Source organism: Macrotis lagotis, chromosome X (genome assembly GCF_037893015.1).
Source record: "Macrotis lagotis isolate mMagLag1 chromosome X, bilby.v1.9.chrom.fasta, whole genome shotgun sequence".
Lineage (NCBI taxonomy): Eukaryota > Metazoa > Chordata > Mammalia > Peramelemorphia > Peramelidae > Macrotis > Macrotis lagotis.
In genome coordinates this window covers 17712403-17777030 of record NC_133666.1, presented here as the reverse complement: position 1 = coordinate 17777030, position 64628 = coordinate 17712403, and the positions used below count along the sequence as shown (strand labels likewise).

At 42.6% G+C, this 64628-nt stretch overlaps 1 protein-coding gene across 2 annotated transcripts; it reads right to left on the bottom strand.

Annotated features, from left to right (window-relative positions):
* Window positions 1-20269: 20269 nt before the first annotated feature.
* Window positions 20270-58408, bottom strand: ATP1B4 (ATPase Na+/K+ transporting family member beta 4). Of its 2 annotated transcripts, XM_074200519.1 has the most exons (8): window positions 58184-58408; window positions 49680-49842; window positions 42387-42515; window positions 41998-42102; window positions 36982-37178; window positions 31227-31283; window positions 28452-28547; window positions 20271-23118 (listed from the first exon to the last, which is right to left on the bottom strand). In XM_074200519.1, exons 1-8 carry the CDS (start codon window positions 58391-58393, stop codon window positions 22957-22959), a joined length of 1119 nt encoding a protein of 372 aa, XP_074056620.1. In that variant the 5' UTR covers window positions 58394-58408; the 3' UTR covers window positions 20271-22956. The 2 variants fall into 2 exon arrangements, with proteins under 2 accessions (XP_074056621.1, XP_074056620.1); XM_074200520.1 differs by lacking the exon at window positions 31227-31283 and having other exon boundaries at window positions 20270-23118; window positions 58184-58360.
* Window positions 58409-64628: the final 6220 nt, after the last annotated feature.

The following is a 64628-nucleotide window of genomic DNA, read 5'->3' as shown; positions in this document are numbered from 1 at the left end:
TCTAAAAACAGTTCTCATCTATTGAGGTTATGGAAATGGTTTCTTCCCCCACCCCCTGCTTAAAAAACCACAGTTTTTTTTGGCATCTTTCTCAGCTCCTTTGCTTGGCTTATACCCTTTAAAGGCCCTACTTCCCAATTTAGGACAGAACATTAACTTATTTAATTATATCTCCTTTAGAGCACTCTAAGCTATGGCTTACTGATTTCAGAATCGGTCTTACCAGCTCATGGATAAAAAAGCATTTTTCCCCCAGAAATATCTTTTTGAGAATGTTCTCAAATGGTTGATGCTAAGAGTTTTTGGTCAACGTGATAGCATGGTTTGAGCAAATATATGTGTCATAGGTGCCCTAGAAACAAGATTAATCAAATTATCTCTTGACCTTGATACATCTTTAATTTAAAAGCTACATTTGGATGCCGAGTATCATATTGTTTGCCATTTTAATGGACAGGGAAGGAACTGGAGAAGGGGAGAGAATTTGGAAGTCAACATTTTTTAAATGAACATTAAAACTTTTAAAAATATATTAATGCTTTAAAAACGTATTATTGATACGTTGTTTTTTATACTTTCTATTTTATACAGTGATTTCTAAATAGATCCTTTTTCCTGTCCCCTCCCAAATCCAGTGTCTCTTGTAACTAGCCATTATATTTGATATTATATGCCACATTCCAAACTCGAGTCCTCCACTTCTCCAATGAAAGGAGGGAAAGGACACTTTTTGTTTTTATATCACAGTCATTTCTGGATATATTGCTCACCCTACTCTCCACCCCAGATCCATGTAGTGAGCCTTCCCTTGTCATAAATAAAAATAGTTAAGTAAAAATCAACTGATAACAGTGACAGACTGCACCCATAAGCACTTACTTCTCCAATGAAAGTTACATTTCCTCATTAATTTTCTTGGGCCAGGATTTTACCTTGATAATTAAAACCTACTTAAAAAAAGCTAAAAAGGCATACTCTGTAAATTATCATAGATACACCCCAAAATATTGCATCTTATTTAGAGATTGTGATGTTTTAAGAGACTTCAGAACAGGAATTCTCTGTTAAATATCTCAGTTTCATTTTAGAAACTAGCAGATAGTATAGATTTCTTTTTTAATCATAACTAACCAAACAGCACCAAACCAGAGACAGAATGGAAGCTTGAGACCTTTCCTACACCTACTCCCACTTCCAGACCAAAAGGTTTGAATTGCTCAGTTCTGTTCACCTGGTTCATTCTGATGCCAGTAACATAATAAATACTGGATCAGAAGGATCTAGATGGGTCTTTGACATTTAGTTGATTTTGTAGCCAGGCTTAGTTAGGATAGATGTAGATATCTGCTAAATTTAGCCAAAGTTTACCATAGTCAGACACTTTGCCAATTTGTGGTTCTAGAACAAAGGATATATGCTCCGTGTTTTTCTTGAGCAGTTGTTGGGCTCCTTGTGTTGGGTAATTTTGTATTTATTTCATGGGCTGATCTTAGTCTAATCTAAGTCAACTGGATTTGTGGAGCCTCTTTTTATAATGCTGACCCATGTTTATCTTTAGAGAGACACTTCAGAACCATAAGCCAGACCAGGAGGCCCACATTGCCATGGAAATACCAGGCACTTAGTCTAGAAATAGAAACACAAATTGAGACCTGACTCATGTCAACTCTTCTCAACCAGTGTGGTTTCAGGAAATAACAGTCTTCACGGATTGCACTTGGATATCGTTGTTTCAATTATGTTCTGAGAAAGGACAAGAGGAGGCTTTGTTTGATCGTGACTGTAGTCTCCCTTACCACAAAATGTTTATATACAAATACATACATATCAAATTAAGTAACAAGGGTATCCAAATTGCTCATTATTTACATATGAGGAAAAGAAGAAATTTCAATTGAAAGTTCATTTATAATTTTTATATTTTGGAGTCTCATTAAAAAAGAAATGTATACATCATTACAGCAACATGGGGTTGATAATCAACCTTAATGGACTTGCTCATTCCATCAGTGCAATAATCAGAGACAATTTGGGGCTATCTGCAATGGAGAATACAATCTGTATCCAGAGAAAGAATTGTGGAGTTTGAACAAAGACCAAAGAATATCACCTTTAATTAGACTATCATCTTTAATTTAAAAAAAGTTATCTTATGTATTATGTAAGTTTGCTATCTCTCATATTTTATTTTTTCCTTAAGGATATGATTTTTTTTCTCTCAACACATTCAATTTTGATCAATGTATAGCATGGAAAAAATGTAAAAACTATCAGACTGCCTTCTGGGGGGAGTGGGGGAAGGGAAGCAAGATTGGGGGAAAATGTAAAATTAAAAAAAATTAAAAAAGAAGAAATGTAGAATGACACCATTTCATTCTAAGAAGCTACATGAAATTGTAAGAGATTCAAATAGCTTTTAGATAAGAAAAGAAAGGAAATCCCCATTGCACCTAACTAAGATTCAGTGGAGCTTTTTTTGCCTTAGCCTTTAGTCACCCACATATCACGCTGCCCAGCCCATACCCCGTCTTACCATACTCCCATCCAACTGGAAGTTCCTGCCTGGCTTTTGTAAGAGGTCAGAGGACACCTGCGGGGTGAAGGTGGGGGCTGCTGAAGAAGCCAACATCAAACAAGCACGTGAAGGTTACTGTAGCATGGGGTGATTATAAATATGGTCCTCTGCCTTGGAAAAAGGTTGTATTATTTTATAATCACTGGGTAATGTTGGCGTATGTGCTTTTTTTAAAAAATAAAGTTTACTTTGATGTTTAGTGTTTTCTTAATATCGTAGAGGTGATTTAAGTGCTAAGATTGTTTTTAAGTTTCTGGTCTTAGAAATCTGGGAGGGGAGTAGATGGAGCGGGGTGCCCAGCAGTCTAAGAATGTGAGTGCTCAAAGGAAGAATTGTAAACTATTGAAAATCTTATGAAAAATTGCCCCAAATCATTAATAATAAAAGAATTGCAAATCAAAATGACTGAGATTTCACCTCTCACCCTCAAAATTAACAAGGATGACAAAAGATGGAATAGTCAGTGATGCTAATGAAAGACATGCATTGTTGGTAGAGCTGTGAAGTGGCCAGATCATTCTAAGAAATTGGAATTATGCTAAAAAAAAGTGACTACAATGCCTATCTATACTCCCTGACCCAGAGATAACATTGCTAGGAGAAGGAAGTCAAAGACAGAAAGAAAGGTCCCACTTACTCCAAAATAGTCATAGCACCAGTTTTTGTGATAGCAAACACCTGAAAACAAAGGTGTCCTTTGATTAGAGATGGGTAAAAAAAATCATTCTGCAAACACAATAAATTCTTGTTGACTAACATGAATGCAGTAGAATGTACATGTACCCGAAGTAATGATGAATATGAAGAATTCAGAGAGGTATGGGAAAGCATATCTGAAGCAAAAGGAAATGAGCAAGGGCGGCTAGGTGGCACAGTGGATAGAGCACCGGCCCTGAAGTCAGGAGGATCTGAGTTCAAATTCGACATCAGACACTTAATTACCTAGCTGTGTGACTTCGGGCAAGCCACTTAACCCTGTTGCCTTGCAAAAACAACTGAAAAAAAAAAGGAAATGAACAGAACCTGTAAAATTGTGATGTGTTGGTTGGTGTTGCTTACCCGAACTTTTAGATGCTTTGTTACAAGGACTGGCTTGCTAGGCAGAGGAGGGGAGAAAGATATGTTCAGAAACAAAACTTTAAATATAAATTTATAGAAATAAAAATGTAAAAGAAAGTAAAAAATCTGAGGGCATGTTTAACTTTTATTTTGCTTTTGTCTGCTGCCACTGTGTGTGTGTGTGTGTGTGTGTGTGTGTGTGTGTGTGTGTGTGTGTGTGTGTGTGTGTGTGTGTGTGTGTGAGAGAGAGAGAGAGAGAGAGAGAGAGAGAGAGAGAGAGAGAGGGAGAGGGGGAAAGGAGAGAGGGAGGAAGAGAGAGAGAGAGAGACAGACAGAGACAGAGATCTTTAAAAAGAAACACCCTGTTGGCACATTTCTTCTTTCTTTTGGAAGAGAGGTGGTGGACTATAGGTGCTGAATGAGTCACATCATCAGACATGATAAGTATTGAATTGTTTTGCTTGCAATTCTTTGTTATGAAAAAGAGAAGATCCTATTGGGGAAGGCAGGAATGTCATCTGAGAGTGACAGTGATATAAAAACATTTCCCCTCCTCAAAAGAACAATTTCTTAGAGTGAGGATGCCATAATGACCCAGTCCCCCACATTAAAACCGTGCTGTTCTAGATCCCTCTCATTTTAAAGATGAGGAAAGTCAGACTAAGTGAGGTTAGGTGACCTGCTCAGGTTCACAAGGACAGGATTTGAACCCAGGGCTTTCTACCTCTAAACCTCAGTACTGACTTCACTCTGACATGGTGCTGTGGTCCTCTCATAGCCCTTTATATTATGTTCCACACAGACCACCTGCTTTTCTTACAGGTAAGGGCTATTTGAGTTATAATGAAAACTCCTTTTTAGCAAGTCACTTTTTTTTAACAAGCTTGTCTTAGCCTTCAGATCCTAAATCAGGATCATCCTGTCCCTCCAACCACTCGGAACCCAGGATCATTTTTTGAGTGATGCAATTGAATAAGTGACTTGTCCAAGGTCACACAGTTAATATCAAGTGTCTGAGGTCGAATTTGAACTCAGATTCTCCTGACTTTAGGACCAGTGCTCTAATCCACTGTGCCACCTGACTGCCCCTTGCAAGATTATTTTAAAAAATTTTACCAGGATCATTAAAAAAATTATATTAAATTTATCAAACACCAAATAAAATGAACATTTTCATATAGACAGAAAGTGATTTTACTAAGTGCTTTTTTAAAAAATGTATAACAAATTCAACATATAACTTTCAAAACTGATGTGCTTGCCTATATCCTTCTGAATTTCCTCTTCTTTTCTATGTATTTTTAAATTCTTGAAGGACCCCCTTTTTCTTTTGGCAATCCTATCAAGGAAGAAAAACAAAAACTTTGTAGCAAATATATGTGGTCAAACAGAAATCTCCATATTGATTGGGACTGAAAATATCTATTTTACTATGTCCCTCAAGTTCCTCAACTATGTCTCCATCAGGAGACTGTTGTTTCATCATTTGTCCTCTGGAAATTGTGCTGGGTCATTGAATTGACCAACAATCTTAAGTCTTTGCACATTGCTTTTCTTTGCAGTGTTGTTATTGCAGAAATTGTTCTGGTTCTTCTGTTTGCACTCTGCATTAGGTCATACAAGTCTACCCAGGAGAGTTGAGCATCTTATGGGGTTTTTTTTTTGTCCTTCATTTTTGAAGAAGACCACGACATCGGGGAGGTAATGCCATGTCAAGCATGTAAATTGGATTTGAGTGAGGAGGGCTGTGCTAAGTCACCAGCCTCATTCTCTCCTCCAGAGACATCTGGATCCAGGGTCAGATATGAATCAGGATGACTGGAGATGGCCCTGGACACAAGGTACTCAGTGTGAAGTGACTTGTCCAAAGTCACTGTTGAGCATCTAGTGTTGGTGCTTTAAGAAACTAAATCTAGGCCTCTGCTTTAGGCCTAGACTGATCTCTTCCCTAACTTTAAGTGAAGTATAGTTGTAGAACTTAGTGCCCCAACTACACAGTCCCAAGTCTCATTCTAAGATCTGATGCACTTTTAAGGTGTTCTCAGTAAACATTCACCAACACCTTTGAAGTCTCTGAGATCACACTGTCCACACCTTTTGAACCATCTATAAATCTTCAAGCTGTTTCACTTGTACAAAATTAAATTTTTATGTCTAATTATAGGATGTTTAAAGTGTTTTGAAATCTGATATTTATAAGTACCAAAAAGATAGCTAGATGCAAAGAGTCATGGGGATTCAGAGGATGGAGAGATTGTGTATGTTTACGAAGGAGGTCAGTCATTTCTTGAGATGACTTGATATTTCAACAAGTCAGAGGAGGGCAACCCAAGCAGAGCAAATGTTTGGAAGGAAGAGGTGGCATTGCATGGAATTCAATTCAGGAATCAAAGTAGTCAAGTTTGGCTGGAATATAGAGTCAACTACAGCTTGGGAAGCCCTGAACCACCTGGTTTGTGTAAAAGTCAACATAGTAAAAACTTGGGCACTTTTTAAAAAATCAGAGTAGGGACTTGAGCAGAACCAGAAGAACACTGTACACCCCAACAACATCATGGGGCTGATGACCAACCTTAATGGACATGCTCATTCCATCAGTGCAACAATCAGGGACAATTTTAGGGTATCTGTGGTGGAGAATACCATCTGTATTCAGGGAAAGAATTGTGGACTTTAAACAAAGACCAAAGACATTCAATTTAGAAAAAAAAGGTTGTCTTATGTATTATGGAAGTTTGCTATCTCTTATATTTTATTTTTTCCTTAAGGATGATTTTTGTCTCAACACATTCAATTTTGATCAATGTATAGCATGGAAACAATGTAAAGACTATCAAACTGCCTTCTGTGGGGGGTGGGGGGAAGTAAGATTCAGGGAAAATTGTAAAATTCAAAAAAAGTCAGAGTAGAGACAATCAAAATTTTATTTTTATGATATTCATCGGGATGAATTTTAGGAGTGATATCCTTGAGGAGAGATCAATCAAAAAGCTATTGAGCTGGGCAGCTAGGTGGCGCAGTGGATAAAGCACCAGCCCTGGAGTCAGGAGTACCTGGGTTCAAACCTGATCTCAGACACTTAATAATTACCTAGGTGTGTGGCCTTGGGCAAGCCACTTAACCCCATTTGCCTTGCAAAAACCTAAAAAAAAAGCTATTGAGCTAACTCAAAATCTTAGAAAAAAATAATATAGAAAATTATCTTTGCATTTAGTTTGGATAATGAATGCATGGATACATAAATAAACAAATGAATGAATGAATGAATGAATGAATAAATAAGGAAAAAACTATTGAGTCATCATGGCATGGCCTAGTGGAGAGGGAACTGAACTTAAGAGTCAGAAAAATCCATAAGATTACAAGTCATTCCCCAATTGATAAATGGTCAAAGGATATGAGTAAACAGTTTTCAAATGAAGAAATTAAAGCTATATATATATATATATATATATATATATATATATATATATATATATATAATCATTTGAAAAAATGCTCCAAATCATTATTGATTAGAGAAATGCAAATTAAAGGAACAATGAGGTATCATCTCACACTTATCAGATTGACCAAGATGAAATAACGGGAAAATGAACAATGTTGGAGAGGTTGTGGGAAGAGTGGGACATTGATGCATTGCTGGTGGAGTTGTGAATGGATCCAACCTTTCTGGAGAGTAATATGGAACCATGCCTAAAGAGAAATAAAACTGCTTATAATCTTTGACCCAACAATTCCAATTCTAGGTCTATATCCAGAAGAAATCATAAAAAATGGAAAAAGTCCCACATATTCCAAAATATTCATAGGAGCTCTTTTTTTTATAGTGGCAAAGAGTTGGAAATTGAGGGGATGCCCATCAAGTGGGGAAAGGCTAAACAAGTTGTGGTACATGACTACTATGGAATATTATTGCTCTAGAAGAAACCATAAATGGTCAGACTCTAGAGAAGCATGGAATGACTTACAGGATCTGATGCTGAGCAAAGGGAGCAGAACCAAGACCACAATGTACACATTTAACAACAGCATTGTAAGATGAATAACCTTGATGGAAGCAGCTCCTCTCAGTAGTTCAGAGAGCTAGGACAATTGTATTGCACTGGTTATGGGCTATGTTATCCCCATCCAGGGGAAGAAAAACAAAACAAAAACAGAAAACCACAGCCCTTCAGAATCTGATGAACACTTTATAAAAATTATCTCTTATGTATCTCTGTCCCTTAATTCTAATTCATCATCGTGCTGAAAATGACTAATCAGTGAACATGTTTATCAAAAATATGTATGTACAATGCTAACCTGACTGTTTGCCACTGAGGGGAGGGGCGTGGGAAGGGAGGGTGCAAGGAAATGTTGTAACTTCAAAATATGCGCGTGCATATGGGATGAAACAAATAGATATCTTTTAAAAGAGTCAGAAAATGGCCATTGTTGTTGTTGTTTGATTATTTTTACTTGTGTCCAGTTCTCATGATTCTATTTGGGGGTTTTCTTGGTAAAGATGCTAAAGTGTTTTTCCATTTCCTTCTCCAGCTCATTTTACATATGAGGCAAACTAAGGCAAACAGGTTGAAGTGACCTGCCCAGGGTCACACAGCTAAGTGCTTAAGGCCAGTTTTGAATACAGGAAGATGAGTCTTCTGATTCCCAGACCAGTGCTCTATCCATTGTACCACCTAGCTGCACATGAGTCAGAAAGACCTGGATTCAAATCCCACCTCAGACACTTAACTAGTTGGACAAATCTCTTCCTTTCTTCATGTCTGTTTCCTCATTTGTAAAAACTAAGGCGTTAGACTCAATGGCTTCCCAATTTCCTTCCAGTTCTAAATCTAGGATTCTATAGCAGTCATAGTCCAAGTGAGAATTAACAAGGGCCTGACTACCTTGACTAGAGTTGGAATACAAAAGAGAAGTTGACAACTAATTGGGTGTGGGAGGAGAGGACTCAAAGATGAATGGAGGTGCATCGGTGTTCCTCACTTCCCCAATGGGGAGGGTAGTTTGGGGAAAGGTTTGGTTTGATTTGGATTTGGAGAGGCCCAGCAGGCAGTAGGAAAAGCTGGATTTCTAACTTTCAGAAAAGGCGCCATAGGTATATGGGAGCTCTCCATTCTGGTTATGATTGTGATAGGCCTCACTAAGGGAGAGAGCTAGGGACAAAGCTGGCAAGACCAGTGGAGCAGAACATGGGGAGGGAGAAAAATCAATGTCCCAACCTGGAGTAGTGGAGAGGAGATATGTAGGACAATGAGGAGGAGGTGGCCACCATTGTATTGGAGACCCAAGGAGGTGCTTTGGTCAAAATCCTCCGAGCCATTTCAATGAAATGCGGTGTGACTCAGTGGTGGGAAGTGAAAGGAGCAAGAGTTAATTCATCATCAAGTTTGACGGTGGAGGAAAAAGGAGAGAACTGTAACAAAGCCTAAGCAAGTAGGAAGAGAGGCTTGTGGGGCTCCAAGAGCTATCTTGGTTCTCCTCTGTCCAGTTCAAAAGATTGGAAGCTTGGTTTTCAGTTTGTATCTCCTTAAGCTTCACTAAGGAAGGACAGGGTAGGAGGTGGGGCCTTGTTCAAAGCAGCAATTTTCTACCCAGAGTTCCTCATGACTTTCCTTTCATTTCTTGCATAGATTGGGCTTTTTAATAGCGTGAACTACTCACTTTATTATAATGGCTCTGAGTAATCATGTTATCATAAAGGAAGATCGAATAATAAAGAGAGACAGGCTTAATAGAAGTGCCACATGATGCCCATCAATTGAGAATAGATGAAAAACAAACTGTGGGATGCAGATTCAATGAACTGTTATTGCATCACAAAAAATGGAACAAAAGAAACAATTCAGAGAGAAATGAGAACATTTGCATGAACTGTTGCAGAGTAAAAGAACATAATTCATAATAAATCCAATGATGGGAATGAGGGGGGTCACTGGAAGAGTGTGAGAATCTGAGTCATATGAAGGAGAGATGATGTGTCAATCTGTGTCAAAAACAGGTCTTGCACCTGGTAAAGGTTTGCTATTTCCTTCTTCAATTTGTTTTACAGGAAGAGGTGACTTGCTCAGGGTCATCCAGCCCAGCTAAGTGTTGAATACAGGAAGGTTCTTTTGTTTTGGCTTTTTTGTTTGTTTGTTTGTTTTTTTGCAAGGCAATGGGGTTAAATGAGTTGCCCAAAGTCACACAGCTAGGTAATTAGTAAGTGTCTGAGGCTGGATTTGAACTCAGGTACCCTGACTCCAGGGCTGGTGCTCTATCCACTGTGCCACCTTAGCTGCCCCCTAAGGAAGGTGCTTTCATTCTTTCTCTTCCCCTTCCCTCTCCATCCTCATTTTGCCTCTCTCTGTCTCTCTTCTTATCTCCCCATTTCATTCTTTGTGTATCTCTCTCCTTCTGTCTCTCTCTCTCCCTTCCCTTTCCATCCTCAATGTCTCTCCTGTCTCTGCCTATCCCTTTTCATTCTTCTCTTTCTCTCCTGTCTTTTCTCTCTATTTCCCTCTCTCTCCTCTCCATTCCTTTCTCTTTCCCTCTCCTTCCTTATCTCTCTCTCTTCCTCTCTCCTAGTCATTCTCTCTTTGTGTATCTCTCCCTATCTGTCTCTGTATCTCCATCTTCCCTCTCTGTCTCTATCTCTCTTTCTCTGTCCTTCATTATCTGTCTGTCTTTCTGTCTGTCTCTTTCTCTGTAGAAGTGTGAAGACTTGTCTTCCTCTCTACAGAATTGTCCTGTTCTCACAGGACAAAATGTCCCTTTGCTTTTAATTTACATAATTCTGCATGAAGACTGTGATTTCAAGTGTGGGGCACCCTTTTTCCTAATACAGATTGCAGCCCCTCTCCCTGTTAGAAGCTCATCTGTATGAATTTGTGGGGCCAGAAAAACACATTTCCTTTCACTCAGTCTTTTGGTGGTGGGTCTCTCTCTGAGCTTAGCTAAGGTTTGGACTCAGACCACAAACACACAGGCTGTGGCAAGCAGATGCCTGGTGAGTATTTGATTGGATTGGTAGAACTTGCCAGCCTGCTGCTATGGCATAGCCTCAGAAGTCCAAGATATGTGCCATAATAAGGCAGCAAGGCAGGACTTCTGGGGAGAAGGATGTTCCCTTAAAAGACAGGGAGCCCCAAATACCACTTCCTCAGCAGAGTCCAGAAGTTGTTTAACCTAAAGCCAAATCTTGAGAGTAAAGGGTTGGCAGCAGAGGCCTCCTTTCTCCACCCCAATGAAACTCTTTGGTCTGGCCTGAGGTTACTTCAGTGATCTCACAAGGACAGTTACCCGTTCTCCCCAAAACAGAGTTCTTGGGGGCTCTCCTAGTGCTAGCACTGGGAGTTTGAAGAGGAACATGAAGTCTAGAAAACTTGCGAGGCGTTCATCTCAGGGGAATGAACCGCTTCCTTTGGAATCCCAAGTGGCCTGGCTCCATACCCAAAGCATGAGGGAATATGGGACTATGATGGCCTGCAGAAAACAGAGAGGAAATGGGCAACTTTCAGAGAAAGGCCAGACCCCCATCTCTGGGTCTCAGTCTCTTGATCCTCAGTGTTGAAGCCCTCAGATGTTATGGTCCTCTTCCAGAACAAAGGGCAAACAACATTAACCAGCAGCAGCCATGTTTTTAGCTTTCTTTGTATTCCCAATGCTTAGCAAAGTGAATGACTGATTTAGTCCAGTTCCTACATGAACACATACCCACTCCACAACATAACCAACGAGTGCTCTGCCAGCCTGGCTTTAGAGATCTCCCAATGGGCCTAACCATTCTCAACCTTCTGAAGCCAGCCATTCTGCTTTCAGACACTAGTGGAGTCCAGAGTCCATTTTTCTGGCTCCATTTTCCCTTGTGCCTTTCTTTTGGAGTGCATCAGGGTTGGCAGAGAGGGAATTGCTCTTCCACACCTAGAACAACAAATGTTGACTTGAAAGCGGAAAGAAGCACATGGCAAGTTGCACATGTTTGTCCACTTGGCCTGAGAAGCCTAAGTCAACTCAAGATAATCCAACCTAAGAGTTGGCAGCATCTGGGGCAATGATAAAGTTCTGCCAGTAACGGACTTCTTTTTGCCCATGTGGCCTCAAAGGGGAGCTCATGGGCAGCCTCCTATTTAAGAAAAGGTGGGGGACAGCTAGATGGCACAGTGGATAGAGCACTGGCCCTGGAGTCAGGAGGACCTGAGTTCAAATTTGACCTCAGACACTTAATAATGACCTAGCTATGTGACCTTGGGCAAGTCACTTAATCCTATTAAATACATTTTAAAAATTAAGAAAAGGGGGGATTTGGAATTCCCAGGCACCATAATTCCTAAATCTAACTTTCAAGCCAATGAATGATTTCTTGGGCAGTGCCAGTCTAGGGTTCTGCCTTCTTAGTAACCACTGATTCAAGAGATCACGAAGGGGATCTGTAAAGAGAGGGGGATTTCTTGAGTAGTGTTCGGCTTGGAGAATGAATAGGATCACCCACATGACACCTCTAGCCAGAAAGGCAATAACAATTCAAACCATGAATTGAGGGGCCAGTGATCAAGATTTTGTCTTTCCTGCTTCAACCCTCACTCCTGAGTAATTCAGATAATGCAGTCTTCCAAAAGAAGCCAAAACACAGTGGGCACTATGAGTTTAGAAGGCTCCAAGTAGAAAAAATTTGGACCAAAAAATATAGAGACCATAACAAAATTAAAATAGATAATTTTGATTATATAAAATTAAAAAGGTATTGGGGGGCAGATAGGTGACTCAGTGAATAGAGCACTGGCCCTGGAGTCAGGAGGACCTGAGTTCAAATCCGACCTCAGACACTTAATAATGACCTAGCTGTGTGACCTTGGACAAGCCACTTAACCCCATTGCCTTGCAAAAATCTAAAAAAAAAATGAAAAAGGTTTTGCACAAAGAAAACCAATGTAACCAAAATTAAGAGGAAATTACTCTGCATGAACTCCTCTACGTTGATATTTTTTTAAGGTTTTTGCAAGGCACTGAGGTTAAGTGGCTTGTCCAAGGCCACACAGCTAGGTCATTATTAAGTGTCTGAGGCCGGATTTGAACTCAGGTCCTCCTGACTCCAGGGCCAGTGCTCTATCCACTGTACCACCTAGCCACCCCTAAGTTGGTATTTCTAAAATAAAGGTTGTCTTATACCTGTAGTCTTGTTACCGTGCATGAGAGCTGGACCCTTTTACCCCATCTTTCTTTCTTTCTTTCTTTCTTTCTTTCTTCCTTTCTTTCTTTCTTTCTTTCTCTCTCTCTCTTTCTTTCTCTTTCTTTCTTTCTTTCTTTCTTCCTTCCCTCCCTCCTTTCTTCCTTCCTTCCTTCCTTCCTTCCTTCCTTTCTTTCTTTCTTTCTCTCTCTCTCTTTCTTTCTCTTTCTTTCTTTCTTTCTTTCTTTCTTTCTTTCTTTCTTTCTTTCTTTCTTTCTTTCTTTCTTTCTTTCTTCTCCCCTCCTTTCTTCTTTCCTTTCTTTCTCTTTTCTTCCCTCCTCCCTTCCTCCTTTTCTTTGTTTCTTTCTTCCTTCCTTCTCTCCCTCCTTCTTTCCTTCCTTTCTTTCTTCCTTATTTCCTTACTTCCCCCTCCTTCTTCCCTCCCTCCCTCCCTTCCTCCTTTCCTTTTCCTTCTTTCTTTCTTTCTTTCTTTCTTTCTTTCTTTCTTTCTTTCTTTCTTTCTTCCTTCCTTCCTTCCTTCCTTTCTTTCTTTCTTTCTTTTTCTTCCTTCCTTCCTTTTTCTCTTTTCCTCCCTCCTCCCTTCCTCCTTTTCTTTGTTCCCTTCTTCCTTCCTTTCTTTCTTCCTTGCTTCCTTACTTCCCCTTCCTTCCTCCCTCCCTTCCTCCTTCCTTCCCTCCTTTCCTCCTTTCCTCCTTCCCTCCTTCCTCCTTTCCTCTTTCTTTCTTTCTTTCTTTCTTTCTTTCTTTCTTTCTTTCTTTCTTTCTTCCTTCCTTCCTTCCTTCCTTCCTTCCTTCCTTCCTTCCTTCCTTCCTTCCATTTTGATTTAAGTCTTCCTGTGCAAAATGACTAATATGTTTTACATGATTGCTCATGTAGATTATATTGCTTACCATCTCAGGGAAGGAGAGATAGAATTTGGAACTCAAAACTTTTTTTAAAAATGTTTGAAAATTGTTTTACCATGTAATGGGGGAAAATAAAATTATATAAAAGTAATTGTAGGGGGTGGCTAGGTGGCACAGTGGATAGAGCACCGGCCCTGGAGTCAGAAGTACCTGAATTCAAATCTGGCCTCAGACACTTAATAATTACCTAGCCGTGTGGTCTTGGGCAAGCCACCTAACCCTATTGCCTTGCAAAAACCTAAAAAAAGTCATTGTTAATTGTTATTATTACTATTATTATTTGCAAGACATTTCTACGTGGGTAGCAAAATAGGTTATAAAGGAAATAGCACCCACCTGACTTATCTCTGCAGAGAGAGGGGAGGTGCTAGGGTAGGGTGTTCCTAGGAAATCACAACCTAAGCTGAAAACAAGTCATGCAGTTGGTGTGTACCACATTCATGGGAGAATTGAATTCCTCTTGAAAGAGGCAATGGACTGAAGATGCAGAAGGAGACTTGCATTTCCTGAATTGTGGGACGTGACCAATGTGGGGATTTGTTTTGCTTTCCTAGATTCTTGTTGTTTGTCCTTCATTCTCAAAAAAGACCACGATGTCAGGGAGGTGATGCCATGACAAGTACATGAACTGGATATGAAAGTCACCAGCCTCACATTCTTCTCCAGAGCCTTCTGGGTTCAGTGACCAGATCAGGATGACTGGAGATGGTGCTGGATGTGAGGCATCAGCATTAAGTGACTTGCCCTGGGTCATACAGCTCAGTGTCAAGTTCTGAGGTCAGATTTCAACTTGGGTTCTCCTGACTCCAGGGCTGCATCTTTTGTCCAATGTCCATTTTACAATGGTTTTTCTCCCCCATATTTTTTTCCCTTCTCAACTGGGCCTCATATGACCCAGGGCAAGTCACTTAGTTTCTGTTTGCCTCTGTTTCTTCATCTGTAATACGGAGATAGGAATATCTCAAAAGGTTGTCATGAGGATCAAATGAGATAATATTTTTAAAAACTACTGAGCTCCCACAGTGTCTGGCAGGAAGTAAGTGCTACATAAATCTTAGCTATCCTTAGGTGGGAGGGAAGGAAAGGAAATACTTCATTAATATAAATGTGATGAAATAAAAGCTTAGTAAAAGAAGGTAAATAAAGTCAATACTGTTCAGGAGACTTTGGAGCTAGTTCAAGATCATTAGTACAACTGATATCTTCTTCTTGTGCAGAACCATTCCCCCCAAAGCCTCTCCCCCAAATAGAAAGCCATGTCACTCTAACTTACAGGAGGGAGTGGTTGGATTTTCCTGTCTGAGGTTCATAAGGGGCAGGAGAGGCAGGAAAGGACCTTGAAGGGGGGTTGTGTGGTCATCAAGTTCAGTTTCAGTAGCCTTCTACTGAGCACAAGGACATGTACCTCACCCTCAATAACTGTCTTATGGCCTAAGGCTGGGCGTTCTTCACCCTGTTTGTGTCCTGGAGCCCAGTGGCCGTCCATCCGGCAAAACCCAGCGACCTCTTTTCAGAGCTGTATTTGTAAATGAATAAAATCCAGTCTCCAGGGATGATGAAAGAAACCAAAGGCTAGTGAAAATCACGTTGTAATGTCTCCTTACCCTGGTTCACAGGCCGTTGAGGGATCCAAGGATCCCGGGTTAAGGCCGCCTGGCCTGAGTCTGTATTTTTGTATTCATTATTATTATTATTATTATTGTTACCATCCGCATTTTTATCTTATATAATTAATGAGACTCTACATAGTGCTATAAGGTTGGTGCAACAGTCGTGTGAGGACTGCCATTATCTCCATTTGCCTTAGAAATTGCAGAGAAGGTGCTACTCTGCCGTAATAGGAGGAGTTTCCACTTCCAGGAGTTTCCTCCCTCAGTCTATGGGAAATGGGGGTTGGGGAAAGGGGAGAATGCCATGGCAACAAACCTTCCTATTACAAAGGAGAGGGCCAAGCTGAGAGACGTTGAGGCTAGGAAGAATGGAAGGAGCAGGGAGAGGCATCCAGGCCGAAGGAGGGAAGCTGGGCCTTGCAGGCAGGCAGGCCTGATGGGAGGGAGGAACAGAGGGTGGGCCATCTGCTGAGAGGCAGAGGGAGGGCCAGGTCCGCAGGAGGCCTCAAAGGCAGAAGCAAAGACTCAGCCAGGAGGGGGCAGGGCAGGACAAGGATGGGGTTCCAAAATTCAGACCAGCTGGGCCCGCCCTTGGCCATGCCTATTATGGTTTGGTTTGGTTTGGTTTGGTTTGGTTTGGTTTGGTTTGGTTTGGTTTGGTTTGGTTTGGTTTGGTTTGGTTGGGCAAGGCAAGGAGGGGGCAGGAGAGGGGAACAATCTGGCCAGACTGTGCTTGGTTTTGCAAAAAAAGCTTCTCTTTAGTGTCAATCACTGGCCTCCAGAAAGAAAACCCGGGAAGAGAATTGGGCTAGTGGTCTGGGCCTGTTGGAGCCAGAAAAGGCCTGGAGGGGAAAGTTCTCAGCGGTGAAATCACTTTCACTTTTGCCTGCCCTTGCCTAGGCCTCTTAGTACCCCTCCCTCCTCCCTCCACCCTCCAAGCTGCTCCTCCCAGTGCTAACCACCAGACCTCCTGTTCCCTTCCTCAGATTTGCCGCACAAGAGTTTAGTGACTAATAAGGCCCAGAAGGAGGAAGTCACCTGGGTCATCTTCATTTCCATTTATTGTGGTCAGCAGCTTCCCAAGACCGTAATAAAAGGCAGGCCTGGTAAACCTGGAGTTTCTGGATCTGTTCCTACCTCATGCCCTGGGCTCAGGGGCAGTGAACTGGAGCTCAGGCTGTACAACAGAAGAGACCTTAGCCAGACCAGAATGGGGGTCCGCTTTCAGGGCTTCTGGAGCCGAGCTGGGAGGAAGGGCCAGTAAGGTCCACATTAGGGGAGCACTTTAACACTCAAGTAACATTATCCAGCTCCAAGTCTGGCTGGCACAGAGCTCCCAGAGGTCTTTGCTTTAGTTGGAGGGAAATGGTCATGGAAGGGGCAGAATCCTGTTTCTAAAACAACTGCTCTGATACCATGTGGACAAGCAGCTGCCTTGGCTGTAGCGCATAGACCCCAGCCCTTACTGGCCCTGCATCTGGCCTAGCCAACACAAAAGATGTCATTGAATAACCAAACTTTGGAGAAGCAATGTGCTGGTGCAGGGGAAGGCGAGCTCAACTTCGTGTCACCAGCTCCTAATTCGAAGCCCTCAGGATCATCCTCCTCTCCTCCCCCTTCCCAGAGCTATTATCTTGGGAAAGTCACTTGAAATCTCTAGTCCACAGTTTCTCCACCTGTAAATTGGGGATACCCAACTAGCTGGACTTAAAAGCTACCTTCTAGCCCAGATCACTGATTCTGATGTCAAGAGTCCTGAGAGTCAATTCCTGTCTCTGATACTCATTATCTATGTGACCTTTAGCCTCTTTTCCTTTTTGGGCCTCAGTTTCCACCTCTGTAAAATGAGAGAGGTGGGTTAGAAGGTCTCAGAGTGCCTTTCCAGCTCTAGAGTTAGGAGCCTCTCAGATAGCAAAGGAAGGAGGACGGTATGAAACATTTCTTAAGGGTCTACCACGTGCCACGGCTTTATAAGTGGGATATCATTTGATCTTGAGCTGGAAGCCTCTAGAGCTCTAGCTCACACCCACGACCCTAGATCTAGAACTGGAAGGTAACTCAGAGACCATTTGGTCCAAACTCTTCATTTTACTGAGGAGGAAACTGAGGCTCAGGGAAGGGAAAGGACTTGCCCAAAGTCACACATAAGACTCAAGATCTTGAGCTGGAAGGGACCTATGAGATCATCTAACAGATCTTTCCATCTATTTTACACATGTGGAAACTGAGGCCTCATTCAAGTTCATAACTAATATATGCATACAGGCAATCAAAGGATCATAGTTTAGAGCTGGAAGGGACTTCAGAGACCATCTCAAATGTGGTCTGGGGACTCCTGGGGATCCTTGAGACTCAGCTGATCCTTAAAGTCAAAGCTATTTTCATAATTAGATGTTTTAATTTCTAATATAGTCAATATAGATAGCTATAACCTGCATCAACAAAAGCTCTTCAGTGGTTCTTCAATAATTCTCAAGAATATATAGGAACTTTGATCCCCCAAAGTCTGAGAAATGCTCACATAGTCCAGTCCCCTCATTTTACAGATAGGGAAGACCCAGAGTCCATTGACTTGTCCAAAGTCATACAGGCAGTAAGTAGCACAGTATGGATTCAAATCCAGGTCTCCCATTTTTTTTGTTTTTGTTTTTTGCAATACAATGGGGCTAAGTGACTTGCCCAAGGTCACACAGCTAGATAATTATTGTCTGAGGTGAGATTTGAACTCAGGTCCTCCTGACTCCACAGCTGGTGCTCTATGCACTGTGCCACCTAGCTACCCCTGGGTCTCCTGTTTTTAAATCCTCTTTTCCATCATACCATGAGATCTCAAAAATCCATTAAGTCACACTCATAGAATTGTGGGAGGCAAGGAAACTTATTTGTCCAAGGTCATCTGGCTAATGAGTGACAGCCTGGACTCCAATCCAGACTCCCACTCTTCTGAATCAAAGACCAGTGACTCGTCTCTGTGAGATGTTAAATAGTCCCTTAGATGTCCTGGAAGTGCTTGGATCAGGGTGGGGGAGGGGAGAGAGAGAGAGAGACTGGAAAATTTTTCTCCATATTGCTTCCTGATTCTGGTTAGCCCAGACAAGAGATCTAAGGCTTCTTAGGGAACATTGGACTTAAATGAATTCTATTCTGCAAGTCTATCCCCAGCTTGGCTTCAGCTTAGACATGGTAGGTGATTTCACTAAGCAACATCCAGCAAGCAGAATTTATTTCCACACTGAACTGACCACAGACTTATCTCAAATTACTGTCCTCTCCCATTTGCTGGTGTTTTCATACTGAGTGTAATCTTTATGGATAGAATTTTTTTTAAACTATTCAATCAGAAAGCATCTATTAAGCCCCTCTTGGTATGATAGAAAAACACCAGCTCTGGAGTCAGAGGATTTGGGCTCAAGCCAAACTCTGATGCTTCTTTTATGACCTTGGGCAGGTCACTTCCCCTCCCTCAGTCTCAGTTTTCACACCTGGAAAAGGAAGGAATTGGGCCTGACCTCTGAGATACCTTCCAGCTTTAAATTTATGATCCTATATCTGACCTTAGATGAGTCCCTTCCCCTCACTGGGCCTCAGTTTCTTCCTAGGTAAAAATTGGGAGGTGAGATGGTTGGACTAGCTGGCATTTGAGGTGACTTCTAGTTCTAAATCTATAACCTTTGGCAAATTGCCTATATTCTCTAGGCCTTATTGTCATCTACACAATGAGAAAATTTGACAAACTTATACCTACCTACTATGTGTCAGTTTCTAGGGGTTACAAGGGCAAAGATAAAAAAGTTCCTGCCCTTAGATGAAGCATCATTTTTTTCTTAAAAGAGGGGATTTTTTTACCCATAATGAATTATGTTTAAATAAAGGGGGCTGTGAGATGGATATTGGAAATCTTGGTGTCTTGTTCAATTGTTTCTGACTCTTTAAGACCCGCCCCTGGACCCTACTGTTCATGGGGTTTCTTGACAAAGACACTAGAGTGGTGGACCACTTTCTTCTTCAGAGGTTAAGTGACTTGCCCAGAGTCACACAGTTAGTATGTATCTGAAGCTGGATTTGAACTGGTCTCCCTGGTTGTAGATCCACTGAGTCATCCAGCTATTTTCATCTTTGAGTTACACAGTTCTTTGTTGGAACATGGCTGTCTCTAACATTTGAAAGGAACATGGGCAAGAGAGAATGATTCTTGGGCTCAGTTGAGGTTTCTGCTGTCCCTTGAAATGCAAGTTCAGTTCTCAATGTGTGGACATATGTTTACTTGCCCTTGATTTTTTCCCATGCAATCATGTCTCATGACTATTTGTACATATTTTAGAGACTCACATTGAATGAACCACATGGTATATTAATTAAGACCTTGAATCTGGAATCAGGAGAGATGAGTCTCAACTATCATATGGAAGACAGAACAGTCTTGCACCACTTGGCAGGACCAGAAGCAATGGGTGGGAGGTATAGAGGCCAATTTAGATTTATTTATGATTAGAATGGTTCCAAAATGGAAGGGCTTGCTCTGGGAGGAAGAGTTCAGGAGTTAGGTCTTCTATGTTGGAGGACTTCTAACAAAGCTGGATTATAACTTGGTGGGTATATTGTTGAAGTCTGGTTCTGGTACCAGACAGACAGGTTGACCTTGCTGACCTCCCAGGTTCCTTGTGACTCCAATATTCAATGATTTTTGTAATTCAGAGTCCCTAACATCCTTCTCAGTGTGCCTTAGATGCCACTTCCTCCATGAGGTCTTTTCTGATTTCCTCCCACCCAATCCCCACCCCGTTATCAATATTCCCTCACTCTGAAAATATTTTGCATAAAATTTGTGTTTACTCAGTTGTGTTATATTCCTCCAATAGAATATAAGCATCCTGAGAACAAGGACTGTTTCATTTTGGCCTTTGTGTTTCCCAGTGGAGTGCCGACATATGACAAGCACTTGATTATTTAATAGATATTTATTGAATTGATTGTATCCATCTTAAGCTATATAATATTTTAGTCTATATGGAGGCAGGTTATTGTGTTACTGTGCTGTATGATTCTGAAGGGTCACTGCCTTTTAAACTGGGGAATCGGGGATTGGGAAAGGTCCAGGTGTGAAGCGGCCCACTGTGAATTCAAATCAATTCATCTCTTCTCTCCCTATGAGTATATGTGTGGGGAGATCCTTGAAGGCAGCCTTGATGTGAACTTAGGTCTTAACTGTGGCAGAATGAGACTGTGTGAATATATGAATTTGCATTGGTGTCTTCCATGTTTCCAAAATAGATGGGAAGAATTGAAGACAGATGGTCTGGTTTAAATGTTGGCTCATTTTTTCATCATGTGACATTGAACAAGTCCTTTCTATTCTCTGAATCTCAGTTTCCTCATCTGCAAAATGGGAATAATACTCTCTACCTCAAAAAACTTTTTTTTCCCCTAAAGGGTACTAGGAATTCTCATCATGTGATATTGAACAAGTCCCTTCTATTTTCTGAACCTCAGTTTCCTCATCTGCAAAATGGGAATAATAATCTGTTCTACTTATCTCAAAAGGCTATTATATTTTTTCTAAAGGGTATAAACAATTTAAGCTAATAGCTAATGATAGTAGTAGTAGTAGTAGTAGTAGTAGTAGTAGTAGTAGCAGTAGTAGTAGTAGTAGTAGTAGTAGTAGTAGAAATGGAACTTTAAGGTAGAAATCCACTTTGCCTTCCTTTCCCCATTTTCTAAATTCCATTTTCCTCTATTTCATTTTTGCTTATCAATACATTCATATTAGGGGGCAACAGGAGCTATGGTAGCGTGGCTAATTCCAATCCACATAGGATCCCAAGCCTTTGTTCTTTCTCCAGGCCCAGCTGCTTCACAGTATCTACTCTGAGTGTCTGTGGCTATGGCTGCGGGTCCTCAGCTCAGCCCACCACCTGGCGGGGGCAGCCAGAAATATTGAAATGGCAGGTGGTAGAAGGAAAGGAGAGAAGCAGCCACGATCTGCCTCGATAATCCCCAAGCTGGAAAATGGACCTTGAGATCAGCATGAGTTGGCCAGAGCCATGGGCCAGCTGTTATGCCCTGATTTCAGTTCCTGGGATGGGAGGGAACTGGAAGACCACAAGGCCACCAGACCAGCCTCCCTTCCACACACCCTCCAGCTAGCCCTGGGCCTGTTGGCTGAGGGAAGCCCTTCCTACAGAAGTCCCCAGTGAGGGCTCAGCTCCTAGCCCAAATAGTTTGCAGCTGGCACTACTAACCGTTTCTGCCTCTTCCACTGGCACTCTGGGAGGAGCCACATACCCCAACCCAGTCTCTGAATCAGGATGCTGAGAGCCACATGAGAAAACGTTTGAAGTTCCTAGGATGCAGGCAGAGGCAGTAATCAATCCGCTGGCTGGTTAGTCATTATTAGCAACCCTGATTACAGAGCTTATTCTGCATCTCAGGTATTTTTATTTTGCCTAATCAAGATGCCCAATAGACCAAGGACCTTGAAGGACTAAATCCTGAATGTAGGAATTTGATAGCCAGTGATCAGCCAGCATACAAGTTTAAACTCATGTTCCAGGACACCCTTCTGAAACCAAAGAACTCCCCAGAGCTTGTCAGAGATGGATTGCCCCTCAGAGTTCATGGGAGTCTTAGATTCTAGAGCTCCAAGGGACCTCAGAGGCCATCTAATTCAACCCCCTCATTTGGACAGAGGAGGAAACTGGGATCCAGGGAGTGGAAAAGACCTGTTCAAGATCACATTTAGGATGGGCCACTAGGTGGCACAGTGGATAGAGCACTGGCCCTGGAGTCAGGAGGACCTGAGTTCAAATCCAGCCTCAACACTTGGGCAAGTCACTTAACCCCATTGCCTTAAATTTTTTTTTTTTTTACAAAAAGATCACACATAGGATCATATGACCAAAACTGGAAGGGACCCAGAGAGGGTTCTAAACCAGAGTCTAATCTTTTCATTTTGCAGAGAAAGAAACAGATCTATCAAGGGGAAGACTTCCCCAGGGTCACAACTAGGTTCCTAGATTCAGAGCTGAAAGTGACCTCAGAGACATAACTCTAGTCCAGTCCCTTCACAGAAGAGGAAACTGAGGCCCAGGCAGGGGAGAGTGCTGCTCAGGTTCACACAGCTAATATGTATTTGAAGCAGGATTTGATCCCAGATCTGCCAAGTTCAAGTCCATGACATGCTGCCTCTCTGTCTAGTAGTTCCAATGAGCCCCCCTTCTTTACCCCATCCCCAAATGGAGCTCTGAGTGATAGAGGCAGACTCAAACCCAAGCCCTTGGATTATAGATCCAGCCTGCTTCCCTTCCACAGACTGTCTCCTCATGACTTTAGAGTCAAAAAAGCAAAACCTTCAAGGTTACTCAGGGTTTGATACACACTAGTATTGATGTTATGGTATGGTAGCTAACAGCACAAGTGGCTCTTGCTTTATTAAGTGGAAGAAAAAGAAATATAAGTCCATTTGGGGGTCACTAGAGTGACCTCTTACAAACCAAGACAACGCAGAGCATTTTCTGCCAAAGTGACCTGTGACTGCGTCTTCACGAGTGGGGAAGAGAGGTTGGTGGCTCTCAGTGACACGTGAGGGAACCATCAGGATTACGGGGTCGGGTGGTAGGGAGGGGACCCAAACCGAAGCAGCTACCCGCCAATATTCAGCGTGAAGATCACCCGGCCCAGGAACCGATCATTGGTGATGTTGTTTGCAATGTTTTTGCCCTTCAACTGGCACTCCACACCCACGGCTCGATTCTTCTTCACTTCTGTGAAGTGCACGGCCACCAGTGGGGATGTGTAGTTGACCTGCAAGCCGAGAGTTCAAGAATGAATTGGAAGGAATGGGGAACAGCAAGTTAAATGTGCACTCAAGCCAGTCTCCAACATCATTAGGCCTAGGCAGGGATCAGTGACTGCCAGAAAGATAGGCAAAAGATCCCACGGGATACATAGACAACAATCTAAAGACTACTTCATGAGGTAGGGAAATGCCCCAGCATCCTTCTTAGATGGAAAATCTGAAGGGATCTCAGAGGCCATCTAATCCAGACCCAGGGGCACACCTAGGGCCCTAATTCTAGAACTGGGAGGGTCCTCAGAGACCATTTAGTCCAACCCCCTCATTTAACAAAGGAGGACACTGAGGTCCAGAATGGTTAAGGAACTAACCCAAAATCACACACAGAATCAATTCTAGAACTAGAAAAAGATTTCAGAGGCTATTTAGTTTAACCCCCTTATTTTATAGAGGAAGAAGCTGTAAAGAAGTGTCTGTCCCAAAGTCACAATTAGACCACAGCATTTTAGCTGTAGAGCACGAGGAAGTCTCTGAAGCCATCTAGGGTAGTGCTCTCATTTTATAGATGAGCAAACTGAGGTCCAGGGAGGGTCAGTGAAATGGCCAAGGTCATGCCTTTAGAAGTAAGATTTGAACCCAAGCCTTCTTGACTTTTAGTCATTATGCCACACAACCTCCCATGGCTTCAGGCATTTTATAGAAAGGTTCTCTTAAGGAGGGAGAGAATCAAGAGCAGTTTCAGGTTTAACCTACACATAAATGAAATTTTCTTCAAGAATCTCTTGTTTTCTAAACATTCTGGGTAAAGTTTGCTTTTTCAAATACCCAGTGCACAGGATGATTATCATGTGGGAGCCCAGTAGCCAAGTGCACTCCTATGTAGCACAATGTAACCTGGACAACATGTTGTCCAGTCATGTCTGACTCTGAGTGACCCCATGCAGGGTTTTCTTGGCAAAGCTACTGGAGTGTTTGTCATTTCCTTCCCCATCTCATTTTGCAGATGAGAAAACTGAGGCCAGTTGGGTAAGGTGACTTGTACTGAGTGAGGTGACTTGTCTAGGGTCACCCAGCTAAGTAACTGTCTGAGGCTGGATTTGAACTGAGGAAGATTCCCAGCCCAGTGCTCTATCCATTGTCATCTAGCTGTTCCTGTCTGACAAACAGTAGATACTAAATAGATGTCTATTGATTGATGGAACATTTACCCAAGTCTGCCCTCCCTGGTAGTAGTACCTCCATGTCTAGAAGGCTCAGTCACCACCTTCTAGAAAGCTTCTTCTGATCTCTCTCTTCAACCCAACTACCACTTTTAACCACCTAACTGCCTTTACTTGGTATGTATTTGGTATGTGGTTAGATACATTTATATATGGACATGCTCTCTTCCGACAGAATATAAGCTCTTTTTATTTTTCTAATACCTGACACATATTAAACAATAGATATTTGTTGATTGATTTCTCAACTATCAATACATGTCCATGCTCCAGTCCTTCAGGATCTCAATTCTTTTCTTTCTGAGAAGGCACTACCCAGTCTTGCTGTGTTACTAAGGACCCTAGTCTCTGGTTTTCAATTTGTCTCTATTGCCATCTTCTGTTTTTGCCAACAAACATGCCCAAGTTTCCCCCATCCTTTTTTGAAAATTAAAATTAAATTATTTTTCGATCAAAATCTACTTTCTTACCCTCTGATCTCTACTCTCCACCCATTAAAAAAAAAAAGAAAAACCAAACCCCTATTACATATAGTCAAGCAAAACAAATTCCTCCATTGACCATATTTTTTAAAACCGTGTTTCAATTTGCACCCTGAAGCCATCACTTCTCTATCAGCAGTTCTCATCATGAGATCATTGCTTTTCTCAGAGTTCTTTTTTTGTAAGACAATGGGGTTAAGTGGCTTGCCCAAGGTCACACAACTAGGTAATTATTAATTGTCTGAGGCTGGATTTGAGCTCAGGTCCTCCTGACTCCAGGGCTGGTGCTCTATCCACTGTGCAACCTAACTGCTCCTCTCAGAGTTCTTAAATCTTTCAAAGCTATTTGTCATTTCAACAATTCTATTATTGTTCTCCTGGCTCTGCTTTGCTTCACTTTGCATCAGTTCACACAAGTCTTCTCAGGTTTCTCTGAAACTACACCATTAGTCATTACTTACAGCACAATAGTATTTCATCACATTTATATAGTTTAACTTGTTCAGCCATTCCTTAATTAATGTTTATCCCCCTCAGTTTTTAATTCTTTGCCTCACAAAAAGAACTGTTATAAACATATTTGTATATATGGCTCCTTTTCAGCTTTCTTTGATCTTTTTTGAGGTATATTGGTAGCACTGGGTCAAAGACTCTCCAAATCCTTTAAAAACCACCTCCACTAGATCCTACTGTCACTCAAGCTATCATCCTATGTCCTTATTCTCTTTCACTGCCAAACTTCTTGAGGAATCTGTCTACCCTAGGATCCTCCCCTCTCTCTCCTCTCAAAACTTAACTCTGAGTCAAGAAAAAGCTTTTTCAATGGAGTGGAAAAGGGGAAGGCAAGGGGGAATGAGTGAGTCTTCATTCTCATCAGAAATGGCTCAGAGAGGAAATAACATACACACTAATAGGGTGAAGAAATTTATCTCGCCCTAGAGAAAAATGAGAAGAAATGAAAAGAAAGGAATGGGATAAGGGAGAATGGGGGGAGGGAAGGGGGGAGTCAGTGATAGAAGAGAGGGAAGATTGTGTGAGAGGGTGCTCAGATACAACACACTTTTGGACAGGGCCAGGATGAAAGGAGAGAGAGAATAGAATAAATGAGAGTGGGGAGGAATAGAGTGGAGGGAAATACAGCTAGTAATAGCAACTGTGGGGAAAATATTGAAGCAACTTCTCTGGTGGAGTTATGATAAAGAAAGCAACTCACCAGAGACAGAGCCACTGGAATCTGAACACAGACTGAGGTACAACTTTTTTTTTTCTCTCTCTCTATTTTTGAGGTCTCTCATTTTCTTAGGGGGGATTATGTTTACTCTTATAACACATTCAATTTTGATCAATGTATCACATGGAAACACCGTAAAGACTATCAGATAGGCTTCTGGGGGGGGGGGGGAGGGAAGGGAGGGTGCAGGAAAAATTGTAAAATTCCAAACCTTACAAAAAATGATAGGTAGATACTACTATTGTATATAATTGGAAAACAAATAAAATGTTAATTAAAAAAACTTAACTCTTTGGAACCCTCTGGTTCTTTCCTCTTCACTCTATTCTTCATCTAAAAACCATTGGCTTTTTCTAAATCTCCATCTTTCTTGAGATGTTCACAGTATTGAAATTGTGGACCGCTCTTTCCAACTGGATGCTATTTCACATCAGTGTCTTCATGACTCCACCCTCTCTTGGTCTTTCTCCTACTTGCCTGATGGCTCCTTTTCAGATTCTTTTGCTGAATTATCATCTATATCCTGCCCCTTAATTGTGAGTGTTCCCCAAGGCTCTATCCTGGGTAACCTACTCTTCTTTCTATGTGCTTTCTCAGAGATCTCATCAACTTACTATCTCTGGAGAATGCTGGCATGACTTTAGCATTCTGCTGAGAGAGAAGAACCAGCTTCCTGCATTTGCATTTCTTCTCCATATTCCTATTTCATTCATTTTCTTTGTTTTCACAATTACATTTAATCATATATATATATATGTATATATATATATATATATATATATATATATATATATATACACATCCTTTTACATATACTCTGCTTCTCTTAAATTTACTCCCCAAACCATTTCCCAGTCTTTCTGATAGTCTCTTCCTGTAGCCCAGTCGACATGTATACCTTCTTTCCCATTCCTGCATCCACATACCTACTCCAGCTACTTTGTTGTAATTGTCCATAGTTTTCAAGACGGCTGTGAGGAAAGTCTGGAAGATGAGCTTGGAGAGCATTGTTCTTTTGCCAGAGGAACAGGCAGCAGAGGAGTTGACTAATGTTAGTATCTTTCAGCACAGAGAGCCAGGGCCAGATAGGAATGGGGGGAAAGGGGTTTTCCATGAACAATGGTTTGGTTTTTCATTTGACCTCTCAATACTGATTTCATTTATATCATTTTATATACATGGAGGAATGGCCAGTTATTAGCATGCTATTTTTGAAAGCAGTCTATTTCCTGGTAGATAGAGTAGATAGAGCATGGTCCTGGAGTCAGGAGGACCTATCTTTGAATCCAGCCTCAGACCCTTGATACTGTGTGACCTTGGGCAAGTCATTTAACCCCATTGCCTTGCAAAAAACCAAAAATGAAAAAGAATCAGCTATAAGGGTAGATAGATGGTGCCTTGGGTAGAGCACTGGCCCTGAGGTTAGGAGGACCTGAATTCAAATCCGCCACTTAAATCAGACACTTAATAACTATGTAACCCTTGGTAAGTTACTTAAACCTGATCATTTATGCCCCAGTGTGGTACAGCCTTCTGAGTTCAAATGAATCTGATTAGCCACAGTCAGATCCTTTGTCCTTTGATCCTGCCATAATGATGACATTTTGGTCTTCTTCAAGCATGAAGGACAACAGCCATCTCCCACTTGAATTATTGCAATACCTTGGAAATTGGTTACTCTGCTTCAAGTCTCTCCCCCATCTACGCCATCCTTTACACAATGGCCAAAGAGATTTTCTTAAAGCATAGTTCTCTGTCACTATGTTCCTGAAGAAACCTCTTGGATCAAATACAGACTTTTCAGTTAGACATCAGGAAACCCTTCAGCCCTATCTCTGTAGGTCAATTTCACAACTCTGCCTCAGGTATGATATGTTCTAGCCAACAAATACGCCCCCTTTCTGTGATCTCCCTACAACCTTCTATCTCCTGCCATCTTTCCTTTGAACAATCTGTGCCTCCTGCCTGCATAGGTTATTCCTCAGCCCCACCTCTTAGAACCCCTAGTTCCCTTCAAGTCTCAGCTCAAGAACTACTTCCCACAGAAGATCTTTCCTCGTTCTCCCTGGTAGGGGAGGTTTTTCCTCTCCTTAGGTTCTAAGGATTATATATTATATATTGTATTTACAAATATGTGCACATACTGTCTTCTCTCAATAGTATAGCTTTTTGAGGTCAAACCTGTAGAACTGAACTAAGTAAAAGGAAAGAAGTGAGGGAGGATTGAGGAAGAAGACGGGAGAGGGATAAAAGAGAAATAAGGAGAAAGGCCCTCAGTGGTGGTCCTAGGCTATGGGACTCTGCCTTACTTCTATTTCCTCCATAGACATCAGTGATCAGAAGCTAGCTCTTGTGAAAGTTAGGACGTCAGGGGTGAGTGGGGGACCAGGACTGAGATTAATACTTACATGAGTAAGCTTGCCATAGTAGGGATAGTAACTCAGGTCAAATGTGCCAGCCTCTGGATAGAATTCCATGGATTTGAGATCACTCTTGTTGCCTTTCTGGAGAGAAGGGGGAAAAAAGGCACTGGCTTATGAATGGTAGATCACAGGCTCCCAGTTCTAAAACTGGAAGGGATCTCAGAGGTCATTTAGTCTAACACCCTCATCTTACCCATTGCACTAGTGGGCTCACTAGTTTTTTTTTTCTTTTCTTTTTTTAGGCTTGTTTTGCAAGGCAATGGGGTTAAGTGATTTGCCCAAGGCCACACAGCTAGGGAATTATTAAGTGTCTGAGGTCAGATTTGAACTCAGGTACTCCTGACTCCAGGGCTGGGGCTCTATCCACTGCACCACCCAACTGCCCTTGGCTCAATGTATTTTGTTCTGTGAACCATTTTTTTCCTTCAGATTATTAATTTTAGTAATTCTCTTCCCCCCTAATTTCCCCTTCCCTTCCCCATCGAGAAAGTAAAAAATACAATACTGATTTTATGTGTGTGTGTGTATGTATATATGAAGCCATGTAAAACATGCCCAAAAAAAGCAAGAAAAATAAAAAAGGGGGGAAAATATTCTTCAATCTGCCTTCCAAGTCCATCAGTTTTTTTTTTCTTTCTGGAGGTAGATAGCATTTTACTTCATGATTCCTTTGGAGTTGTGTTGGGTCATTATTTTCTTTGCTCCAAATTCTTAAGTCTTTCAAAGCTGTTTGTCATGGCAGTAATGATTTATTATTATTATTATTATTATTATTATTATTATTATTATTATTATTATAGAAACTGTTATGGTTCTGCTCACTTCACTTTCCATGAGTCCATACAATCTTCTATCATTTCTTACAGCACAATAATTGATATTCCATCACAATCTTTTGCCATAATATGTTCAGTCATTCTCCAGTTGCTGAGCAGCACTGCCCCCCCCATTTAACAATTCTTTGCCACATGTGAACTCCCTTCAGCATATAGTAGAGGGGAACAGTTCTCCAAATGTGGTCTCTGAGACCCTTTCATGAGGTTTACAAAATCAAAAAAAATTTCTTTTTTTTTTTTACTTAGAGATTTTATTTATTTTGAGTTTTACAATTTCCCCCCTAATCTTACTTCCCTCCCCCCACCCCCCACAGAAGGCAACTTGCCAGTCTTTACATGGTTTCCATGGCATACATTGATCCAAATTGAATGTGATGAGAGAGAAATCATGTCCTTAAGGAAAAAACATAAGGTATAAGAGATAGCAAGATCAGACAATAAGATATCAGTATTTTTTTTCCAAATTAAAGGTAATAGTCCTTGTCTTTGCTCAAACTCCACAGTTCTTTCTCTGGACACAGATGGTATTCTCCATCACAGACAGCCCCAAATTGTCCCTGATTGTTGCACTGATGGAATGAGCTAGTCCATCAAGGTTGATCATCACCCCCATGTTGCTTTTAGGATATACAGTGTTTTTCTGGTTCTGCTCATCTCACTCAGCATCAGTCCATGCAATTTCCTCCAGGCTTCCCTGAATTCCCATCCCTCCTGGTTTCTAATAGAACAATAGTGTTCCATGACATACATATACCCCAGTTTGCTAAGCCATTCTCCGATTGAAGGACATTTACTTGATTTCCAATTCTTTGCCACCACAAACAGGACTGCTATGAATATTTTTGTACAAGTGATATTTTTACCCTTTTTCATCATCTCTTCAGGGTATAGACCCAGTAGTGGTATTGCTGGATCAAAGGGTATGCACATTTTTGTGGCCCTTTGGGCATAGTTCCAAATTGCTCTCCAGAAAAGTTGGATGAGTTCACAGCTCCACCAACAATGTAATCAAAACAATTTTCATAATAATACTAAGACATTTTAATTTCAAATACCATAAATATCGATAACTAGAATATTCATAAACAAGCTCTGGGGAGAGGTTCTCAATAATTTTTAAGGGTACAAAAAGTTTGAGAACCACAGATGTAATACGTTCCTGGTGAGGAAATTCATTCCACCAATGCGGATGTGCCCCTATTCAGTAACTTTTCAATCTTAGCTGCCTAGGGTACCGAGAAGGTTAAGTGACTTGCCCATGGGGCAGGATTTGAACCCAGGTCTTCCTGACTCCAAAGTCAGCTCTCTATTCACGACACCATCCTGCTGCCTCTCTTTTGAAAATATTAACTACAAAACAAGTTACACTCCAAATGTTTAAACTGGTCAGTGACCTCTAATTTAGAAAAAAAACTGATATCTTATTGTCTGACCTTGCTCTCTCTTATACTTTATGTTTTTTCCTTAAGGATATGATTTCTCTCTCATCACATTCAATTTGGATCAATGTATGCCATGGAAACAATGTAAAGACTGGCAAATTGCCTTCTGTGGGGGGTGGGGGGGAGGGAAGTAAGATTAGGAGAAAAATTGTAAAACTCAAAATAAATAAAATCTTTATAATTAAAAAAATAAAATGGTCAGTGACAAATCTGTGTAAAACAGATTTAAATCCCTTCATTTTGCGCTAGAGTGACCCAATTCTTCCTTTGTCTCAGGGTATTTCTTACCCTCATTCCCCAATCAACATTTGTGAATTCTTTGATATATTTTAAACCCCAAAGAATCCTGGACTCCGACGAGTTAGGGAGCACTAAACATTACTATACACAAACGCACCATGATTAGACTTTTAGTAATATATGGGGACAAGTTTTGCCACAAAGCCTTCTGGGTCCAAAATTGAGTCAACCAGAAACATTACCTGAACGTGGCAGTTGACCTTCACAGGCTCTCCACTGCCAGGCTGAAAGCCTACAATCTAGTGAGAAGAAAAACATCAACAACCAACTTTAATTTAATGGATTTCTATTCATGCACATTTATTGAGTGAGCACCTGTATTGGACGTCGGGGGAGGTCTGAAGATTAAAAAGGCTGTAGTCCTTGCCCGCAAGGAGGTTTTAGTCTCAAGACATGCACAGAAGTTAACTATAATAGACATAGAATATGCTAAGTCCAGAGGGGAGATCCCCCACTCAAAGGAAGGAAGGAAGGGAGGAAGGGAGGAAGGAAGGGAGGAAGGAAGGAAGGAAGAGAAAGAAAGAGAGAGAGAGAGAGAGAGAGAGAGAGAGAGAGAGAGAGAGAGAGAGAGAGAAAGGAAGGAAGAAAAAGAAATACGAAAAAGAAAGGAAGGAAGGAAGGAAGGAAGGAAGGAAGGAAGGAAGGAAGGAAGGAAGGAAAAGGAAGAGAAAGAAAGAAAGAAAGAAAGAAAGAAAGAAAGAAAGAAAGAAAGAAAGAAAGAAAGAAAGAAAGAAAGAAAGAAAGAAAAGAAACACAATTTGTGGAGAATTATTTTCTCCTCTAGCTTAAGCCCCTCTATCAGTGGCATCTTACTGATGTTTCTAGAAGTGGAAACTCCAATCCCCTGTTGTCCCCTCCACTATGATTGTATTTGAAGTTGACCAATAGCGGGAATACTTGGGGTTAAGGAACTTTGTGGGGAGTGGTGGTTACAAGAGACATTAGCCCTAACATTGCTTCTCCACTTGTCCTGGTACATCTTTATCATCCAGCAGCTAGGTGGCACAGTGTGTAGAGTGCTAGGCCTAGAGTCAGGAAGTTTTGAGTTCAAGTCTGTCTTCAGATACTTACCAGCTATGTGACCCTGGACAAGTCACTTAACCCTGCTTAACTTAGTTTCTTCATCTCTAAAATGAACTACAGAAGAAAATGACAAACTATTCCAAAATCTATGACAAGAAAACCCTCAAAAAGGGGTCATGAAGAGTCAGGCATGATTGCAAAATGACTTTAAAAGCCCACTATTTCTTTTTTTTTTAATTTCTTTTTTTCTTTTCTGTTTGAATTTTACAGTTTTCCCCCTAATCTCACTTCCCAACCCCGCCCCGAGAAGGCAGTTTGATAGTCTTTATATTGTTTCCATGCTATACATTGATAAAAAAAAATTGAATGTATTTGAGAGAGAAATCATATCCTTAAGAAAAACTTAGAGATAGCAAAATTACATAAGATACCTTTTTAAAAATTAAAGGCAATAGTCTTTGGTCTTTGTTTAAACTCCACAATTCTTTCTCTGGATCGCAGATACCCCCCAAATTGTGCCTGATTGTTGCACTGATGAAATTAACAAGTTCATTAAGATTGATCATCACCCCCATGTTGCTGTTAGGGTGTACAGTGCTCTTCTGGTTCTGCTCATCTCGCTTAGCATCAGTTAATGCAAGTCTTTCCAGTTTTCTCTGAATTCCCATCCCTCCTGGTTTCTAATAGAACAATGGTGTTCCATGACATACATATACCACAGTTTGCTAAGCCATTCCCCAGTTCATGTACATTCACTCAATTTCCAATTCTTTGCTACCACAAAAACCGCTATGAATATTTTTGTACATGTGATATTTTTACCCTTTTTCCTGATCTCTTCAGGGTATAGACCCAATAGTGGTATTGCTGGATCAAAGGGTATGCACATTTTTGTTGCCCTTTGGGCATAATTCTAAATTGCTCTCCAGAAAGGTTGGATGAGTTCACAGCTCTACCAACAGTGTAATAGTGTCCCAGATTTCCCACATCCCTTCCAATTTATTTATAGCAATAGGGTTAAGTGACTTGCTCAGGGTCACACAGCTAGGAAATTATTAAGTGACTGAGACCATATTTAAACTCAAATACTCCTGACTCCATGGCCCAGTGCTCTATCCACTGGGCCACCTAGCTGCCCTATTATTTTTTTTTAATGTGGAGGAAATTTTTTTGTTGTTGTTTTGTATTTTTATTTTATTTTTTTAAATTTATTTTTATTAAAGATATTATTTGAGTTTTACAATTTTCCCCCAATCTTGCTTCCCTCCCCCCACCCCCCACAGAAAGCACTCTGTCAGTCTTTAATTTGTTTCCTTGTTGTACCTTGATCCAAATTGGGTGTGATGAGACAGAAATCATATCCTTAAAGAGAAGTCTGAGAGGTAACAAGATCAGACAATAAAATATCTGGTTTTTTCCCTAAATTAAAGGGAATAGTCCTTGCACTCTGTTCAAACTCCACAGCTCCTTATCTGGATACAGATGGTACTCTCCCTTGCAGACAGCCCAAAATTGTTCCCAATTGTTGCACTGATGGAATGAGCAAGTCCTTCAAGGTTGAACATCACTCCCATGTTGCTGTTAGGGTGTACAGTGTTTTTCTGGTTCTGCTCATCTCACTCAGCATCAGTTCATGCAAATCCCTCCAGGCTTCCCTGAAATCCCGTCCCTCCTGGTTTCTAATAGAACAATAGTGTTCCATGACATACATAGACCACAGTTTGCTAAGCCATTCCCCAATTGAAGGACATTTACTGGATTTCCAATTCTTTGCCACTAATGTGGAGGAAATTGAGGAGAATTTTTAATAAATAAGAAAGAAAAGGAATCATTGTAGTATTTAAAAAGAAAAAGAACAGAAGAGAATAGGAGGTTCTGAGGGAGATGTGGATAAACAGGATAACTTTGGAACTCATTTGTTGAATTTATTATATTTTTTAAATGTAGGTTGTACATAATAGGGATTCACAATTTTATGGTCTCTTTCTATTCTGTGTTTATGGAAATCCTCATGTTTGTCTATTATCACCAAGTTCAGATTAACAGGTAAATGAAAATAAAAGTGTAAAAATAAATAAACCCAATTACTGCCAAACTACTTTCCAGTTTCCCCAACAATTCTTATCAAGTAGAGAGTAATGTATATTCTTGGGTTTATCAAACCCGGTACTACCATTTTCTTTTTTTTTAGGTTTTTGTTTTTGTTTTTTTAGTTTTTGCAAGGCAATGGGGTCAAGTGGCTTGCCCAAGGCCACACAGCTAGATAATTATTAAGTGTCTGAGGCCGGATTTGAACTCAGGTACTCCTGACTCCAGGGCCAATGCTCTATATTTTCAATGCCTTCTGACTCTTGCTTATTCAGTCTGTTCCACTAATCTATTTATTTTCTATTTTTGAACCAATACTAGAGTATTTCCTACTTTTTCCATTTTCACTTGAAATTCTAGCCTCTTATTCCTCCAAAATAATGTTATAATCATATCTAGTTCTTTAAAACATTCCCTCAGTGACTTTATAGGTAGAGTTCTAAATCTTTAAATTACTTTTTATATTAATTAGCATGACCCAATCATGAACACTATCCACTCAATTATTTGTCTTTATTTATGTAAAGAATGTTTTGCAGTTTTATATGGGAGTGGTGTCTCAAAAGTCTTAGTGCAGTTTAATAGCTTAAAACTAATAAGTGCTCTGGGGAGGCTAGGTGGCACAGTGGATAGAGCACCAGCCCTGGAGTCAGGAGTACCTGAGTTCAAATCCGGCCTCAGACACTTAATAATTCCCTAGCTGTGTTGCCTTGCATGAGCCACTTAACCCCATTTGCTGTGCAAATGCTCTAATTAGTGCTAAATTAGTGCTCTAATAGCTTGAAACAACATTAAGACTTTTGAGACCCCCTCTGTAAATCTTACAAGTGTCTTAAGAAGTTAACTTCCAGATATTTCATATATTTTGTGGACATTTTGGGTGGAATTTCTTATTTCTTTATGGTCTTTGTTAATACTATCTAGAAATGCCAAAGTGATCTAAAGTCATATCAAAAATTGCTCTAAATCATTCCTGATTAGAGAAATGCAAGTTAAAGCATCTCTGAGGTACCACCTCACACCTCTCAGACTGGCCAATATGACTAGAAAGGACAATGATCAATGTTGGAGGAGATGTGGGAAATCTGGAACACTACTGTATTGTTGATGGAGCTGTGAACTCATCCAACCTTTCTGGAGAGCAATTTGGAACTACTCCCAAAGGGCAACAAAAATGTACATACCCGTTGATCCAGCAATACCACTATTGGGTCTATACCCTGAAGAGATGATGAAAAAGGGTAAAAACATCACTTGTACAAAAATATTCATAGCAGTCCTGTTTGTGGTAGCAAAGAGTTGGAAATCGAGTGAATGTCCATGAATGGGGGAATGGTTGAACAAATTATTGTATATGTACCTGATGGAACACTATTTTTCTATTAGAAACCAAGAGGGATGGGAATTCAGGGAAGCCTGGAAGGATTTGCATGAACTGATGCTGAGAGAGATGAGCAGAACCAGAAAAACACTGTACACCCTAACAGCAACATGGGGGTGATGATCAACCTTGATGGACTAGCTCATTCCATCAGTGCAACCATCAGGGACAATTTTGAGCTGTCTGCAATGGGAAATACCATCTGTATCCAGAGAAGGAACTACAGAGTTTAAACATAAGACCAAAAGTTGTCTTATGTATTACATAATTTTGCGATCTCTAATGTTTTCTTTCTTCCTTTTGGATCTGGCTCTTCTCAAAACACATTCAATTCAAATCTATGCATATCATGGAAGCAAATGAAAAGACTATATCAAATTGCCTTCTGTTGTGGGGACAGGGTAGGGAAAGGAAGGAGGGGGGAAATTGTCAAATTCAAAACCTTGCAAAAAAAGATTGGTAGGGGGCAGCCAGGTGGCACAGTCGATAGAGCACTTGCCCTGGAGTCAGGAGGACCTGAGTTCAAAACCCAGCCTCAGACACTTAATAATTGCCTAGCTGTGTGGCCCTGGGCAAGTCACTTAACCCTATTGCCTTAAATAAATACATTTTTAAAGTATTGGTAGAAGCTACCAGTGTATGTTATTGGAAAACAAAATACTTATATCCTAAAAATTACTACATAGAAATATTATTAAGTTTTGTGTCTTTATTTTTATCCTGCTCCTTTACCAAAGCTGTTTTTCACTGTGATTAGTTTCTGTGATTATTCCCCGGAATTTTCTATGCACCTTCCCATGCATTCTGTACTTCCCCCCTCCCACCCTCTTATAAATAAAGTGACGATAATAATAGCTAGCATTTACATATTATTTTAAGGTTTGGTGAATGCTCTAAAAATCTCATTATATCCTTATGACTACTGTGGGAGGGAGATGCCTATTGTCCTCATTTTACAGATGAGGAAACTGAGGAAGTCAGATTAAATGAGGTGCCCAGCATTACACAGTAGACATTTGTCTACTGTGTCTAAGGCAGAATTTGAACTCAGGTCTTTTATACTTCAAGTCCAATATTCTTTGTGCTGTTCCACCTTGCTAGTTGCTAAGGTGGAGATAATATATGTAACCTTAATATGTGTGATCAGTCTTAATCATTCTTCTATGTTGCTCTACTGAACTGTTTTTCAGGGATTGTATGTTATGGGGTATTCAATTGAAGATATGCTGAAGTATGTATTGTACGTATCATTGAAAAGTTTCTGAGAGGACAAAAATGCGACGGGAGCTAAGAGTGGGATGGGTGAATGCTTTGCTTTGAATGAGCAGGCTGCTTGCTTGTCCTGACTTCTATCTTCCGGCCAGATGGCCAGGTTTATTGAGTGTGACAGAGGTATCAGGCTCCAAAGACCTTAAGCTCCCTCTGGAGGCCTAGGTAGATCTTACCCGGTTCATCTTCAAAAGGACACATGGTTGCCCAGTGGAATAGCCAAAAGTTGGGTCATCAAGGCCAGAGCAGTTCCCCAGAAACGAACGCTTGAACTGACAAGCTTTCTTCTCTTTGTCCTCTGCTCCCTCCTGAAGGAAATACTGTCCAGGGGGGCAGTTCAGATTCTTTTCGTCTTGAACACTATCATTGTATGCTATAGTCAGAGAGAGGAGAAACAGAGGATGTTGTCATGGGAAGGCCTCCCTCTTCCCACTTGGGCTCAGGGAACAGCAGGCAATCCATTCAGTTCTCTTCACTAACTCCCTCTCCTTCCCTCCCCACCTTATTATCCTCATTTTACAGATGGGGAAACTGAGGCAGTCAGATTAAATGAGGTGTCCAGCATTACACAGTAGACCCGTGTCTAAGGCAGAATTTGAGCTGAGGTAGTGCTTCACGGCACAAGGGAAACAGCTGCTAGCTGGGAAAGGACAAGTCTCTAGAGCCGATACCCTGTGGGATGCTGCAGTCCCTTTCAGCTGTGACCCCATTAGCTTTGTTAGGGTTGGTGTAACCCTGCCTCTAGGGGCAGATCCCATAGCAGGCGCTCAATCAAAGGTTTTTGAAAACAGAAATAAATCAAGGCAATAGAATAATGCAGACATTCAATATATCTATATGTGATAAATCCAAATCAGTGTACAATAGAGGATGAGAGAATCCGGGCATTAACAGGAAACTCCTAGGTGACCTATTCCCACTCCCAGCCAGAGTTCCTAGGACCACTTTGTTTGGACCGGATTTGGGATTTTATTGCTCGGAGCAGCTCCCAGGTGAAGAAGCGTGGGATCAACACTTCCTTTTCCATTTATAGTTGGGCAGAGTTGCCTGGAGAGCTGAGAGGCTGAGCGATTTGTCTAGGTGCCATAGCTGGGGTATGTCAGAGGCGCGATTGAATTTCCAGGTTGACTATCTACTGTGCCAAGATAATATCAGAAGTAGAAGATGACAACAACAAAAATAATAATATGATAAAACCAGACTTGTGATTTCATTGGTGTAAGGAACTTTGGGGTTTTCTTTTTGGTTTTTGCAAGGCAATGGGGTCAAGTGACTTGCCCAAGGTCACACAGTTAGGTAATTATTACATGTCTGAGTTTGAATGCAAATTCAGCTCCTCCTGACTCCAGGGCCGGTGCACCACCTAGCTGCCCCTGGTGTAGGGAACTTGCAATGAGGACATTCCCTTTCACAGGGCAGACTGACTTCTCTGTAAGTGAGTGTCTTAGAGACATGCATTGAGCTCTGATAATTAAAAGACGTGCCCAGGTCTCCCAGTCAGCATGTGTCTGAGATGGGACTTGAACCTGGGTGTTCCCTACACCGAGGCTGCTTTCTCTCCCCTATCACTTGCAACCTTTCAAACATATTTAGCATTTTACTATTTGTCATTGTGCTTTTATCTCCACTTTTTCATTTCATCTTCATAAAATCCTTGCAAGGCAATTAGGGCTATTAAGACCTGGTCTAAAGATAAGAAGACAGATTCGTGAGGTCTCATTTCCCTTTCCCTTGGTCTGGAGAGTGGTTGAGTCTGCAACATCCGGAATGGGACCTGCAAAATGCAGTCCATTACTGAGTTCCCTGTTATGCAAGATACCCCTCAGATGGATCTCTGAACATCATTAGCCTCCGTGATTTCTTTTTTGACATTACTAGCGCTTGGGTGGCACTCAGACCCGGTTCTCCATCTCCATTACAATGCCAGTCCCTTCATACTTCTGGTCAGAATGCCAATAGTGGGTCAGAATTGTACCTAACGGGTTGCCATTTGCTTATTGGATTTGACATTAACAGGCCCCCTTAGAAAATGGAAATCCGCTTCTGTTTACAGCTGCACTTTTTTAAAACAACACTACGGTCAGCTCAAGGGTGTTTTTCCCAGTCTTTTTAAGGAAAACAGCTATGTTCACATAAATAATTTTTGAAATAGACGCTAAAGTCTTATTGTTCCTCTTGATGTACTTCCACTAAAAATAATATGACGTGGGCCTGACCCTTATTGCAAAACCCCGGGGCCTCGTGGGAATGAAACAGATCCTCTGCCTGCAAGATATTTCTTTTTCGAAGACCTGCCCTTTTAGCAGTCCCCTCTTCTAAACAGTTGCCCTGTTGCTTACAGTTGATCGAAGAAATAAATAAAATATTAGACCTGGAAAGAACTTTAGAGAATCAAGTTACAGGATTTGAGCTCTAGAACTGGGAGGGCCTTCAGAGACTTATCTAATCCACCTCTCATTTCATAGAGGAGGAAACTGAGGCCCAGAGAGGTTAGTGACTTAGGAACATCAAATCGTGAATTTCTAACAAGAAGACCTTTGGAAGCCGTCTAGTCCAACCTCCTCTTTTTTACAGTTGAGGAAACTGAGGCAGAAAGGAGATGTGCCTTGTCCATCATTATAGAGTATTGGAGACTGGAACCATGTCTTTTGGGTTCAACATCCAGTACTTGAATCATTACGTGAGACACACATCTCAAACTGGAAGGAATATTAGAGACCATCTAGTACACCCTTGCCGTCTTACAGCTGAGGAAAAGAGTAGAGTGATTTGCTCAAAAAATAAGCTCGCTGACTCCATAGGCAATGTACTCCCACTGATCTATGCTGCCTCTACTCTGAGCTTCTCGCTGGGGAGAGAGAAAAATGAGATTCAGATTTTCTCAGATTCAACTTGTTCAGCCTCAGAAACTTGCCCAAAGGCACACTATGACTTTGGTCATACAAAGGTCATGCAAAGTTGATCTCAAACCTGACTCAGTCCAGTAGCATGCTTTTTTCTACCACAGGACCTCTCTTCAATCTTGTTAAGACAGTTAAATTAATTTGACTGGCTTTCCCCTCTCTGATTTCAGCTCTCAGACTCATTATCTGATTGGCCAGTGGTTACAATTGAGTAACAGAGCTGATGGCAAGAAGGAAAAATATATGGTTGCCACTGGACCAAGCCAACATCTTTTTCTGCCACTGGACCATCCCCAGGGTCCCCCCTAGCCCTGTCTCTTTTGTGCTCTAAAGGCCTCCCCAGCTCTGAAAAACTAGAGATCTCTCCACTTTCTGTTAGGAAGGAAGAAAACAAACATTTCTGAAATGTCTACTATGTTCCAGACCCTATATTGAGCTCTTGACAAATATTATCTCATTTGAGCCTCACCACGTTGGGAGGTGAATTCAATTGTCATTCTTATTTTACATATGAGGAAACCGAAGCAGAATTGGAATCATTTGCCCAGGGTCTTATAGCTAGTAGTGTCTGATACAACATTTGAACTGAGATCTTTCTGACTGCAGGCCCAGTGAGCTAACTATTAAGTCACCCAACACCCAACACCCAACACTGTTAAGAAAAATTGCTGGGGGGTGGGTGGGGCAGCTAGGTGGCACAATGAATAGAGCACTGGCCCTGAAGTCAGGAGGACCTGAGTTCAAATGTGAACTCACACCCTTAATAATTACCTAGCTGTGTGACCTTAGGCAAGTCACTTAACCCTATTGTCTTGCAAAAACAATGCTGGCCCAGAAAATATAGTCACTGCATTATTTACTTAACTACTGATAGTTGATCCTCTAGAGTCCAGAGAGAGACAGAACTAATGATTCTAACCCTAATTTCAGCTGCAACATTTAGGGGCAAAATGTTTACATCAAGGACTCCTGCTGGAGCTACTTTTGTGCTGCTGGTCTCAGATATCCCAAGAAGTACAGGCACTAGCTCTCTCCATGGAAAGTCTCTAGCCCTGAGAAATGATCTCTTCTTTCCAAAATGTATAAGTGTAAAAAAAAAAAAAAAAAAAAACCACTGCTCAGGAAGGTCCTGGATTCAAATCCTCCTTTTGATACTTACTGGATGTATGATCATGAAGGAATCACTTTACTTCCCAGACCTCAGTTTCTTTATCTTTAAAATGGGGATAACAATATCTATAATCCCCATAGGCCCATCTTTTCATTCCAGTTTCCTATTGGGTGTGGTATGTCTGTGAAACATGAAACAATGATCTCCAAGAGATTAATAATTAGTATTACACAGAGACTGAGGAGGAGACTCACAGACATAGATTTGGCAGGGACCTCAGAAGCCATTTAGTCCAACCCGGCTCATTTTACAGAAGAGGAAACTGAGGATTCATCTAAGGTCACAGATAGAATTGGGTCATAGACCCAGAGAGAGAAGGGATCTTAGAGGCCATCTAATCCCATCTCCTCAATTTCCAGAGAAGGAAACTGAGGCCCAGGGAGGTGACTTTTCCAAGGTTGCCCAAGCTCACAGGAGCATAAATCCAAAGTTGGAAGGGATTTTAAAAGTCCTTTAGGACCAACCTCTTCATTTTTCAGATAAGGAAATTCAGACCCGGAGAAGGAAAGGAACGTGCTCAAGTTCTCACAGGCAGTAGGCATTAGAAGTGGGATTTGAACCCTGGTCCTCTTCCTCCAGTGCCAGTGTTCTTCTCACTGTACTACTTTGGGGGAGGGAGGACAGGAATGAAGGATATTGCCAAGGACATGTGTGAATAAAAATGAAGATGTTCTGGTCACAGGATGAAAAATGACTTGCTGACAGCTCAGGTGACCCACTGCTATCCTCAGGATGTCAGGAGACGCTGAGGAAGGCTTCGGACATGTTGGATGATCCAACATGGTGGATGAACTTCTGGGAGATCATGGATAAGAAGTACAACAGGTCAGGCAGGGTTGGATCATAATGTAAAATACTGCAGGGAATGTTAGCAGAGATGAGATCCTAGGTCCAAGGGCATTAGAATATTTGAGAGTGTTACCAGTCTCATTGGATTGTTGTAAAACTCAGATGAAATCCCAAATGGGCACTATGATTAGTCCTACCCCATCTAATTAGCCTTGATCCAAGCTGCAAGGGACTACAGAGGCCCCTTTCTAAGCGCATCCCCCTCTAAGAGTCCCATTTTTAGCAATTCCTTCATTCTATCACCTTCCCCATCTGGATGATAGACTTACGCTGAAGGAAGTGATGCAAGCTGTCCACGTAAGAAATCCACGTACTACGTTCAGATGCGTTGAAGTTGAAGACAAAACTGTATGTGTAGGGTCTAATCATAACTCCTGGCAAGGGAAATGGACCTTGGTAAGATTAATCCAGACTTGGTCCCAAGCCCTTTAAAGATGAATCTCTATTCCCATGAAACCATTTCCTCCCCCACCCCAGGCAATCAAAATGAAATGGACCACCATCTGCCAAGTTCCATTTTACATTCCCTCTTAATAATTACATCCTTAAGTCATTGCCGGGAAGAGCTGGTAGCGAGCAGAGGCCGGCCAAGCGGTACAGGCAGCCTTGAGACAGTGGCGCAGGATGGCCTTGGCACTGCTCTTGGGGACTCACTTACCAGGGGGACTTACTCGATCCCTGTAGATCGGGATATAAGGGCTGATGGTCAGCAACATGGTATACATACACAGAGTGAACATCCCAGCCAGGAAGGCATAGAAGAAAAGGTAGAAGAGTAAAATCAGGCCTACAGTGGAAGTCAAAAGAAAAGCAGGTTAGGAGGCCTTCCAAATCTCCACCTCCTAGGCCCACTAGCTCTGAAATAAGAACCTATACTTCCTTGTCCACCTTGGACCATGGGACTATGGGAGTCATAGACCCACTCCGCACCCCTCCACCCCCCCCCCACATTGGCTGCTTAATCTCCTTCAGGACGATGTCATTCATTTGGAAGCTGATCACTTGGGAACAGGGCCCTAACTGAAGGGCACCTTTGTACTTTCCCTCTGCAATCAGTCAGTGACTCAATCCAAACACATTTCTGAAGGGCACCGTACCAAATACAAATGAAGCTGGCCCTGGTTTCAAGGGGAAACAGGAGGGACAAGATGTGGAATCTCACCCAAAGGGGGAGCCTCAGATGAAGAGTCCCTTCTCCCCCTGCAAATGCAACATACTGTCTTGGAGAACTGTCTGGCACACTAAGAAGGGTGAAAGTGACTTCGCCAGGGTCACAGAGCTGTTTGTCAGAGGTGTGAGCAATCAGCAGGGTGATATCAGGGTGGGCTTCATGGAGTAGGGACTGCTCTGGAGGTTAGGATGGAGGGCCTTGCAAGCATTTGGGACAGTCTGGCAAAGGCATGGGAACGGGAGAGAGACAGTCATATCCAGCGGACAACAAGGAAGCCAATATGGCCAGACTGTGGTCTGCATCAAGGGGAGTGATGGGTAACAAACCTGGAAAGGTAGGACCATACAATTCAAAATTTAGAACTTGAAAGAACATTATTGAACCCAGCTCCCCCATTTTTTCAGATAAGACAACTGAGACCCAGGATGGTTAAAGTGTCTCGCTCTGGGTCATACAACTAATAAGTATCTGAGGTGGGATTTGCATCCAAGCCTTCCTGACTCATGTCTCATACTCTATGCACTGTGCCAAGGTGCCTCCAGTCAGCTGTGATGAGCTTGAAACAGTTGAAGAATTTGGGTTTAATCTTGGAGGGAAAAGGAAGGCAGCAAAACGTTTTGAGTAGGGGAGTGCCATGGACAGACCTGGGCGCCTGTGTATGGGACACACTGAAAAGGAGAGAAAACAGTGGCTTCATAGGATCATAGCTAGGACATGAATCCAAGAGTCCGGGCAAGAGAAACTGAGAGTTTGAACTCAGGAGCTGACTCTGTAAACAAAGGGAAAGATGGATACTACAGATGTGGTGGAGGCCAAATCAACAGGCCCCAGCAAGGGATTGGACACATGCCTGTGAGTGGAAGGGAAGGATGGATACTACAGATGTGGTGGAGGCCAAATCAACAGGACCCAGCAAGAGATTGGACACATGGGGAAAGGTTAGGGATGAAAGTTTCAAGTTCAAGTGCCCAGAAAGATGGTGGCATCCTCAAAAAAACGAAAGCTTGAAAAAAGGGAAAGGTTTGGGGAGAAATTTAGAGTTCTGTTTTGGACATGTTGAATTGGATCTGTCTACAGGCCATTCAAGTAGAACTATCTAATAGGCAGCTTGGTGATGGAGCTCAGGAGAACAGACTAGGCTGGATAAATTACGCTGGGAGTAATTTGCATAGAGAGAATAATTGAACCCTTGGGAGCTGATGAAGTCATCAAGTGAGCTAGAGGGAGAAGGAAAGGGGGCCTAAGACAGAAATAAAAGAAACGCTTGGGTTGGAATTCCATTGAATCCCTGATGGAAAGAGAGACCCAGCTGGCTCCTGGATCTGTTTGACTTGCCCTGGGATGGGCTCTGTCCCCTAGAGAAGACTGTGGGACAGTTAACTGTAGAGGAACTCCAGACTGAGGGACTCCAAAAAAAAAGTTTGTGCTTAGGGGTGGGGAAAATGATGGGAAGCTCTGGTCTTTCTGAAAAAATCTTGTCTCCTCCCTCTCAGAGGGCTTCCAAGGTAGGAATTGTCTCTAGATCTGACACAAGTAGGCACTCAATAAATATTTGCTGCTTGATGATCCTGCAGAGGTTCCCTCCAGCTTCCTGGAGGAGAGAGATTGCTGAGCCTGGGAGAAGGAATAGAAGCCAAGCTGACTACATACAAATCAGGATGAGGTGGTAGAGTTGGGGGCAGGGAGAGGGAGCTGAGATATTTGGAGGGGAGGTGAAATCCCTCCCTGCTACCAGGCCCCATCAGAGGGCCCTTCCCAAGCCTGGCCCATCATTCCTCTCCCTATCTGCAATCCTTCTGGGAAAGACTTGAAAGGCTGGGCTCTTAGGGATGAAGCTAAGCAGTGTGAGTCACTGTTTATATCATTCCTCTGGGTTAGCCTCCTTCTCTCCTAGGGTGAGGGGAGGCCTCAACTCAGCCAATCTTCCCAGAAGACAGTGGCTCCTCAATCTGGCAGGGACAAAATGCCACACTGCCCACTCCCTATTGTACCCCCTGCAAGTCTCTTGGCAAAACATCCTGCTTTCTATGCCATCCCCTGCCCCTCCTCATCCAACCCACTGTTCATCCTCTGCTCCTCATCCTGCTCATTGTCTGTCCCCTGCTCACCCCTGATCTTACCTGTCTCTTGTCTCCTGCCTGCTCCCCATCATAACTGCTACCCAGATCCTGGCAAAAGGCATACTCCTTTTCATGCCCCCCTGTCCCCCCACCCTACCCACTGCCTGTCCCCTGGCAAAGCATCCACACTTCCAGACAGGCCCAGGGCAGGAAGGGGATGTCTTTTGTGCAATTATGGGCTTGCACTATTCTCTGACTCAGATCACACCTGAGCATCCTTTCAATTTCACCTCAGCTTCCAAAGATTTCTTATGTACCTACTATGTGCAGAAACAGAGTGAGTTACACGGCAGTAGAATCAGTTTCCCCACCACCACCACCACCTTCCCACCCCTCATCCAGCAAGGTGCCGAATCTGGCCATTTCTCCTCCACACCATCTCTCCATACACAGCCACCATACTAGCATGACTTCTCCTTCCCTCTCACTCAGACTATCACAGCAGCTTCCTAACTGGTCTCCCTGCCTTATCTCTCCCCACTCCATCCTAACCTCTACATAGCCATCAAATTGTAATTTGACCATGTCATTTCCCTCCACTAGAAGCTTCAGGGCCTCCCTATGGCCACTAGGATCAATTTTAAACTCCTCAGTCATTTATTTAGCTTTAACCCCTCACCCACAGCCTGCTTTCCCAGGTTCTCTTTCACAGGTTCCATGGTCCCGCCATATTGGCCTCCTTATTACTCTTGCTAGAGGATAGTCCATCATCCACATCCGTTTATCTGCACAGGCTATCTCCTATGTCTAGAAGGCCCTCCCCGCTTCACCTTTACTTCTGAGACTTAACTTCAATGCTCCTTCCTACAACAGAATGCTAACTTCTTGAACGACAAATGTTTTGCTTTTGGTTTCCCATCTCCTGTGCTTAGCACATTTTGAATGATGCATCAGAGAAGATATCTATTATTACAGGATAAGGCAGAAGAGTGACACAAAGGGTTACGTGACGTCTGAGGACAAGGTCATGACTGGGGGGTGGGGTGGAGAGAGGTGGGAAGGGAGGTGCCCAGGATAGGGGAGGCATCTGGGTTGTATTGCAAAGGGTACAAATTTAAATGGGTAGGAATTCAAGGAGCCCTTACAGGTATAAGGCACAGCACAAACCAAGGCAGGGGTGTGGGGTGTCCAGAGGGAAACAGGAGAAGTCTAGTTTGACTGTCTGCTGGAGAAGTTGGCTAGAGTCAGACAAGAAAGTCAGATAAATTTGTGGGGACCAAAGAGGCAATGGGGAGCCACTGCAGGGTTTTGAGTAGGACAGTGGCAATGAGAGAAGCTTAATTTGGAAGGTGGATAGGAAGAAGAGAGAGTGGAGACCAGAGAATCCACCCAGGTGGGCTGGCATGAGGTCCTGAACTAGGGAGAAGGACGCAAAAGCAAGGGAAGGAGGGCAGGTTGGAGAGAGGGCCTTGGGGTTTGGCCATGGGGAGTGAACCTGTCTGTCTTCACTGCTAATCCAGATAGCAATTTATGGGCACTGGAGCCTTGAGATCTGCACTATCTTGCCTGTCCCTGGGGAAACTGTGGGAAGTCCATACCACCACACCCTCTACAGGGCCCTGATTGACACTGGTCACTCACCTCCTGGCTTCTCTTTCTTAAAGAGGGTGATTTCTCCTCTAAAATACAAGGTGTATCATAGGAATAGACTGTAGGAGGGATGGAGAGCTGGGTTCAGATCCTGCTTCTATCTTGAGAGCTCCCACTCTCTTCCCTTACCACACTGCCTCCAGGACTTCATTGCCTTGCCTCTGTTTCTTTCATATCTAAGAGGTTCCAGAGCAACTCCTCTGGGAGTTGGGATGGGGTGGTGCCTAGCTCTGCCAGCCTCCACTTAGGTCCTAAAGTCACTCTCTTGGAGGCAAGTCCATCCGCCAGCTGCCAAAAGGTCCAGAACCAGCCACTCCATTCTTCTGGGGAAAATGCTCATTACAGCTACCCCTTACAGCTTTCAGATAGAACAAAAGAACAAACCACAGGCTGCTGGGTCCCTTTTCCAGAAATAGGGAGAAGTCACTTCCTTACTGGGCAAGGGAAGCCTGTGGTTGAAACCAATGTTCACACTGTTTCACCTGCTTTTACCAAAGTTTCTATATGTCTCTCTCTCTCTCTCTCTCTCTCTCTCTCTCTCTCTCTCTCTCTCTCTCTCTCTCTCTCTCTCTCTCTCTCTGTACAGATATATATGTGTATATACATATGGAATATAAGGCAGGAGCTGTCCACAAAACCACTTCAGCAATTTAATACCTCTTCTCGCTCTCCCACCTAAAACCTAATAGTCAGATGTCTGCCTTAAGAATAAAAACAAGGGGGCACAACTTTCGTTAATTCTTTGATAAGATGACTTCTCTGGTGAGGAAATTTCCTTCACCCACACAGATCAGCACTTGGAGGTACAAGTAGTTTTAGAGAATTGCCTGGGGGAGGAGAGGTACTAAAAAGTTAAATGACTTGTCTAAGACCACACAGCCAGTAATGGGTCACAGATGAGACTGGAGCCTAAACATTTCTCCCTCCAGAGAATGGCTTTCTAGTCATTTCTCATATTTGCTAAAACTGCCTTGAAGTTTTGGTACATCTGCCATATTGACTACATGATCACCAGGATGCAGAAACTTGAGCTCACAGAGTCCATAGGTTCTTGCCCTCTTGCCTAGCTCCTATAGAAAGAATACAATTCTATTTTATGTGGTTTGATTAAAAGGAGTGTCATACTTTGCTCAAATGTATGCAAATAAAACTTTTGTAAACTGCAAGCCTATCTTCCCATTGTCTCAAAATTGCTGTTGCCCCCCCCCCCCCCAGGATACTTAATTTCTCTTCTTCTGAGGTCTCCTCAGCTGGCAGGGGCTTCTTACTCTGCGAGCTGTCATTTTCTCACTTTCTTTCCCCTAGTTCAACTGTCAGAAAGTCAATCATCTGCAAACACTTGGCTGCCCTAGGGGAGCTGGTGGTTTAAAGAAACTCTGTGGGGAATGCTTTTCTGAGAGAAGAATCCCATCTGAGTCTCCTTCCTGATTCAGCCCCCATACAGCCACCAGAAGCAACTTGGGAAGACCACATTCCAGAACTTTCCCTCTGGCTCCTTTGTTTCCTAGAGAACGAAATACAAACTCAGCATGGCCTGAAAGACCCTCCACTATCGGATGCCCACTTCACATTTTCAGCATCCTTACTTATTTCTTTTCCCTTCACACACTCTGCCTTCTGCCAACAGACTGGAGGTGTTCTTTGAACTCAACTCCACTGGTCTTACCTTTGTTTAATACTTGGCCCCTGCTGCTGATGTTCACCTCCCCCCCCCATTCCAGTGATTACTATTCTGGCCTTCCTTCTATTACCTTGCTTGTACTTAGCTTTGGACTTGGATTCCCCAGAAGAATGTAAAATTCACGCAGGTAGTGATCATTTTGCTTTTTATCTTTGCCTCTCCAGTGGTCTAGTAAAGTGCTTTCTGGCTAGTAGGGGCTTGAACTAGTTTGAATTCAATTGAAAAGTAAAGAATCTGCTATGAATCTTTTCTGTGAATTCAGATTTTTTTTCAAGAAAAAAGCCCAAGTGTACCATGGGGTTAAAAGATATTAGAGAGTGTGATGGAATCAAATAATTTGAAGCTAGAGAACCCACCACACCTCTGCCATTTACTCCCTCTGTGACCTTGGGTAAATAATTTCACTTCTTGGCCTCAGTTTCCTCCCCTGTAAAATAAGGAGTTTGGGCTCAATGACCTTGAAGCTTCCTTCAAGGTCTTTATACCTGATTCTACAACTTGGGTTTGAATTCAGGTTCTGTTACTGACTAGCTGTGTGACCAGTGATTACAATGAAGTCAAAGGTTCAAATCCTGGCTGTCACTTGCCATTTCGGGGACTTCTAGCAAGTCCCTTCCCTCCTTGAGCCTCAATTTCCTCTTCTGTAAATGAGAGAATCAAGTAGCTGGCTTCTGTGGTCCCTCCAGCTCTGGACTTAGAATTCTATATGACTGTGGACAAGTCCTTTCCCTCCCTGGGCCTCAATTTCCTCTTCTGTACATGAGAGGATTGAATATCTGACTTCTGAGATCCCTCCAGCTCTAGTCTTAGAATACTGTCTATGATCTTGGTACAAGCCCTTAACCTCCATGGACCTCAGTTTTTTCTTCTGTAAATGAGAGGATTGGGTAGCTGGCTTCTCAGATCCCTCCAGGTCTGGAACTAGGACCCTTGTATGTATGTATATATGTATGATCTTGAACAAGTCCCTTCCCTCCCTGGGTCTCAGTTTCTTCCCCTGTTAAGTGAGAGGGTTGACCCCTTCCATGCTCCAGAACTAACTCTGAACTCTCTTCTCCTCTCTGAGCCTGTTTCGTCCTCTTTTAAATGAAGTGGTTGAATTAAATGACCTTGCAGGTCCCCTTTAGCTTTACCTACCAAGACTCTGACTACACTCCCTGATCATCCCAAACTTCTTGCTGACCAACAGCTTTCCAAGCCCCATCTGACAGTGCCGCCATTTCCACCACTATTCCCTTGGAGGAACTCCAGTGAGGTGGGCTTGGACCCAAGGTCCTTTCCAAGGGGGCTCCCAAATCCTGCTGTGAGAGACATCCAAGTCACCCTTCCCAGGGTCACAAATCGACAGGGGAACAAAGACACAAAGCAAAGCAGATAATTCCCACTTACTCCAGCTCTGGCCTGACCGGCCTAAAAACTCCCTCTTCTCAGGGTCCCACAGGTAATTTTTCACTTGCTGCATTTTGGCTGCCAGACTCCACTGTTCGGTGGCCTGGGCCTCGGCCTCGTCCCGATCCTCTGAGTGAAGCTGGTTCCCTTCATTCTCATTCTCCTGGAACCAAGACAAAACACAAGCCCCTTTTTTGGAAAAAGAAAAAAAATCTTTCCAACAGCCCATCCCACTGGCCAAAAATAAATGGAAAACCACTCAAGAATTGGCTGCATTTCAAAGTTCCATTTTCCCATAATCCAACCTTTTGTTACCAGAGGCAAGATTTCTCTCTTTCTGGATTTTTTGGTTTTGTTTTGTTTTGGTTTTTGATGGGTTTTTGGTTTTGGGGAGGCAGTTTTGGAGGGAGGTAAGATACTAAATCCTCTGACTTAAATTCAGGAATCTTTTCTTTGAGGGGCCAACTCTTTTCTCAACCTCATCTATTTCTACACCATTCCAGACCTGTTTGTGTCAACATTCATTCCTGCCATCTTTGGTTCTACTTAATTCTGAGTGCTCAGGTCTCAAGGGTTAGAATAGAGAATGGGCTAGCCCTAGACAGGTCTTGAGAGGGGAATTTTCTCAGTGTAGGATGGGGTTCTGTCAGAGGAAGAGCTGAGGACCATGAGTCTTTGTGTAAAGCCATATATATATATATATATATATATATATATACATATATATATATATATATATTGATGATATAAAACATCTACTTTTCAATTTCTCTCATCTTTAGTAAATCTGAAATATTTTTAATTAAAATGTTTTCAATGACCAAAAATCTATTTTTCCCTCCCACTTACCCCCCCCATTTAAAATAGAAAAGAAAAACAAAACTCATATTACAAATGTGTATAATCAAGCAAAACAGATTGCCACATTTGGCCATTCTGCACCCTGTGTCCATCACTGCACTATCAGTATATGGATAATATGTTGTATCTTAGGCCTTCTGAAATCATGGTTGGTCATTGTATTGATCAGTATTCTGAAATCTTTCAGACTCTTTCCAATGTTGTTATTGTAGAAATTGCTCTTGTGGTTCTGTTCACTGTGCATCAGTTCATTTAAGTCTTCCTGGGTTTCTCTGAAACCATTCCTTATCAACAGGACATATCTGAACTAAGGAAGATGTAATGCAGTGAATAGAGTACTGGGCTTGGAGTCAGAAAGCCCTGAGTTCAAATTTGAGATATTTACTGACTGTGTGACCCAGGACAAGTCAGTTCACCCTGTTTGCCTCAGTTTTCTCATCTGTCAAATGAGCTGAAGAAAGAAATGGCAAACCACTCCTGTATCTCTGCTAAGAAAACGCAAAATGGGTCACAAAAAGTTGGACATGACTGAAATGACCAAACAACAACAAACCATTTACTATTACGGGCCTATTAGAAGGACATCAGTGATGGCAAGCTTTTCTCAGTCTTTCCAATCAGCTCATAAGAGATAGTGCCTACCACAAGAGACAGTATGGCCTGGCACACTAACTAGGAAGTGAGAGATCTGGGTTTGAGTTTCAGTTCTACCTCTAACCTGCTGCAGAACACTTAGTAAATCCCTTCAGTGACCTGGGTTTCAGCTCCCCATCTTCTTGGGATAATTTGTCTCTTGGGGTTCCTCCTCCCTTTGGAATTCTATGATCCCTTTTTTAGACCTTTCAGTCTGAAAATGGTCAGGAAATATCAGGACCCCCCCAGATCTAGAACCTAACAAAGGTCTCAGGGGCCTGGATCTTGTCCAATACCCTCATTTACAAAGGGAGAAACTGAGGCCCAAGGAGGAGAAAGAATCTGCCCAAGGTCACCCCTAGGATACTAGATCTAGAGGTGCAGGAACCTGCAGAGGCCAGTTAGTCCAATACTCATTTTACAGAGGGGAAACTGAGACTTAAGGAAGGGAAATGAGTTGCCCAAGGTCACACAGTTCATTGATATAGTTAGAATTGAGAATGACTTAAGGAATCATCTAGTCTATTCCATTTATTTTATAGTTGAGGAAACTGAGTCGCAAAGAGGTGAAGGGATCTGCTCAGAGACTTTAGACAAATGATTGCTCAGATTATTGACTCTTGCAAGATTTCAGAGAATGGTTGGAACATACAAGAAAGACTTTGTGGAGAGGAAGGGGTGAGGGGAGGGTTCTCAAGCCAGGACTGGAAAGATGAGTAGGCTCCATGTAGGTTTTCCCAAAGCCAAGTTAAAACGGTTTTTTGGGAAATCCACTGTTTGGAGTTATCTAACCAGACCACTATTCTGGATTCTTACCAGGGCAGTCAAGCCTTGCTGAGTGAAGCAATATAGGAAAAACGCAGCCTGGTTGCTTGGCCTACCCAAAGAGGTAGGTAAAATGGTCTCCATCTCAGCCGGTTGACAACAAACTCCTCTTCCTACCCTCTAAACTGACTCTCTTTCCTTATTCTGGTTAGCTTCTGCCCCTGCTAGTCTCCCAGGCCACCCAAGCTCCATCTGAGACTTTAGTTTCACCCTTCTCACTGCCAGGCCCTTCCCAATACAGCATTAAATGGAAACTCACCCCCCACATCTGATAGTTACCAAGTCCTGTACATTCCATTATTTGGTGTATCTTTCCTCTTCTCTTCACTAATAGCCACCACCTGGTCCAGGCTTGCGCTACCTCTTGCCTGGAGTATCATAGTAAATGCTTAACTGGCATCCTTGCCTCTGTTTCTCTCCTCTCTAATCCTTCCCACACTCCACTATTAAACTGGTATTCCAAAAACACCTCCTCCTCAACTCTTCCCCACACAGAAAAGTTTGCCTGGGTGACCTAGGACAAGTTACTGAACATCATCAAACCTCAGTTTCCCATCTTTGTCCCTTGGTTTCCTCTGCTAGAAAATGAGAGAGCCCAGTCAGATGTCCTCTGAGGGTGCTTCCAGATGAAGATCTGGGTTTAGATGAGTTTTGACGTTTCCTTCTAGCTCTAAATTATAATCTGTGAATACTTTCAACTATAAATTTATCTTATTCTGAAATAATCGAGGGCAGCTAGATGGCGCTGCAGTGGATAGAAGGACGGGTTGGAGGCAAGATCAGAATTCAGATGTGACCTCAGAAACTTGCTAGCTGTGACCCTGGACAAGTCACTTAACTCTTTGCCTCGGTTTCCTCAGCTGTCAAATGAGCTGGGAGAAGGAAAATGGCAAACCACTCCAGCATCTTTGCCAAGAAAAACCCAAACTGGGGTCATGGAGAGCTGGACACGACTGAACAATAAATTCTGATATAGTTTCCTTTGTAATCACTTCTACATATTTCATTTTATGTATTTAAAATGTGATTCTGAGAAGGAATGGTCTGTGGACTTCACCTGACTGCTTAAAGTTTCCAGGACATCTACAAAGGTTAAAGGTTTAAACCACAAAGATTAAGAACTCCTAACCTAAAGGATGAAATAAAATATCCTGATCCTGACATTCAAGGCTCTCCTTTAGATGATCCCAAACCTATTCTTTGGGTGTTCTTATCTTCCATTATTTTACCAAAACTACCCTTCTCTCTAAATAGGCCAGGTATTCAACATCCCCTTCAGATGCTTTGTGCCTTTGCTCAGTTTGTCCTCAATCTGAAATGTGCCTCCCTGTCTTTTTTACCTCAGGGACCTGTCTCTTCCACTAAGCCTTCTAGATGCCCTGGCCTCCCAGAGAAAGCTTTAGTCCTGCTGTCATTTCCTCTGACCTAGCTCCCTGCTTTGTGAGATAAGTACATGCATAATTTGGGCCTCCTCAAAGTACCCTACAGGGGTGGACCAAGTATGTGTGAAACTGGTTTGTCTCCCCAGCTAGATTGCAAGCAAAAAAGAGGGCAGAGTTTGGCTGACATAGCGTCTTTCTGTGGCTCTCTCTCCCACAGGTCTGGCCCATAAAAGAGCTCAATTATTTTCCTTGTTTGAAAGCACCTTTAGGCAGTCAGGTGAAGTCTCCCCCACTGAGACACTAGCAGTGATGATAATAATGACAATAATCATGGTAATGATAAGAACCCAGCCACCAGGCCCAGGGGCATCAGGGCCTTCCTCAGGCCCATCTGGCTTGTAGCCTGTTCTTTGCTCCCTGGGGGTTTGCCAAGATTCCTTGCTTCAGCAGCAGATGAGATTGGGCTCCCTGCTGGCTGAATCTCAATAGCAACTGCATTGCTGCACTGGTCAGCCACTGGCCCTGTAACAGTACCTGGAGGAACAGAGGGAGCCCTGAGCCAGCCCCAGGGCCTTTTGGGTCAGGAGGGTCCTTGGTCCAGGAGGTGGGGGAGAGGGAGGGAGATAAGGGGGAAGGGAAGAAGCTGAGCTCTGAAGTCTGACTCTAGGGAGGAGAAGTGCAGCAAAGATTCATGGTTCTGTAGCAATGACCAAAAAGCAGAGACTGGGAGGCTTCTCAGGGACCACTGCAGTGATGGGTCCCATGTCACCCTCATAATGCTTGACTGGCTTAGACTATGCTCTAACAAATTATGTGACTATATCTTCCTCCTTCCCACCCCTTCTTCTTATAGCTTCTTCCCTCTCTCCTTCACTTTTTCCTTCTCTTTGTTTTCCTCATTTATTTATTCCCTCCCTCCCTCCCTCCCTCTCTCTCTCTCTTCCTTTCTCCCTCCTTTTCTTCCTCCTTCTATTCCTTTCCTTCCCTCCTTTTCCCCTCCCTTCTTCTCCTTCCCTCTCTTCCTTCCCTCCCTCATTCCCTTCCTTTCTTCCTCCCTTTCTTCTTTCCTTTCTCCTTTTCTCTCTCCCTCCCTCATTCCCTTCCTTCCTTTCTTTCCTTCCTTTTCTTTCCGTCTCCTTCTTTCTCTCTCTTCCTTCTTCCCTTCTTCCTTCCTATCCTTCCTTTCTTCTTTCCTTCCTTCTTTCCCTCCCTCCCTCTCTTCCTTCTCCCTTTCCTTCCTTCATAAACATTTACTCAGCACCATCTATGTCCAAGGTGCTCTGAGGGCAGGAGCACCCATACTGATGAGCTGGCAAACCTTAGAATATATCCAAGGTCCTGTCTCAGAGCTTCCCTAACCCTAATCCTTGCATAGGGTAGGACTTTCACTGGTCCCTTTATTTGCAGGCCAATTTCCTTTTCTCTGGTCCCTGCCACCTCCACTCTCCCCTACTTTCTCCTTGGTTAGGTCAATTGTACCCTTACTCCTACACCCATCCTCTCTTCAGACTGGAAGCTGGGTGTGTGTCTATGTGTGTGTGTGTGTGTGTGTGTGTGTGTGTGTGTATGTGTGTGTGTGTGTGGTGGAGGGATGGGGGCAGTACTATTCCTGAACAGCTCATTCTCATGGAAAATCAGTGACTCTCAGGGCTGGTTTCACTATAGGTCACATATGTTGGGCTGTTACTAACTGAATATTGATTCCAATAGATGCAGTCCCACCCACTAAGAGGCTACTGGACAAACTTAAGGGTCAGGGGACTCAAGGCCAAATTCTTCAACTTGTCAACGTGACCTTAGAAAAATGTCTTTTGGGGACCTCAGTTTCCTCATCTGTCAAATGGCACTATGATACCTACACTACCTACCTCAGGGGACTAGAATAATGAATAGAAAATGTGACCCAAATGTGACAGTTGTGTCATCCCATTGGCTTCTATTCTAACTTGTATAGGCAGAGGGGGAACTGTAGTTGCTGACAGTGTAGTGAACTGTGTTACACGTGGCTATGGGAGTCATCCAATGCGTTCTTGCAGGCTCTGGCAGCTCTGGTTCTGGAGGGTTCTGCCAGACTTGTAAGGGGGCTGCTAAGGAATTGTGAGAATGTAGTGAATGAATGAATGTATGAATGAATGAAGGCAAAAGTATTTGCTAAATACTGGGGTCTCAAATATAAGGAAATAAGGCAATTGTGACCCTCAAAAACCTTGCATTCTAATAGGGTAAAACAACATCTAAGAGACTGGTCTGAGAGAATGGTGGTTGGAGTTTTAAGGCAAATGATCCCGTTCAGAAACCTTTATGTAGCACAGGGGATTGTGCACAGTTGTAGCACAGTTGATTGACTGATGGATGGAATTGCTTCCTTGAGAAGAGCTGGCACCTTCCTTCTACTTCCCTATAAAACTGTCTGTTAAGTCTCAATTAAGGGAGAGTGGGCCCTCTGTGCTACTGGAGGACTTCCCATGCCAATGGATCTGTGGGTTCTTGCCCTATGGAAGCCACCCTTGCCTGTCGTGTCTGGAAGGTAGAATCCACTCCCCATCTAGGCAGATCCATGTTTAAGCAAACCCAGCCTACAAAAATGCTGATTTCCCCAAGTGCTAAGTTAGTTCTGCGCATAGAGAAGGCCCAGAAATACTTGGTGATTAATAGAATAATAGAATTAAGGTTCTTTTAAAGAGCAAATTCCTCTTAGTGCCTGTGAAAGTATCTAATTCTTAGCATGACTTTTTTGAAGATGTTAGACGTGTAAACTGAGGCACATTGTTATGTTTTGCATGGTTCAGTGCCCTAGAGTTTGTAACCATGAGATGGTGGAGACTGAGGTAGGAAGAATGAATTCCTTGGAAGGGAAGCCTCTCACACACTACACATAGAGATCAAGGAATCAAGGTCTCCTTTCCTTGTTCCAGGATTACCCTCCTTAGTTGTTGCTGCTAAATTTCCCTTTAATCCCTAGGCCAGAGTAGATTGGAAAAGACACTCCATCTCCTGACTGCAGGTGTATTCATTCATTGGCTGTCCTCCTTGTCTGGAACATTCTTCTAGCTCATCTTTTCCTCCTGCTTTCCTTCAAATGCCAGCTAAAATCCCACATCTTTTTTTAAATTGTTTTTTGTTAGTTTGTTTTGGCAAGGCAATGGGGTTAAGTGACTTGCCCAAGGTCACACAGCTAAGTAAGTATTAAATGTCTAAGGCCAGATTTGAACTCAGGTCCTCTGATTCCAGGCCTGGTGCTCTATGCACTGCATCACCTAGCTGCCCCTTTGGTTTTTTTTTTAATTTTTGGTTTTTTAAATCCCATCTTCTCTAAGGAAGCCTTGCTCGGCTCCTCTTAATTCTATTGCCTTCCCCCTATCAATTACCTCCTCTTTATCCTGTATAAATGTTGGGACACAGTTATTTTCATCCTGTTAGATAGTGAGTTTCTTGAGAGCAAGGACTGGACTGTCTTTGCTTCTTTTTGCACCCTGAGGGTTCATCACAGTATCTGATAGAGAGTAGGCACTTACATATTTGGTGACTGACTGATCAAAGAAAACTTGCCAGGGTGCCCATTTATCCAGTTCATCACTAGTCTTCTCAAACTCCAATGGCCAGAACTCCAAACAGGGCTTCTGATGAAGTCTGACCAAGATAAAGTACAAGAGGAGCAGCAGCAGCCTTGTACCAGATACTCTGCCTTTTAAAGTAACCCAAGATTGCACCAGCTTCCTGGCTGTCACATCAGACCTTTGGCTCCTATGGAGTTTGTAGTCTACTAATATCTCCCAGATCGTTTTCAGATGAACTGATTCTTGTGCACATCTCCCCAGTCTTGTACTGGGGAAGTTGATTTCTTTTATCCCAAATTTAAAATTTGACATTTATCTTCAGTGTATTTGATTTTACTAGACTCATCCCAACATTCCATCCAGTCAAGTTTTTGGTAGATACTGATTCTGTCATCCAAAACAGTAATTATTTCTCTGAATGTTCTGCCATTAGAAAATGTGAAAAGCAATCTAAATAATGGGTTAAAAAAAAGTATCCAACTGCCCAGTCAAAGCTGACCCAAGAGGCCACCTTGTTTCCTCCTCTTCTTTCCCCATTCCCAAATCCCTTAGAATCTGAATGGGGGCCTATCCTCAGCTATAGGTGACAAACATTTCAATTCTAGAACCCCAAGCAAAAAAAATCAGAAGTGTCATTTGAACCTCTAAAGATCTCCAGAGAACTAATCCAGAACAGGGAATGTGGACAATTGTGTCCAATGCAATCCTGTTTGAGTTTCTGGGGTAGCAAATATTTTAACTGGGAGGAGAGTATGTTAGTATATTAATTAAAGGATCCCTGATCAATTGAGTCCCTCCAATCCATTGAATCCCTCCAGTCCATTTGACGAAATTAAAGGGCCTGGATCTTTGGCATGAGGTAGCACTTCCCATGAAGCTGAAGATACACACTGACCCCCTTTCCCAATTTTTTCATTGTTAGTTTTGAAATAAGGAGAACAGGTGGGAAAAGGGAGTCCCTCCTTGCGTGGGTCCCAGGCAAATTCAGACTTTGCTCACTGGGATTCAGGTGATCTGAGCATCCTTTGGTTTAATGTCTCCCCAGTCTAAAAAGGACCTAATTACCAGTCCTAGCCTCATCCAACCTTAGGACTGGCAGCAAGACCCCGGGTAATCATTTTGGGGCTGGTAAGAGAGCCACAGGCACTGTTGATCATGAAACCAGATTTCCACCACCCCAGCCCTAAAGACCCCACTTCCCACCAGTTGGACCATAACAGCGATCCCACCTCTCCCTGGGACTCACTGGCTTGCTGGGCAGGTTCAGAGAAATGTCCTCAGCCCCTGCAGACTTGGAGTTCCTTTCCATGGCTTGGTGGGGGAGAGTGGGAATGGCCAGGAGGGTGAGCCGTCGGAAGGCTAGGTGGTGACTGGCAGCACAGGCTGTGGGAGACACTGGGCATCCCATGGTGATGAGCCCTTTTGGCAAGAAGCCTCCCCAGAAATAAGCTGACATTTCCCTTGCTACCTGACTGATTGGCGCACTCCCTGGAGGGAAAGCTCTTGGGAGAAAAGCAAGCTCATCACTTATAAAGAGGCAGGGAAATTCCAGGCTGAAGGAATGAGAGGAGCCCCCCCCCCCAATTCCTGCCTCCTAGAATTCAGCGGATCCAATGGGGATCTTTAGATTTTGCATATCTTGAGAAAGAATTGGATATTAATAAGGGTAGATGTTGGGGGTGGGGGATGGCCAAGAATAACTTGCTTTGCTCATAAGGTTGATATCAACTGTCAGGATAGATTATCTTTGGTCCCCAAACAAGCCTGCACTCAGCTCCAATGTCCTATCTCTATGACAGTCACAGAGCCCTTCTCATGGGGAGTTGAGGCCCCCCTCTCCATCCATCCCACCAGAAAGGGGTTGAATATGTATTCGTTGAATGAATGGATGGCTGAAGGAGAAAATTTGTGGAATGAATAAGAAGGAGCCCGGAGGCTGCAGACCCCTCCTGGCCATAGCCACATGGCAGCCTGTCCCCATCAGTCACCCCCTCCTCCTCTTCCCCCCACCCCTGGAATCCCGGCCAAGTCTCTGGAACGGCTGCAGAGTCTATATTTATCGCCTCAGTATTGAGGCAGGGAACAAGTGGGGACTTTTGCAGTGTCAGTTTCCCAGACATATATATCTCCCAAAGCCTGTGTGGGATCCAGCGAGAGAAAAATAGGGAGAAAGGGCCAAGAACATCAGACAGAGTTGCTGGCCCACTGGGGACCCATTTACCCAGAGGTCTGTGGTGAGCACAGCACGTGACCCTGTTGCCAGGTGGCTCTGACTGCCTTGGAAACTGGGATTCCAGTCACGTTAGGGCTGAAGAAGAACAGTCTAGCGTGATTTGGCTGCTGGGAACCCGATGCAGCCTGTTCAACCACAATAGCCCCTATCGGACCTCTGGAGCTGGCAGGGGGCTCAGAGATTACCAAATCTAACCCTCTCATTTGACAGAAGTCCAGGGAGGGGTCTTAGCTTGTTCAAGGTCACCAATAGGCTCCAAAATCTAGAGCTGGAAGTCACTCAGAGGCCAATTGGCCCAATCCCTTCTTTTAACAGAGGAGGGAAACTGAGGCCCAGGGAGGCGGGGAGTCTTAGCTTGCTCAAGGTCACACATAGAGCTGGAAGCCACTCAGAGGTCACACATGGGATCATACTTGTAGAGCTGAAGGGGAGTTCAGAGGCCAGTTAGCCCAGCTCCTTCCTTTTACAAAAGAGGGAAACTGAGGCCTGGGCTTGGAAAGGGACTTGCCCAAGATCATTCAGGTGGTAGCAGAGGCAGAATTTGAATCCAGGAATTCTGATTCCAGAACCCCTTGCTACCACAATCCTGAGAATTTAATGAATTTGAGTTTTGTGAAATTGAAATAAATTCCATTCTTCCTCATGTCAATGACCAGATCCAAAAGGAAATAAGCCTGGGCTAAGGCTATGCTTGTCTCACTTCCCTATGCCTCCATCTCTGTCTCCATCTCCATCTTCATTTCCAACCCCAGGCAATGGCCACTGATGATAATAATAAAAAGTCTCATTTCCATATAGATTTAAACTCTACAAACCATTTTCTTCAACATAATCCAATGAGGTAGTTAGCAATGCACGTTGCTGGGGAATACTGTTATTCCCATTTGAAAGGTCAGAAGACTACTGTTAGAGGAGGTGCTGAATGGCTTATAGTCACACAGGTAGGACAAATCAGAGGCAGGACTACAAGGAAGGTCTTTGCATAGTGTTCTTTGTTCTAGACTGAGTTGCCTGTCTACATGGGGTTCCCCAAACCTCTGCAAGACCATTAAACAGAGGGCGGCTAGGTGGTGGAGTGGATAAAGCACCGGCCCTGGAGTCAGGAGTACCTGGGTTCAAATCTGGTCTCAGACACTTAATAATTCCCTAGCTGTGTGGCCTTGGGCAAGCCACTTAACCCCGCTTGCCTGGCAAAAAAAAAAAAAAAAAAAAACCATTAAACAAAAAAGATTCAATTTTAGTCCTGAACCCTCTCTTCCTTCCATATTCCCCATTCTGAGCTAGGTGGTGCAGTGGGTAGAGCACCAGTCTTGGAATTAGTAGGACCTGAGTTCAAATGTGACCTCAACAACAACAAAAACAAGAGAGAGAGAGAGAGAGAGAGAGAGAGAGAGAGAGAGAGAGAGAATCTCTGCCTGCAAGGAGCTTACAATCCAATGGGAGACAATATGCAAATATGTAAAAAACAAATTTTGTACAGATAAATTGTTGTTGTGGTTGTTTTAGGAAATAATTAAGAGAGAGAAGAGGGATTGGAGAAGGTTTCCAATAGAATTTTAATTGAAACTTAAAGGAAGCCAGGAAAGTTTGCAAACAGAGTGGAGGAGGGAGAGGGTTCCAGGAAAGGGGAACCCACAGAGAATATGCCTAGAGCAAAGAGATGGAGGCTCCTTTCTGTAGAATAGACATGAGGTCAATGTCACTGAATCTAAGATGAGGAGTAAGTTGTAAGAATGTTAAAAAGATAAGAAGCAGGTGGCTAGGTGTCACAGTGGATAGAGCACCGGTGCTGGAGTCAGGAGTACCTGAGTTCAAATCCGGCCTCAGACACTTAATTACTTAGCTGTGTGGCCTTGGGCAAATCGCTTAACCCCATTGCCTTGCAAAAACTAAAAAAAGAAAAAAGAAAGATGGGAAGTGGATAGGTTAGGTTATGGAGGACTTTGAATGCCAAAACAGAGCATTTTGTTTTTGATCCTGGAGGTGATAGGAAACCACTGATGTTTCTTGAGTGGGATGGATGGTTGTAACATGGTCAGACCTGCACTTTTGTAGAAAATGAAGGGTGAATAGAAGTGGGGGCTGGGCAGTTTCACCAGCCATTCACCTTTCCGTCTTTCTAACCTTTCCATGAGTTTATACTCTTCCTCTTCTTTTTCTTGGGTCCCCATATCCAATCAGTTCCCAATGGGTGAGCTCTAACAATACCATCTAACATCGCCAGGCCAGACATCTTGACTTGGATCTTACCAATGAATGGAGGAGAGAGTAAACTGATGAGTTTGCACAGTCCAACCTGACTTCAGTTCAATTCAAATGTAAGTCAAAGCATCGCTCTCTGGAGGTCATTGGTCCTCTTCAAGAATGAGGGATGAACAACAACCAAAACATCGCTTCTGTCTGCTCCCTTCAGGATAATAATGGTAATAATGATTGTTATCATAAGTTCTTAGCAATGTAAAGTTCTTAGCAGTGTCTGGCACATAGTAGGTGCCATATAAATATGAGTTGTTATCATCATTATTATTATTACTACTACTACTACCAAACTAAGCTAGGGATATAGAAAAAGACAATCCTTGACCTCAAGGAGCTTACATTTAATGTGGGAGATAACACATAGAGAAGTGATAGCCATGGAAGGGTGTTTTGGTTTGAAAAGTTGCAGAGATGGTAAGTAGAGTCATGGGGGGGAACAGATTAGCATGCTTTTATGAGTAGCAATGGTGGTTTTAATGTGATCAATCATCAAGAGATAACATTGTGTTATTAGATAGAGAACTAGTCTCAAGGTGGGAAGAAGACCTGTCCTCTGACACCTGCTGGCTGTATGACCCTAGACAAATCACTTTCCTCCTTGTGATCTAAGCCAAAGGTATCAAACATGCAGCTCATGGAATTAATGAGTCTACAACAGTCCTGGGTATAGCTAAACCAATGAAAATATAATTGGGAAATATTTAACAAAAAATAAAAATAAAATAGAATATTTGTTGTTCAGTCTTTTCAGTTGTGTCTGATGCTGTATGATTCCATTTGGAGTTTACTGGAATGGTTTGCCATTTTGTCCTCTACCTTATTTTACAGATGAGGAAACTAAGGCAAATAAGGTTATATGACCTATCCAGGCTCACCCAGCTAATGAGTGTCTGAGGCTATAGATAATGTTACTATATGGTTTTTTATGTCATAACAGATCAGTGATCCTCATATCTATTTGAGTTTGACACCACTGATCTGAGCAATTCTGTAAGACTCAAAGTTGCTTGAGAAGATGCCAATGTAAAATGATAGAGGATTCCCTATACTGATGAAATCAAAGGCCCAGTTCCTAACCAGGTCCACAACTAGAAAGTGTGATGGGAGGTATTAGGGGGAAGGCAGAAAAGGAACTTAATCTATTAGAAACCAGGAGGGATGGGAATTCAGGGAAGCCTGGAGGGATTTGCATGAACTGATTGATGCTGAGTGAGATGAGCAGAACCAGAAAAACACTGTACACCCTAACAGCGACATGGGGGTGATGTTCAACCTTGGTGGACTTTCTCGTTTCATCAGTGCAACAATCAGGGACAATTTGGGCTGTCTGCAATGGAGAATACCATCTGTATGCAGAGAAAGAACTGTGGAGTTGGAACAAAGACCAAGGACCTTTAATTTATGGGAAAAAAACCTGATATCTTATTCTCTGATTTTGCTATCTCTTAGACTTTGTTTCTTCCTTAAGGACATGATTTCTCTCTCATCACATTCAACTTAGATCAATGTATACCATGGAAACAATGTAAAGACTGGCAAATTGCCTTTGGTGGGGAGTGGGGGAGAGAAGTAAGATTAGGGGAAAAATTGTAAAACTCAAAACAAATAAAATCTTTAAGTAAAAAAAAAAAGAAATAAAAAAGGAAAAAGGAAAAAGGAAAAAGGAAAGGAACTTAAGAGTCTCAGTAGGACAGCAGTTGAGAAGAGGTCTGAGTAGTAATGTTGAGCAGCCAGAGCAGCCAGCTGCTGTTAGTGCCAGTGTCTATACACACACAAGAATACATCTATATGTGTCCACATATACTATGTAAATCTATAGTCACTCATTGATAGGCGAATAGGCCCAGCATAAGTGGACCATATCTGGGCTTAGAGCTGAAGAAGAGACCCCAAACTTCCCCCAGAAACAAAGGCCCATGTCTTGAATATCAGTATTTCATCAGTGTTGGTATATGGTTATAAGAGATGGAACAGAACAGCCTCCAAAGAATTGGAAATGAGCATCACTTGGAGGGCAGTGGAGAAGCCCAGGGTGCCTGTGAGCAGGATGCAGCACATTCTAAATAAGGGACTTCAAAGAAGAACTGAAAAAAAAGGATATCAGAGGAATGTCTGATTGAAAAAGATGGGCTGCTCATGTGGAGAGAGCTCACAGTGGATGGCTTGTAGAATGGCCAAGTTCTCCATTAATATTCTTGAATTGTTAGGAGAAAGGAAGAAAGGCCTCTCGTCAGCCCGAGAGTCAGCAGGCATTTATTAAGCCCTTGCTGTATGCTAAGCATTGCGCTAAGCCCTGGGGATCCAAGAAAGGTGAAGAACCAGACCCTGCTCTCCACATGTTATTGTTGCTGCTGCTGTTGTTTGTTTGTATATTTGTTCTTGAATCAGGGAGGTGGTGCCATGACAAGCACATGAGTTGGATTTGAGTGAGGGGATGCTATGCTAAATCACCAGCCTCAGTTTCTCCTCCAGAGCCACCTGGGGCCAGTGGCCAGATAAGGAATCAGAATGAGAGGAGATGACCCTGGATGCGAGGCAATCAGGGTGGAGTGACTTGCCCAAGGTCACACAGCTAGTAAGTGGTCTGAGTCTGGATTTGAACTCAGATCCTCCTGTCTCCAAGGTCAGTGTTCTAGACAATCTCTAAGGTCATAGGTTGGCAGTAGACAGGCTTAGGAAAGGGCCTAGTTGAGTTTCAAAAGAGGCGGGGGGGACTAGGTGGCACAGTGTATAGAGCACTAGCCCTGGAGTCGAGTACCTGAGTTCAAATCCAGCCTCAGGCACTTAATAATTACTTAGTTGGGAGGCCTTGGGCAAGCCACTTCACCCCATTGCCTTGCCAAAACTTAAAAAAAAGAGGCCAGGGAAGGCAGGAGGTAAAAATAAGGAAGGAGGGAATTCCAGGCATGGAGGACAGCCATTGAAAATATTAAGAGTTGAGAGGGTGCTCTGTGTGTGTGTGTGTGTGTGTGTAATGGCATAAGACAAGGAGATTACATGGAGGGGAATAAAGCATAAGAAGACAAGAAAGGTAGGAGGGAACCAGATTATGGAGGACTTTCAAAGTCAGAGGATTTTAAATTTGCACTTGGAGGTAATAGGATGCTGATGGAGGTTATTGAGAAGGAGGGTAACATAGTCAAACCTTCAATTTATGACAAATATCTTGGCAGTTGAGTTGAGTGTGGATCGGAGTGAG

What these genes read in the sequence shown, in the direction of transcription:
- ATP1B4 (XM_074200519.1), bottom strand. Translation starts at nt 58,393, where the DNA reads ATGTCAGCTTATTTCTGGGGAGGCTTCTTGCCAAAAGGGCTCATCACC. An exon ending in GGATCGAGTAAGTCCCCCTG is followed by an intron (nt 42,103 to 42,386) that starts GTAAGTGAGTCC and finishes TTCCCTTGCCAG; the next exon opens with GAGTTATGATTAGACCCTAC. An exon ending in CTTGCATCACTTCCTTCAGC is followed by an intron (nt 37,179 to 41,997) that starts GTAAGTCTATCA and finishes CTCTGACTATAG; the next exon opens with CATACAATGATAGTGTTCAA.